The following is a 68,975-nucleotide window of genomic DNA, read 5'->3' as shown; positions in this document are numbered from 1 at the left end:
TCATGAATAACAGTAACATACAAGTGAATGAAAATAGCTGACTAGACAACACCAATTAGGTGCATCATCCTGATCCATTTAGACCTCATGATGTCTTACAATACTAACACTCCTCACAACGATATGTCATTTTATGGGATTTCCCCTTGTGGTGATTAGAGCTAGTTCAGGAAATTGCATTAAAAGCATGTGACACAATCTCTTGTATGGGGTCATAGAATTATACAGTGCAGAAGAGGCTCTTCGGCCCATCGAGTCTGCACCGACGCATTAGAAACACCTGAACTCCCACCTAATTCCATCTGCTACCACTTGGCCCATAGCCCTGAATGTTATGATGTGCCAAATGCTCATCCAGATACTTTTTAAAGGATGTGAGGCATCCCGCCTCCACCACCCTCCCAGGCAGCGCATTCCAGACCATCACCACCCTCTGGGTAAAAACATTTATCCTCACATCCACTCTAAACCTTCTGCCCCTCACCTTGAACCTATGTCCCCTTGTGACTGACCTTTCAACTCAGGGGAACAGCTGCTCCTTATCCACTCTGTCCATGCCCCTCATAACCTTGTACACCTCGATCAGGTCGCCCCTCAAATCTTCTCTGCTCCAGTAAAAACAACCCAAGCCTTCGCAACCTCTGTTTATAACTTAAGTGTTCCATCCCAGGCAGTATCCTGGTGAATCTCCTCTGCACCCCCTCCAGTGCAATTACATCCTTTCGATAATGTGGCGACTAGAATTGCACAGAGTAACCTCGCTGCGGCCTCACCAAAGTTCTATAGAACTCTACCATGACTTTCCTGCTTTTGTAATCTACACCTCGATTGATAAACACAAGCGTCCCATATGCCTTTTTCACCACCTCACTAACATACCCTCCCATCTGAGAAAATGAAGGGGTCTATGCTGGATTTCAATCAAATCAGTCATTTACATGAGATGGATTCTATCAACACAGTTCTTAGTGGGCAGACACAAAACATTGGCCCCAATTTGAAGCGACAATGACAGTGCAAGCGGGATAGCTGAGGTTTTTGAAACCAACACATTTCTATCCTTGCCTCTGGGCAGGTTTCAGTGCATTCCTAACTCCTTCCTTTGGTCCATCCCCATGTTCTTCTTTTAATCCTGTTCCCCACACCCCCCCCCCTCCCCCCAGTTCCCCTTCTCACTCCGACCCCAATCATTCTTTTCCCCCTCTCCCCATCTCACTTCCCATTCTCCCCTCAGACCTGATCCCATCTCCTTCTCTCACCCTATCCTCAGCTCCTCCCCCTGTTCCAATCCTGGTTCCACCTCTCAGGCCTATTCCCGCCTCCTCCTCTTAGTCCTGTTCCTGACTCCTCCCCTCAGTCCTCTGCTTCAGGCTACCAAAAAGTGTTGTGTGCAGAAATACCTGTAAGATCAACTCAAGCAACAGAACAAGGAAGGAGCGAGGAGTAGGTCTGAGGAGGTAAGGGAGTGGATTCTCAGTGTGGAGCAAGGTGCCAGCCTAAAGTGCAGAAGAGCAGGCGTACCAAATCTTTGCGACTGCGAGTTGAGAGAGTATTCTAAGGTGTCATCTGTTTTGGTTTCAGTTTGTGTGCTTTAATCTGTCACTCGCCCCATGCAGTACTTATCCTGGGAGTGTGTGATGGGGACAGTGTAGAGGGAGCTTTACTCTGTATTTAACTCTGTGCTATACCTGTCCTGGGAGTGTTTGATGGGGACAGTGTAGAGGGAGTTTTACTCTGTATCTAACCCCGTGCTATACCTGTCCTGGGAGTGTTTGATGGGGACAGTTTAGAGGGAGTTTTACTCTGTATCTAATTCATGTTAGTTGGATTCTCAAACAGGGCAAAGTGATTAATGTTGTGCCAAACATTGTCTTGCTGAAATTTGTTCAATGGTCGCTTGAGTGAGAAAAAAATTGAAATGTGGTACCTCGTGTGAAAAGATTGGACAAGCTTTGTCCCATCAAACACTCCCAGGACAGGTACAGCACGGGGTTAGATACAGAATAAAGCTCCCTCTACACTATCCCCATCAAACACTTCCAGGACAGGTACAGCACAGGGTTAGATACAGAGTAAAGCTCCCTCTACACTGTCCCCATCAAACACTCCCAGGAGAGGTACAGCATGGGGTTAGATACAGAGTAAAGCTCCCTCTGCACTGTCCCCATCAAACACTCGCAGGACAGTTACAGCATGGGGTTAGATAAAGAGTAAAGCTCGCTGTACACTGTCATCAACAAACACTCCCAGGACAGGTACAGCACGGGGTTAGATACATAGTAAAGCCCCCTCTGCACTGTCCCCCATCAAACACTCCCAGGGCAGGTACAGCACGGGGTTAGATAATGAGTAAAACTCCCGGTACACTGTCTCCCATCAAACGCTCCCAGGACAGGTACAGTACAGGGTTAGATACAGAATAAAACTCCCTCTACACTGTCCCCATAAAACATTCCCGGGCCAGGTACAGCATGGAGTTAGGTACAGAGTAAAGCTCCCTCTACGCTGTCCCATCAAACACATCCAGGACAGGTACAGCACGCGATTAGATACAGAGTAAAGCTCCCGCTACACTGTTCCATCAAACAATCCCAGGGTAGGTACAGTACAGAGTTAGATACAGAGTAAAGTTCCATCTACACTGTACCCATCAAACACTCCCAGGACAGGTACAGCACAGGGTTAGATACAGAGTAAAGCTCCCTCTACACTGTCCAAATCTAGCAGATGTACAACATAGGTTAGATAAAGAATAAAGCTCCCTCTGCACTGTGCCCATCAAACACTCCCAGGACAGGTACAGCACGGGGTTAGACACAGAATAAAGCTCCCTCTACACTGTCCCCATCAAACACTCCCAGGACAGGTACAGCACGGGATTAGATACTGAGTAAACCTCTCTCTCCGCTGCCCCATCAGACACTCCTCCAGTAGATGTTAAAGAAACTGAAATTACAGGGTTAATTCTTCCAGCCCATTTCAATGGCAGATTACAAATGTTAAATTGGTGCTTTGAGGAATGGTGAGCAAGCAATCTAACTTCAAGAAACGAGATTTATTCTTCATGACCTTGTGGCTGATAACATTGAATTAAAATGCTGGAGAAAGTGTTGGGTAGAAATTCCTGTGAATATGTTGAATTTTCAAGGACATTTGGAAAGCTGCATCAGATTTGTACAGAGACTGTCAAACCTAAATTGACTTGCTCAGAGCACAAAATTACGCTCACAAGGACACATCTAAGATCGGACATCAATCACCCACATCACAAAGTTGTGAAGAATTTCTGAATATCATTTTGAAAAGGGAGGAAGAAGGAAAAGGAAGATTGTAATTGGAATTCCAGAGTGCAGGACGGGTGACAGGAAATCGAAATCAGTGTCAATTTACACAATGAAGATAGAAAACATACCAATGCTACATTCCAGCTTCATCAGCAGAGGGACGCTGTGTTAACAATTTGCCTCATTAATTAATTCTTGTTGATATGATTGGGGTTTGATATTTAATCTGGGATGGAGAAAGATCGGGTGGAATTTTACCGGCACGTCTGCCCGAGGTTCGTACGATCCCACCCAAGGTCAATGGAGAAGGTCGTTCTCCGAGCCTTGCCCGCCCCCAGAATTGGTACGGGCTTGCCGGTAAAGTTACGGCCAGTGAGTCCAAAGCCAAGATTTTAAATTTAAGTTAGGCAAACTTCGATGAGACAAGAAGTGATCTGATCCAAATAAACTGGAAGAGCCTGTGGTGATGCAGAACAGAACAAAACAGAAATATTTGATACAATAGTGTGTAAGATTATGTGTACTAATAGTGTATAAAATTATGAAGGGAAGGGACAGGGTGAGTAGGGAGCAGCTGTTCCCCTTGGTTGAGGGGTCAATCACAAGGGGGCAGAGTTTTAGGGTGAGGGGCAGGAGATTCAGAGGGGATTTGACAAAAAAACCTTTTTACTCAGAGGGTGGTGGGAATCTGGATTGCACTGCCTGGGAAGGTAGCGGTGCCAGAAACCTTACGACCTTTCGGATGGGCACTTGAAACATCATAACATTCAAGGATATGGGCAAGTGCAGGAAAATGGGATTAGGTGCGCCTTTAGTGGGAGTTATTGACGGTGCAGACTCGATGGGCCGAAGGGCCTTTTCTGCGCTGTACGACTCTATAACTGTAATTCAAAACCAGCACTTATGCTTAAAAGACAAAGGCTCCACCTGTGTAAATGTAATTCCAATACTGATTGTTTCTCTTTGCAGATTACCTCAGCTGTGTTTTGCAGGGTTGGGGGCGGGGTTGCAGGGTTGGGGGCGGGGTTGCAGGGTTGGGGGCGGTGGGGGGGGGGGGGGTGGTGAGGTAGTTGGAGATATGAGAATGACAGATCTCTCTTCGAAGAGTTGCTCTCCTGGCCACGAGAACAGGACAAACTTGCCATAAATGGAGACACTATTTCAGGGTCAGTTCCAGTGGCAGCTCATTTTAATTTATTCTCCAGTCCAGACTGCAGTCAGGGACAAGGGCAAGAAGAGCAGTCAGATACAGCACAATAAATTCAACGCTGCAGTATTTTATCACGCAGATACTGTAAAGATCAGTCTGTGATCAAATGCGATAAGAGATTGGGTGGAGAACTCAGAGAAAGGTCTTACGCAGGCGCAAGGAAAAGTAAAAATCCAGGAGCTAAGGAAAGGCTGCAAAAAGCAACAAAGGTTCTGTAGGGCAAATGTAGAGAAGACATTTCCATTTGTTGGATGTCCAAACTCGGGGCCATAATTAAAAGGCAGACATTAAAAAATGCAACAATAAACCCAGGAAAGCTTTATTGTGGTTAGGTTGTGAAAATCAGCCCGACTTGGAAAGGTTCATGCGGTTCAAGGTTCAAGGTGTATTTAAATACATTAAAAGCAAAATACTGCGGATGTTGGAATCGGAAACAAAAACAGAAGATGTTGGAAAATCTGAGCAGGTCTGACAGCATCTGTGGAGAGAGAATAGAGCCTACGTTTCGAGTCTAGATGACCCTTGAACAAAGAACAAAGAACAGTACAGCTCAGGGACAGGCCCTTTGGCCCTCCAAACCTGCGCCGATCATGTTTCCCTATCTAGACCAACCACCTGTATCCCTCTATTCTCCGTCTGTTCATGTGTTTATCCAGATAAGTCTTAAATGTGGCTAATGTATCTGCCTCAACCCCCTCACTTAGCAATGCATTCTGGGCCCCCATCACACTCTGTGTAAAAACCTTCTCCCGCACATCTCCACTGAACCTTTCCCCCCTTACCTTGAACTTGTGTCCCCTTCGTCAGAGTCATCTAGACTCGAAATATTGGTTCTATTCTCTCCCACAGATGTTGTCAGACCTGCTGAGATTTTCCAGCATTTTCTGTTGGAAGGTGTATTTAGAAAGGAATAAACTCATTAACGATAGTCTGCATGGCTTTGTGAGAGGGAGGTCATGCCTCACTAACCTGGTGGAGTTTTTTGAAGAAGTGACCAGAATGGTTGACGAGGGAAGGGCCGTGGATGTCGTCTATATGGACTTTAGTAAAGCATTTGACAAAGTCCCTCATGGTAGGCTGGTGAAAAAGGTGGATCACATGGGATAAAGGGGGAGGTGGCTAGATGGGTGGAGAACTGGCTTGGTCATAGAAGACAGAGGGTGGTAGTGGAAGGGTCTTTTTCCGGCTGGAGGCCTGTGACTAGTGGTGTTCTAGTGGTGACTAGTGGTGTTCCGCAGGGCTCTGTATTGGGACCTCTGCTGTTTGTGATTTATATAAACGATCTGGAAGAAGGTGTAACTGGGGTGATCAGTAAGTTTGCGGACGACATAAAATTGGCAGGACTTGCAGATAGTGAGGAGCATTGTCAGAAGCTACAGAAGGATATAGATAGGCTGGAAATTTGGGCAAAGAAATGGCAGATGGAGTTCAATCCTGATAAATGCGAAGTGATGCATTTTGGTAGAAATAATGTAGGGAGGAGCTATACGATAAATGGCAGAACCATAAAGGGTGTAGATACGCAGAGGGACCTGGGTGTGCAAGTCCACAGATCCTTGAAGGTGACATCACAGGTGGAGAAGGTGGTGAAGAAGGCATATGGCATGCTTGCCTTTATAGGACGGGGCATAGAGTATAAAAGTTGGGGTCTGATGTTGCAGATGTATAGAACGTTGGTTTGGCCGCATTTGGAATACTGCGTCCAGTTCTGGTCGCCACACTACCAGAAGGACGTGGAGGCTTTGGAGAGAGTACAGAGGAGGTTTACCAGGATGTTGCCTGGTATGGAGGGGCTTAGTTATGAGGAGAGATTGGGTAAACTGGGGTTGTTCTCCCTGGAAAGACGGAGGATGAGGGGAGACTTAATAGAGGTGTATAAAATTATGAAAGGCATAGATAGGGTGAACGGTGGGAAGCTTTTCCCCAGGTCGGTGATGACGTTCACGAGGGGTCATAGGTTCAAGGTGAAGGGGGGAGGTTTAACACAGATATCAGAAGGACGTATTTTACACAGAGGGTGGTGGGGGCCTGGAATGCGCTGCCAGGCAAGGTGGTGGAGGCGGACACACTGGGAACATTTAAGACTTATCTAGATAGCCATATGAACGGAGTGGGAATGGAGGGATACAAAAGAATGGTCTAGTTTGGACCAGGGAGCGGCACGGGTTTGGAGGGCCGAAGGGCCTGTTCCTGTGCTGTATTGTTCTTTGTTCTTTGTTCTTTGTATTTAGAAGTGCGTTTTGACAGTGTATTTAGGAATAGAAGGATACATTGATAAGGTGAGCTGAAAATGGATGAGTCAAACATGAAGCATAAACACTGGCATTGACCTTGGAAGCTACAAATACTACATAATTAAAGGATGGAATTTGTTAAGGAAAAGAGTTGCCAAGGACATCAAAGCTAACAGCAAAACCATTATAAATATATTAAGAAAGAGGAGGGTGAAGAGCAATGTAAGCCCATTAATGACAGATAAAGTTGAGACCATAATGAATCATAAGGAAATGACAAACCTGTTAACAAGCACTTTGTATCTTTGTATAACGGGCGGCATGGTGGCACAATGGTTAACACTGCTGCCTCACAATGCCAGGGACCCGGGTTCAATTCTGGCCTCGGGTGACTGTTTGTGTGGAGTTTGCACGTTCTTCCCGTGTCTGCGTGGGTTTCCTCCAGCTGCTCTGGTTTCCTCCCACAGTCCAAAGAGTTGCGGGTTAGGTAGATTGGTTATGCCAAATTGACGCTTAGTGTCAGGGGAGATAGCAAGGTAAATGCGTAGGTTTACGGAGATAGGGCCTGGTTGGAATATTGTCAGTGCCGACTCGATGGGCTGAATAGTCTCCTTCTGCACTGTAGGGATTCTATGATTCAATCTGTCTTCACTGTAGAGGGAAGGGGCAAAATGCCAGCATTGCAATAAGTTAAAGCACTTTGTGAGTGCAAAATAAATTTTAGAAGTGGTAATGGAGAAAATAATGGGACAAAAGTTGGACAAATTTCCAAGGACCTGATTGTTTTCAGCCTAGGGAATGAAAGGGAGTAGGGAAGTGTATCACAAATGTATTTATCCAATTTTCCAAAACTTTATAGATTGAGGAATTGTGCCAACAGCATGAAAGATTACTAATGGCACTTCCTTACTGATGGGGAGAAGGAGAAACCGGAGATATATTTTCTTTCTCTCTTAGAAGCGTGCGCCACAGTGGCACAGTGGTTAGCACTGCTGCCTCACAGCGCCAGGGATCTGGGTTCAATTCCCGGCTTGGGTTACCGTCTGTGTGGAGTTTGCACATTCTTCCCGTGTCTGCGTGGGTTTCCTCCGGGTGCTCCGGTTTCCTCCCGCAGTCCAAAGATGTGCAGGTTAGGTGGATTGGCCAAGCTAAATAGCCCCTTAGTGTCCTGGGATGCGTAGGTTTAGAGGCAAATATGTGGGTTGACGGGAATAGGCCCTGGGTGGGATTGTGGTCAATGCAGACTCGATGGGCTGAATGGCCTCCTCTGCACTGTAGGGCTTCTATGATTCTAGAAGGAGTCATGCTGAGCTGGCTTTCACCTATTAATGTATATGCAGGGATTAGGCGACTATCAGCTCACCAAAGCATGAGATAAGGGAACACCTGAAGCATTGAAGATCTGTGTGGGATCATGGTGGGGGAATGGGAGTCATATCATAGTTAAGTTGCCGGATCGGTCACTTTTTCTTTCCTCCTCAGAATCGTGCTTGAGGCGACTGCTGATCAAAAATACCCTACTGCAGAAGAGCAGAATTGTCTAAGGGACTACAACCAAAGTTAATACCATCAGAATGAAGACGCTTCTAATACTCAGCACTCTCCTCATGACCGCAAACTCTAAAATCTTTGAAAGGTGTGAGCTAGTTCGCCTTTTTAAGAATAATGGACTGGATGGTTACGAAGGGTACAGTCTGAACAATTGTGAGTTCCGCTTGCTGAACATAGTCAAATACTGATGCCCTATTTCATCCTAATAATGTTGCCACTTGGTCTGATTGCTTTGAATGTCATTCACGTGGTTCATGGGTAACAAATTTGGGATTCTGAGGACATTTTTGTGTATATTTTTTTGAAGCTAACTGTTAGATAGCATGATGATGGAAGTGGCCACTATTTGTAGAATCAATACCCTGTTCGTGTTAACAAATGTATATTGGTTAATCAGAATGCTGCTCGAACACTGCTGCCTTGTTCAGTTCTAAAGCACATATTCTGGGAAATGTTTCACCCATCCAACATGTGGCTTAACTCAAGTGGCCCAACAAATACCCTTGCGCAGACTTGTACACAGAGAATTCTCTCAAACAACACCGCACTGCGGCGGCCATGTGTAACATCTTCAAGACATCAAGATTCCATTGACAGCACCTCCTGGACCTGTGACCCTCACTTCCTTGAAGGATGAGCGAAATAGCTGCATGGGAATAACCACTGCCTCCAGGTCTCCCCTAACCCCCCACCCCACATCCCCCCCTCCCCCCCCCTCCCCCCCACCCGAGTCATGCACCACCCTGACTTGGAAATATCTCACCATTCCGTCATCATCATTGAACCAAAACCTTGGAACTCCCTCCCTCACAGCACTGTGGGAGTATCTGCACCACAGGTTTTGCTGTGGTTCTATATGATCATGGCTGATCTCCATCTCACCCTAGCTTCCCCATTGCCCTTGATCCTACTTTTGATCAAATATTTATCTATCTCTTTCTTGAATCCATTGATTGATTCTGCATCCACTGCACTCTGGGGCAGTGAGTTTCTTAGACTCATAACCCTCTGTGAGAAGTAGCTTCTCCTTACCTCTGTCTTGATCCTCCCCCCTCTTACTCTACAACTATGACCTCTTGTCCTAGACTGTTCCAAAAAGGGGAACATTTGGTTAATATTTACTTTATCAATCCCATTAAGCATTTTATATACCTCTATCAAACCCTCCCTCATTCCTCGGTACTCCAGCAAGTACAAGCCCAAGCTACTTAACCGCTCCTCATTCGGCAGCCCCTTCAAACCTGGAATCAATCCAGTGAACCTCTTCTGAACCGCCTCCAGTGCCACCTCACCCTTCCTCAAAGAAGGTGACCAGAACACCACACAATACTCCAGATGTGGTCTCACCAATGCCTTATACAATTGTCACAACACTTCTCTACTTTTATACTCTGACCCTTTGCAATAAATGCCAAAATTCCATTTGCCTTCCTTATAACATTCTGCACCTGCATACCCACTTTCTGAGACTTATGCACAAGGACACCCAGATCCCTCTGCATTGACTCCTTTTGAATCTGTTTCCCATTTAAATACTAATTTGCACTTTTATCTTTCTGGCCAAAATGGATAACCTCACATTTATCCACATTAAACTCCATCTGCCAGATTCTGGCCCATTCCCCTAACCTGTCAATATCCATTTGTAAATTTTTTATCTCCTCATCACGGCCTGCTTTCCCACCTATTTTCGTGTCGTCAGCAGATTTTGCTATGTTGCACTCTGTTACAGATCGCCAACTGAAGAAGGACCCATTTATCGCAACCCTCTGCTTTCTATCAGTCACAGTAAGAAGTTTAACAACACCAGGTTAAAGTCCAACAGGTTTATTTGGTAGCAAAAGCCACACAAGCTAACCTGGTGTTTTTAAACTTCTTACTGTGTTTACCCCAGTCCAACGCCGGCATCTCCACATCGTTCTATCAGTCAGCCAATCCTCAATCCAAGCCACTACTCTACCCCCAACCCCTTGGGACCTAACCTTCCGGATCAATCTCTTGTGTGGCACCTTATCAAATGCCTTCTGGAAGTCCAGATGGATCACATGCACCGGATCCCTATTATCTACCTTGCTGATTACATCCCCAAAGAACTCCAAACAAGATTTGCCCTTCACAAAACCGTGCTGACACTGGTGAATTGAGTTTTGCTTTTCCAGATGCTCAGTCACCTCCTGTTTAATGATTGACTCCAGCAGCTTTCCCACCACAGAGGTCAAGCTGACTGGTCTACAGTTTCCCACCTTTTCCCGTTCTCCTTTCTTGCATAAGGGCCTGACATTAACATGTTTCCAGTCCACCGGTACCTTTCCGGAATCCAGGGAATTTTTGAATATCATAACTAATGCATCCACTATCTCTGCTGTCACTTCCTTTAACACCCTAGGGTGTAGGTCACAAGGTCCCGGGGACTTACTTACTTTTAAACCCTTCAGTTTACTGAGTACCTTTCCTCTGGTTATAGTAATCTCACCAAGTTCCACTGTATCAACTGCAGCTTTTGGGACAGAATTATTATCTTCTACCGTGAAGACAGAGATAAAGTATTGGTTTAGTGCCTCTGCCATCTGAGTTTTCTATTATTGCCCCATCATTCCCATCCTCCAAAGGGCCAACATCTACTTTCACTATTCTCTTCCTCTTTAGATACTTGTAGAAACTTTTGTTGTCAGTGTTTATGTTTTCAGCTCGCTTCCTTTCATAGTCCATTTTAGCATCTTTGATATTGTATTCAGTCACCTTTTATTGGCGTTTGAAGTTCTCCCAATCCTCCACGCTGCCACTAACCTTTGCAGTATGATAAGCCCTCGATTTTGCCCTTATGTTATCCTCAATTTCCTTATTAAACTACGGATGATTTTTCACCCTTACGCAATTCCACTTCCTCTCAGGGATGTACCTTAGTTGAGATGTCTTTACTATCTAAACAACTGCCACTGTTCTTCCACTGTCCTCCCTTTTAATACTTTTGCCCAGTCCACTTGGGCCAATTCATTCCTTAGGCCTGCATGATTACCCTTGCTCAATGCTAAAACTTGAGTGTGTGATTCTGTCCTCTCACTTCCAATCTGAATTTGAAATTCTATCATGCTGTGATCACTCCGTCTAAGTGGATCCTTCACCAAAAGGCCATTAATCAATCCTTCCTCATTAGATAATATCAGATGTAAAGCAGCCAGCTTGGCTCCATGACATGCTGCTCTAAGAAACAATCGCTCATACACTCCATCAATCCTTCCTTAAGGCTACTCTTGCCAAGTTAGTTAATCCACTCATTATGCATGTTAAAGTCATCCATAATTGCCATGTGCCCTTTTCCATAGAATCCCGACAGTACAGGAGGAGGCCATTCAGCCCATCGAGACTGCATTGACCACAATCCCACCCAGGCCCTATCGCCGTAAGTCCACATATTTAACCTGCTAATCCCTCCGAAACCTAACCCACACATCTTTGGACTGTGGGAGGAAACCCACGCAGACATGGGGAGAATGTGCAAACTCCACACAAACCCAAGTTGGGAATCAAACCCGGTCCCTGGAGCTGTGAGGCAGAAGTGCTAACCACTGTGCCACCATGCCATCCATGAAGCCCCCCTCATTTCCTGATTTATACTATGCCCTACTTCTACAGTTCTGTTTGAGGGATTGTAAATTACTCCTAGTAATGTGTTTCTTTCCTTGTTTCTTATTTCTACCCAGACTGACTCAAACTTTTGTCTCCAGTGCCAATATCATTTCTGAATACAGCCTTGATGTCATCCTTAACCAACAGAGCAACTCCACTTCCTGCTCCTTGTCATCTGTCCTTCCGGAATACTTGAATATCCTTGGACATTCAACTCCCAGTCCTGATTTTCTTGTAGCCACATTTGATTAATCCCCACCAGGTCAGACCCGTTTGCCACTATTTGTGCTGTCAGCCCATCAACTTTGTTTCGAATACTGCGTGCATGTAGGTGTAAGGTCTTCAAATAAGTCTCACTGATTTGTCTTTCTCTCGCTCTGTCCTTATTTGTTGATCCCTGATAACAGTGAGCCTTATCTCTAATAATGACTCCAGATTTCTGTGTACATTTTGTCCTTTTAACTTTCCTCCCTCCTGCAGCATTGCTTTTCGACTGACTGTTTAATCTGTTGACTTCCACCTTCCATGTTCTGCTCACTTGCTGTCCTGCCACTTTGGATCCCACGCCCCAGGCTTATTTGTTCAAATCCACCCATCCACCAAGAGTCAGTGGTCATTTGGCTGTGCCGCTGTGCTGTTTGTGGTGTTTGTTCCTTTGAGGGCAAAACAAAGGAAGAGGGTCTCCATGGAAGCAGGTAGGGCGGCACGGTGGCACAGTGGTTAGCACTGCTGCCTCACAGTGCCAGGGACCCAGGTTCGATTCCCGACTTGGGTCACTGTCTGTGAGGAGTTTGTACGTTCTCCCCGTGTCTGCGTGTGTTTCCTCCGGCTGCTCCGGTTTCCTCCCACTGTCCAAAGACGTGCAGGTTAGGTGAATTTGCCATGCTAAATTCTCCCTCCGTGTACCCGAACAGGCACCAGAGTGTGGCGACTCAGGGATTTTCACAGTACCTTCATTGAGGTGTTAATGTAAGCCTACTTGTGACTAATAAATAAACTTTAAAAAACTTTTACACTTTAGTGATTAATTGCCTGTGTATAATGTTTTGTTAGAATTTAGGACTGAGTAACTTAGTTATTGAAGATTGTATGAAGGAATTAAAGGGGGAGGGCTGTAGTGATTGCCCCTTTAAGGGCAACATAGCAAAGTAAGGGTCACCTGACTTGGGGGACCAATTGGGACTGAGAGTGAGTAATCAGGTCAGGGGTGGTGTCCTATCTTAGGCAGAAGACGTGTAGGGGGTTAAGGCAGTCATGTGGACTGCTGGTCTCTGTATAGATTTTTAAATTAAAAATATCTTTTATGTTTCCGATGAAGTCTGTGAATGTGCATCATTACAACTGGCGACGAGGGTAAATTATCTTGACACTGCCTCTGGCCCGACACCTGTGAGTATTCTGTTTTAATCAAAGTCTGAAGGAAAATACTCACCTGAATGCCTCCATTAGGGCGAGTGGAACGATTTGAGATTTTGTCAGATCCTGAGGGATGGATGCAGAGCAAGCCTGGATTGGCTGGTACAGTCAAGGGTTTAGAAGAGAAAGCTAAGAGATAATAACCCCCAGAAGCAAGAGCTGTGACTTTACATTTAGGGGGAAAATGGAACTTAAGTTAAAATGGAACCGAGTTGCTGCAAAGTTTTTTTGACGAAGACGGGAGCACAGGAAGCAGTGTTTTGAGTTTTAAAAAAATATGGCAAGGCCAAAATGAGCAACAGGAGGCACCCAGAAGTGCAGGAAAATCAGGAAGATGAGACTGACAAGCTCCCAATGTTGGAGCGGAGCCTGCGGGGAATCCGTGATAGCAAACGCTGCACTGCTGGACTTCAAACAGAGAAGGTTTTAAAAGAGAGGTCCTCAGCCTTTTTGAAAAGGAGAAGTTAAAAGGTTTTAAAAAAACAAAACTCAGAACGGACCACGCTGGATCTTCCAGTGAAATTGATGGAGGGATCGGCACATCAAAAAAAACAGATTCTCCAGGAGACCAAGGAAAGAAATACTGCAGGGATCGCGAAGAGGGGGCGCTACCCTCTTAGTAAAAGTGAGGTTTTAACCGTCCAAAAATAAACAGCCAGGTTTGACAAGGTCCCTCATGGGAGGTTAGTTAGGAAGGTTCCGTTGCTAGGTATACAAGGGGAGGTAGTAAATTGCATTAGACACTGGCTCAATGGAAGAAGCCAGAGAGTGGTTGTGGAGGATTGCTTCTCTGAGTGGAGGCCTGTGACTAGTGGTGTGCCGCAGGGATCGGTGTTGGGTCCATTGTTGTTTGTCATCTATATCAATGATCTGGATGATAATGTGGTAAATTGGATCAGCAAGTTTGCTGATGATACAAAGATTGGAGGTGTAGTGGACAGTGAGGAAGGTTTTCAAAGCTTGCAGAGGGATTTGGACCAACTAGAAAAATGAGCTGAAAAATGGCAAATGGAATTTAACGCAGACAAGTGTGAGATATTGCACTTTGGAAGGACAAACCAAAGTAAAACGTACAGGGTAAATGGTAGGACTCTGGAGAGTGCAGTTGAACAGAGGGATCTGGGAATACAGGTACAGAATTCCCTAAAAGTGACGTCACAGGTGGATAGGGTCGTAAAGAGTACCTTTGGTACATTGGCCTTTATAAATCGGAATATCGAGTATAAAAGTTGGAGTGTTATGGTAAGGTTGTATAAGGCATTGGTGAGGCCGAATTTGGAGAATTGTGTACAGTTTTGGTCACCTAGTTACAGGAAGGATGTAAATAAGGTTGAAAGAGTGCAGAGAAGGTTCACAAGGATGTTGCCGGGACTTGAGAAGCTGAGTTACAGAGAGAGATTGAATAGGTTGGGACTTTATTCCCTGGAGCGTAGAAGATTGAGGGGAGATTTGATAGAGGTGTGTAAGATTTTGATGGGTATAGATAGAATGAATGCAAGCAGGCTTTTTCCGCTGAGGCTAGGGGAGAAATAAACCAGAGGGCATGGGTTAAGGGTGAAAGGAGAAAAGTTTAAAGGGAATATTAGGGGGGGCTTCTTCACGCAGAGAGTGGTGGGAGTGTGGAATGAGCTGCCAGATAAAGTGGTAAATGTCACTTTTAACATTTAAGAAAAACTTGGACGGGTTCATGGATGAGAGGGGTGTGGAGGGATATGGTCCAAGTGCAGGTCAGTGGGACTCGGCAAAAAATGGTTCGGCACAGACAAGAAGGGCCAAAAGGCCTGTTTCTGAGCTGTAATTTTCAATGGTTCTATGGTTTGTGCCAAAACTTCAAAAGTGTAGGAAAAACACAAAGAGAAAGTTGGCAGTTGCTGACAGTTTAGTCAAAAAGAAATGACAGTCTTAAAGCGGTAATACATTTAAAGCGATGATACATTTAAAGCGGTAATACATTTAAAACGATGATACATTTAAAGCGGTAATACATTTAAAACAATGATACATTTAAAGCGGTAATACATTTAAAGCGGTAATACATTTAAAACGATGATACATTTAAAGTGGTAATACATTTAAAGCGGTAATACATTTAAAACGATGATACATTTAAAGCGGTAATACATTTAAAGCGGTAATACATTTAAAGCGATGATACATTTAAAACGATGATACATTTAAAGCGGTAATACATTTAAAACAATGATACATTTAAAGCGGTAATACATTTAAAACGATGATACATTTAAAGCGGTAATACATTTAAAGCGATGATACATTTAAAGCGGTAATACATTTAAAGCGGTAATACATTTAAAACAATGATACATTTAAAGCGGTAATACATTTAAAGCGATGATACATTTAAAGCGGTAATACATTTAAAACGATTATACATTTAAAGCGGTAATACATTTAAAGCGGTAATACATTTAAAACGATGATACATTTAAAGCGGTAATACATTTAAAGCAGTAATACATTTAAAACGATGATACATTTAAAGCGGTAATACATTTAAAACGATGATACATTTAAAGCGGTAATACATTTAAAGCGATAATACATTTAAAACGATGATACATTTAAAGTGGTAATACATTTTAAACGATGATACATTTAAAGCGGTAATACATTTAAAACGATGATACATTTAAAGCGGTAATACATTTAAAGCGGTAATACATTTAAAGTGGTAATACATTTAAAGCGATGATACATTTAAAGCGGTAATACATTTAAAGCGATGATACATTTAAAGCGGTAATACATTTAAAACGATGATACATTTAAAGCGGTAATACATTTAAAACGATGATACATTTAAAGCGGTAATACATTTAAAGCGATGATACATTTAAAGCGGTAATACATTTAAAGCGATGATACATTTAAAGTGGTAATACATTTAAAGCGATGATACATTTAAAGCGGTAATACATTTAAAGCGATGATACATTTAAAGCGATGATACATTTAAAGCGGTAATACATTTAAAGCGATGATACATTTAAAGCGGTAATACATTTAAAGCGATGATACATTTAAAGCGGTAATACATTTAAAGCGATGGTACATTTAAAGCGATGATACATTTGAAGCGGTAATACATTTAAAGCGGTAATACATTTAAAACGATGATACATTTAAAGCGGTAATACATTTAAAGCGATAATACATTTAAAACGATGATACATTTAAAGTGGTAATACATTTTAAACGATGATACATTTAAAGCGGTAATACATTTAAAACGATGATACATTTAAAGCGGTAATACATTTAAAGCGGTAATACATTTAAAGTGGTAATACATTTAAAGCGATGATACATTTAAAGCGGTAATACATTTAAAGCGATGATACATTTAAAGCGGTAATACATTTAAAACGATGATACATTTAAAGCGGTAATACATTTAAAACGATGATACATTTAAAGCGGTAATACATTTAAAGCGATGATACATTTAAAGCGGTAATACATTTAAAGCGATGATACATTTAAAGTGGTAATACATTTAAAGCGATGATACATTTAAAGCGGTAATACATTTAAAGCGATGATACATTTAAAGCGATGATACATTTAAAGCGGTAATACATTTAAAGCGATGATACATTTAAAGCGGTAATACATTTAAAGCGATGATACATTTAAAGCGGTAATACATTTAAAGCGATGGTACATTTAAAGCGATGATACATTTGAAGCGGTAATACATTTAAAGCGGTAATACATTTAAAGCGATGATACATTTAAAGCGATGATACATTTAAAGCGGTAATACATTTAAAGCGATGATACATTTAAAGCGGTAATACATTTAAAGCGATGATACATTTAAAGCGGTAATACATTTAAAGCGATGATACATTTAAAGCGGTAATACATTTAAAGCGATGGTACATTTAAAGCGATGATACATTTGAAGCGATGTTACATTTAAAGCGGTAATACATTTAAAGCGATGATACATTTAAAGTGACAATGCACTCCAGGCAGCAACCACAGGAAAAAGCAAAGGGCAATGGACAGGAAAATTAGAGAAGACCTCATATAGAGGGCATCTGTCAAAAAGGTCCACAAGCAACAAAGACCTCAAAGAAGATGCAACACAATTCCTTAGAGGAGGAAATGAAGACCTGAAGGAACCTCACTGGTTCTTGTGCTTTTCCATCAGTGTGACTATTTCAGCAATCTTGTTCTGGCGCATAATCTCAGTTTCTTCCTCTGCCTGAATTGCTGATTCTGCTGTCAGTTTCAATGCTTTTACCTCTTCAGTTAATTTCTCATCACAACGCTTCCTTTCTTCAAGCTCTTATTCCCCGATTCAATTCTTCACTGGACTTGCTCTAGTTTTCTGGTTCCTTTTTCATGCAGTTCAGCTTATTCTACATCGCCTCATTAAATTCTCCTTCTACTTAACTGCACTTTATAAACTTTTGCAGCCTTTTTTTCAAGTTTGCATTCAGTCATTTTGTTTCGCTGTTTTAACCTCCAGAACTTTAATTCTTTTTGATGATTTCCCTTCATGTTCAACAGTTCCCAGTTTCTTGAGAAGACTTTAATTTCTGCATTTCTTCCGAGGTGAATCCATCGTGTTCCTACTGGATATGTACATTTCACAAATAGAACTTTCATTTCTATCTGTCTTAACTTCAGCTGAACCCTTTTGATTTCACTGTTGGTCTGTGTCTGTCTCTGACACACAACGACCCCAAAAGGAGAGCAACGAAAGACCCCAAAGGAGGGCAAGGAAAGACACTAGATGACCAAATGAAGTGGAGTGAGTGAATTGCAGAATGGAAACAAGTCAACATCTCATGACTGACCAGAAATCTCTCCCTCTCTTACCACCCGCCATTGGTATATGTTGGAAGGATTTATCAGTTGATGCTCGACCTGTTTGGCCTTGCCATAAACACACCTTCCTTGGTCCACCAGTCCTGGAGTGGGACACAAACCCATATTCAGGCTCAGAGGCAGGGACATTACCCATTGCACCACAAGACCTCCAATATGTGGGAATGATTTATATTGGGGTGGTGGTGGTGGGCAGAGGGTTTAGCATTTGATTGCCACAAGGCTTCAGAAACTCCCTTTATCTGATATATGCCTGGATGTGCCCACCGCGGGCTTCTCAGGCAGCTGGGTGAGTGGCTGCAGATACCCTGGCCAGATCTGACTTCTCCAATGGGCGGCACGGTGGCACAGTGGTTAGCACTGCTACCTCATAACATCAGGGACCCGGGTTCAATTCCCAGCTTGGGCCACTGTCTGTGCGGAGTCTACACATTCTGTCCGTGTCTGCGTGAGTTTCCTCTGGGTGCTGCGATTTCCTCCCATGGTCCAAAGACGTGCTGGTTAGGTGCATTGGCCATGCTAAATTCTCCCTCAATGTTCCCAAACAGGCGCTGGAGTGTGGCGACCAGGGGATTTTCACAGTAACTTCATCGCAGTGTTAATGTAAGTCTACTTGTAACACTAATAAATAAACTTTAAACTTTAAGCTCCTCTACTTCCACTTCATCCTCAGAGCGTGCAGAGTATTCTGCACATTCCGACTGCCCAGTCCTCTCTGCTGCATCAGCACGTCACTGCTATCACACCCTGGCAGCTGTACCATGAAGGGCATGCACAGCTCTGCCCACCCACCTGAATCGCACATTCAATAATCCAGAGGCTTGCTCCATGACTGCTCGGACACTGACGGTATCAGCCAGGTCCTGGGAGGATTTCCACATGTATGCAGTCAATGACTTCCTACACTGACGGGAATCCAGACACCACAGTAAATGTGAGGACCACCTCCCCTCTGGATGGTGTCTCTGGTTTCCCAAGTGTCAAAGCGGGCATGAGTAACCTTGGCAGTTTGACAAAGCTGGCAGCAATCCCCTGGGAGTCCCCGCTTGAGTGAATGCGATTGTGAAATCCTGAAGATGTTAGCGGCAGATTCCTGGAAGAACCCAGAGAAGAAGAAATTCGGAGCTACAGTGACCTCGAGGACCACGAGGAATACATGTTCAGCTGGCCCACTTGAAAGGAGATCTTCATAGAGTCATAGAATCATATGTTCCAAGAGGGTACAGATGTCAGCAGCAGGATGCTCTGAAAGCCTGGGTCTCCTGAATGCTCTTGTTATATCATGTCAAGGAAGCCAGCATACCTTTCACTGGGGCTACCACGTCCTTTGGGTTGGAGCCCTGTGTTCATCCTCTCTGTCCTGTGAAGTGGCGTGTGCCTGTGCAGAAGCTGGCTGCTGTTGCACTTGTTTCTGGTGCTGTTGACGTTGCTGTTGCTGCCTCTCTTGTTCCACATCAAAGCTCCTTGCTGTAGCTGCACATTGAGCTCCACAGAATGTAGTCAAGGCCGAAACATCATCTGAATTCAAGAAGGAATTAGTTATCGCTCTTGGGGCTAAAGGGATCCAGGGATATGGGGAGGAAGGCAGGATCAGGATATTGAATTTGATGATCAGCCATGGTCAAAATGAATGGTGGAGCAGGCTTGAAGGGCCGAATGGCCTCCTCCTGCTTCTAGTTTCTATGTTTCTATGTTGCTAAAGCTTCAGTGAAGGCGGGCAGCAGAGAAGATCAGCTCAGAGTGGACAGAGTCTGAGGCAGGTGAAACGGCTTTCAAAAAGTTAAAAAACAAAATCATCGGCAAAGTAGTGGAACCACACCCTCAGAGTTCCTTGGAGCTCAAATCCTTCCAATGGAAGCAGCGATTCAGTACAAATCTTTGAAAGTTTCCCAGCCTGTCAGTCTTATTGAACACAGTAAGAGTTTTAACAACACCAGGTTAAAGTCCAACAGGTTTATTTGGTAGCAAAAGCCACACAAGCTTTCGGAGCCCCAAGCCCCTTCTTCAGGCTTACCTGTGTTTACCCCAGTCCAACACCGGCATCCCCACATCACACTTTAACAAATTCCACAGAGCTTGGGAAACCTGTGCACCGACCATAGAACCATAGAATCTACAATGCAGAAGGAGGCCATTCGACACATCGGGTTTGCACCAACAACAATCCCACCCAGGCCCTATCCCCGTAACACCACATATTTACCCTCCAAATCCCCCTTAGTCCCTGAGGGGCAATTTATCATGGCCAACCAACCTGACACGCACATGTTAAAGCCAGAAGGCCGGGTGATAGCAAAATTAATTTGACGTTTATATATTTAGGTGGCAGAGTCGACAGCTCACAGGCCTGTAACCAGGCTGGAAGTGGGTGAGATCTTGGCAGTTTTCTCACACACGGGCATGTTTCAGGAATTTGAAACCGCTCTGCTTGCATTGGGCCCCATTCGCTTTTGCAGTTAAAATTCAGCCCTGCTGCATTTTATAATTTGTAATTGTTTTTGCTCTGATTTCCAGATGTTTGTACAGCTTTCTATGAAAGCGCTTACAACTCGGCGGCTCTCCGCCTTGAATGGGCCAAAGGAAAAGTCTTGTCAATGGATTGCGGCATGTTCCAGATCAACAATTTCTGGTGGTGCCTGGGTGCAGACACTCCCGTCTCCAAAATGAACTGCGGCACAAGCTGCTCAGGTAGACCAATGTTGGCCAAATTCAAATCAATCACAGGTTTTTGAACATTGCTCAATGCTAAACCCCGTCGAAAACAAAATGATCCTCCACTGGACTGATTTCACCACCTCCCCCCTCCTCCCCCAAAGTCCATCTTTCTTGGTTGCCGACTGGGTCGCCAACTCTCCAGGCTTGTCCTGGAGCTTGGAGTAACGTACGATTGGTTTCCAACAGACCTGCTGTGCGCAGAGGGAAGCAATGATGGCCTATTTTATTATCGCTAGACTATTAATACTATTAATACAGAAACTCGAATCCCACCACAGCAGATAGTGCAATTTGAATTCAATAATGTTTATTTATTAGTCACAAGTAAGGCTTACATTAACACCACAATGAAATTACTGTGAAATTCTCCTAGTTGCCACAGTCCGGCGCCTGCTCGAGTCAATGCACCTAACCAGCATGCCTTTCAGAATGTGGGAGGAAACCGGGGCACCCGGAGGAAACCCACGCAGACACGGGGAGAATGTGCAAATTCCACACAGACCGGGACCCAAGCCAGGAATTGAACCTGGGTCCCTGGCGCTGTGAGGCAGCAGTGCTAACCACTGTGTCACCGTGCCGCCCTAAATTATAAAAATTATCGGGAATTCAGAATCGACTGATGACCATGAAACCATTGTTGGAAAAACCTGTCTGGTTCACTAATGTCCTTCAGGGAAGGAAATCTGCCATCCTTACCTGGTCAGGCTTACATGTGACTCCTGAGCTACAGCAATGTGGTTGATTCTCAACTGCCCTCTGAACAAGGGCAACAAGGGATGGGTAATAAATGCTGGCCAGCCAGCGACGCCAATGTCCCTCAAAATAATTTTTAAAACCTTCGAAGGAAAACCATGGGCCGGATTCACTGACCTCGCCCGTGGATGGAATTCTTCGATCCCACTTCAGGGAATGGAGTTTTGGCCGAATGCCAAATTCTCGGTCCTTGCTGGCAGCGGCAGCGGGGTGTGAATGGCCGAATGATTCCAGCCTGTAGTAGGCACTAATTTAAAAAACTCTGTGCTGTTAAAAAAAAATCCTGGAACCCTTCCACTTATTAGTTGCAAAAAATAACTTAGAAATGAGGGGGATAAATGGGGTCAAGAATCAGCCAATCAGACAGTGCCTGTTTGCTTCTCAATTGGCTCTGGTAAGGGGATGGGGGGTTGGTGACGGGGGTGGGCGGGTGCCAGAACTGCGAGGGTCTATATCTTGATTGACCAATAGTGGAGGATAATTAGGGAGGGAAGAGGAAAGAGGGGAGGGGAGAGGTCATGTGGTAAAATCGCCAGTAATCAGTCCAGCTGGAGTTGACAATGATAGGGACAACACTCCCCTGGTGGAAAGCAAAAGATTTACTTCTAGCTTGGGTTTCTGCCCACTTAAATGGAACCAGTCTCAGTGATCAATTTGGCCTCCTAATTGTTTCTACACCAAGTCACAGCTGTTCTACAAATTAGAATGATGTACTCAGCACTATGGAGGGTTTGCTTCAATGAGGCAGCGATAACAGAGTGACAGTGCAGTCACAAGCTATATACAAATTAGGAGAAGGAATAGGCCACTCGGCCCCTCGAGCCTGCACCGCCATTCAGTAAGGCCATGGCTGATCTGACAGTAACTTCACATACCCGCCTACTCCCAATAACCTTTCACCCCTTTGCTTATCCACAATCTATCTACAGCTGCCTCAAACATTTTCACTGCCACAGCCTTTCGAGGAAGAAAGTTCCAAAGACTCAACACCCTCTGAGAGAAAATAATTTTCATCGCTGTCTTAAATAAGTGGCCTCTTATTTTTAGACAGTGATCCCTGGTTCATAGAATCCCTACCGTGCAGAAGGAGGACATTCGGCCCATCGAGCCCGCACCAACAACAATCCCACCCAGGCCCTATCTCCATAATCCCACGTATTTATACTCCACTAAGCCCCCTGGCACTAAATGGCAATTTTGCATGGCCAATCCACCTAACCTGCACATTTTTGAACTGTGGGAGGAAACCCGATCAGCCAGAGGAAACCCTTACAGATTCTGGGACAATGTGCAAACTCCACACAGATAGTGACCGGAGGCCGGAATTGTACCTGGGTCCCAGGTGCTGTGAGACAGCAGTGCTAACCTCTGTGCCAACGTGCCACCCACATTTCTGGATTCTCCCACAAGAAGAAGCATCCTCTCCACATCCACCCTGTCAATACTCCTCAGGAACTTAAATGTTTTGATCAAGTTGCCTCTTACTCTTATGAATTCAAGTAGATACAAGTCTGGCCTCAGCTATCAGTCTGGTAAACCGGAACTGCTTCCAACACATTTACATCCCTCCTTAAGTAAGAAGACCAGATGTCATCTCACCAATGCCCTGCATAACTGAGTCATAACCTCCTTTAGCTCTGACGAAGGGTCATCCAGACTCAAAATGATGGCTCTATTCTCTCTCCACAGATGCTGTCAGACCTGCTGAGATTTTCCAGCTGTTTTTGTTTCAGATTCCAGCATCCGCAGTATTTTCTTTTCATCACCCTACTTTTGTATTCAATTTCCCTGGCAATAAACAAATAAGATTCTAGTAGCTTTCCCAATTAGTTGCTGTACCTGCACACTGGCCTTTTGTGATGGATGCACGAGGACACCCAGATCCCTCTGTAACTCAGAGCTCTCACACTATTTAGGTAATAGGCTTCTTTTTCATTCATCTTGCCAAATTGACAGTTTTACTCTTTCCCGCATTATACTACATCTGTTAAACCTTTGCCCACTCACTTAACCTATGTAAATCTTCCTGTATTCTCCTTATGTCCCCTTCACAATTTACACTCCTACCTTTCTTTGTATTATCAGCAAATTTAGCAGCCATGCCTTCTGCCCCTTCATCGGGCGGCACGGTAGCACAGTGGTTAGCACTGCTGCTTCACAGCTCCAGGGTCCTGGGTTCGATTCCCGGCTCGGGTCACTGTCTGTGTGGAGTTTGCACATTCTCCTCGTGTCTGCGTGGGTTTCCTCCGGGTGCTCCGGTTTCCTCCCACAGTCCAAAGATGTGCAGGTTAGGTTGATTGGCCAGGTTAAAAATTGCCCCTTAGAGTCCTGAGATGCGAACATTAGCGGGTAAAATATGTGGGGGTAGGGCCTGGGTGGGATTGTGGTCGGTGCAGACTCGATGGGCCGAATGGCCTCCTTCTGCACTGTAGGGTTTCTATGATCCGAGTCATTTGTATAAATTGTAAAACGTTGAGGCCCCAGCATCAATCCCTGTGGGCATAGTGCTTGTTCCACCACCACTGTCTTAGATGCCAAGTGTTGTAAATAAAGCTGAAGGCAGTACCAAATTTAACGTTCGAAGAAGGTCAATTGATGAAGAGACCATTGGTGGATATGACCTCATTGGCTTCTTGGAGGCCATCTGGACCTCACCTGAGAAAGCAGGTATTGGCCATGACTCAATGGGCATCAACCTTGTCTCTGAGCTAGATAGCCCTGAGCTGAGCAGACAAATCTCTGCTAACACTCTAGTGCAGCACCGAGGGAGCACTGTCAGAGGAACTGGGGAGGATTGTCCACACCCTCATGGCTGTTTTGTGGAGGTGGAAGTGGCTGGCCATTGGGCAGCGGCAGAGTCTCTGGCCCCGCGGGGTATACCGTTGTTTGCACTCTCCACCGCCGGGGAACCCATGGCAGGGAGTCGCCGTCTGTGGGAAGATTGGGCCGGGGCAATAGCTGGAAAATCCTGCCCAGATGAGTCATTAATGTTCCAGCTGCAGGAACTATTTCAGAGAAGATCCACAGAGTTCACCCTGGCGTCCCGGTCAATATTTACCCCTCAACCATAGCTAGTAAAAATAGATTATTAGCACATTATTATTATTGCTGGCAGGGGGAAAATTAGGACAGGATTTTCCAACTGCGCTCGCCCCAAGACTGGAAAATTCCGCCCGAGGTCAACATACCTTTGCATGGGCCATGTCCCACCTGCTACGATTCCCGAGGGGGACAGGACTTGAAAATTCCACCCATAGAATCCAATAGAACCCTGACAGTGCAGAAGGAGACCATTCAGCCCATCTATTCTCTGAAAGAGCATCCTACCCAGGCTTAGCTGTTCATTTTGTACATTACATACGTTATACTTCATTGACTGTAAAGTGCTTTGCATATGCCTTGAAATGTGTGACTTAAGTTCAATCCTTCTGATCTCCTTTTATGCTCTCTAATATTTAACATGTTTTTATTGCAGCTTTTTTAGATGACGATCTGACTGATGACATTAACTGCGTCAAGTCCATAGTCAAGTTGCACCCTGGAATGTCGGCCTGGTACAAAGAACCCTCCTTTCTACTTCTGCCTCTCACCAAACCTTTGATATATTTTGTTGGCGTGATGGAAAAACAAAATATTTTATTAAAAGGAGTCTCCGGGGTCCAAATGGATGAGCCCCAAGATTGAAAATTGTAACAGAGGAAGGAAGTCAAATCAGAAATTAGCAAGAAGGTTCCCAAGAGCCCAGCTTTTCGGAATGAGTTGGAGGGAGGGGTTCTTGATTTCGGCCTGGAGAGAATGTAACATTTACGTGACAGGAGGAGACTGACTTGAACAGTTAACGCGGAGGTTGGAGTGAGCCGGGAAGGACAGCACACGGGAAATACTGATTCATAGCAGAGCGTTAATAAAAGAGAGGGAATGATCCGAATGAGAAGAATATGGAGAGGGAGTGAGAGAATGAGTGAGAAAGTGATAGAAATAGATCATGTGAGAGAGTGAGAGTGGGGAGTTCATTCATGGTATGTGGGCATCGCTGGCTAGGGAAGCATTTAATTACCATCCTCATTGCCCCTTGAGAAAGGTGGTGATGGTGCCACCTTGAGCTGCTGCAGTCCCTGTGATGTAGGTACACCCACCATAAAGTTAGAGAGGGAGCTCCAGGATTTTTAACGCACGATTTAAAGTGGTTGATGTCCTGCCCTCCAAGATCCTGTTTGAGCCCCGCTAGTGGCTAGTCAGGGTCTTTTCCCCACCAGGGTGGGCATTTTGCACAGCTTTGGGGGCCAGTTGTTTTGTGGAGAGATCACAAGTTAAACCCTGGCAGTCCCCAGTGTGCTCTGCTAGAGGGCGGGGATCCTCCTTTTTGGGCACCCTTAGGCCCATGCACAAACACACTGACTCTCCATCACACGCACACACATACACTCTCTCTCTCACTCACACACAACACATACTCACACACTCATACACACACACACACAGACTCTCTCTCACACACACAACACACACACACAGACACACACACTCATACACACACACTCTCTCTCTCACACACACACAACACACACACACTCTCTCTCACACACACAACACACACTCATACACACACACAACACACACACACACGCACACTCACACACACACAGACTCTCTCTCACACACACAACACACACACACTCATACACACACACACACACAGAGACACACACTCACACTCACACACTCACACTCACACACTCACACTCACACACACACACACAACACACACACACAGACACACACACTCATACACACACACTCTCTCTCTCACACACACACAACACACACACACTCTCTCTCACACACACAACACACACTCATACACACACACAACACACACACACACAGACTCTCTCTCACACACACAACACACACACACTCATACACACACACACACAGAGACACACACTCACACTCACACATACACACACACACACACACACACACACACAGTGGTTAGCACTGTTGCCTCACAGTGCCAGGGACCTGGGTTCGATTCCCGACTTGGGTCACTGTCTGTGTGGAGTTTACACACGTTCTCCCCGTGTCTGCGTGGGTTTCCTCCGGGTGCTCCGGTTTCCTCCCACAGTCCAAAGATGTGGGGGTTAGGTTGATTGGCCATGCTAAATTGCCCTTAGTGTCAGGGGGAATAGCTAGGGTAAATCCTAGGGGATAGGGCCTGGGTGGGATTGTGGTCAGTGCAGACTCGATTGGCCGAAAGGCCTCCTTCTGCACTGTAGGATTCTACACACACACACACACAAACACTTAATCTCTCACAGACAATCTCATTAATGCACACAGACATGTTGTCAGTATGATGGCAACCAAAGGAGCGTTCTGCAATGGCCATCCCCAATGGTGTCCTTATCCTCAGCAAACCCACCCTTCACCACCTCAATAGGGCCTCCCTGATCGGCCCTAGTAACCTCAGACCCCTCCTTTGGTTGCCACCATACTGAAATTATTCCAGGACTGGACTGGATCGGATGTCACAGAGAGTTGAGATTGTTTGAAGGGAACAGGAATGTATAGCATGAACAAGGAAACTTTCTTTCCTCGCGACAATTTTAGCGCCAGTTGGTATCATATCAACAAAAAAGGTGATTGTTGGAAATCAACCATCTGAGCTCCAGGATATCACTGCAGGAATTCCTCAGGGTAGTGTCCTAGGCCCAACCATCTCCAGCTGCTTCATCAATGACCTTCATTCCATCAGAAGGTCAGAAGTGGGGGAAGTTTACTCATGATTGCACAGTGTTCAGCACCATTGGTAACTCCTCAGATACTGAAGCAATCCATGTCCATATGCAACAAGACCTGGAGAATATTTAGCCTTGGGTTCATAAATGGCAGGTAACATTGCGCCACACAAGTGCCAGGCAACGACAAGAGAAAAGAGAATTCAACCAACTCCCCTGATGGCATTACCATCACTGACTCCCCTACTGTAATCATGCTGGGAGTTACCATTAACTAGAAATTGAACTGGACTACACATATATACTGTATTATAGAAAAAGTCCCAGATGACCAGAGGCTGCTCTGCCCCTCAAGGGGGTGACTAGCAGGTGATTTGGCGGGTGATTTAGCCTGAGGATCACTACAGCTCAAACAAGGGGCAATATAGAGAAGGCGGGGCCTTCATGAATAACCACAGCCAGTACAGGAATTGAACCCACGCTGTTGCATCACTTACCAGCTGTCCAGCCAGCTGAGCTAACTGTAGTTATAAGACCAAGTCAGATACTGAGGATTCTGTGGCGAGTAACTCACCTTCTGACTCCCCAAAACCTGTCCACCATCTACAAGGCACAAGTCAGGAGTTTGAGTGGGTGGGTGCAGCTCCAACAGCATTCAGGAAGCTCAACACCATCCAGAGCAACGTAATCCACTTGATTGGCACCACATCCACCACCTAAAACATTCACTCCCCCCTCCACCAATGCAGTGTGTACCATTTACAAGATGTGCTGTAGCAACTCACCAAGGCTCCTTCGAGAACACCTTCCAAACCCGTGACTTGTGCCATCTAGAAGATCAAAAGCAGCAGATGCATGGGAACGCCACCACCTGCAAGTTCCTCTCCAAGGCGCTCACCATCCTGACATTGAACTCTACCATGGTTCCTACACTGTCGCCGGATCAAAATTCTGGATCTCCCTCCCTGTCAGCACTGTGGGTGTACCTACACCACATGGACTGCAGCAGTTCACAAAGGTGGCATGCCACCATCTTCTTAAGGACATTTAGAGATGGGCAATAAATGCCAGCCGAGCCAGCGATGCCCACATCCTGTGAAGTAAGTAGTCTCACAACACCAGGTTAAAGTCCAACAGGTTAAAATGTATATATTCACAGGATGTGATGTGGAGTTGCCGGCGTTGGACTGGGGTAAGCACAGTAAGTAGTCTCACAACATCAGGTTAAAGTCCAACAGATTTATTTGGTAGCACAAGCTTTTGGAGCACTGCCCCTTCATCAGGTGAGTCACTGTTGGACAACATCCAACTTGCAGGTGGTGGCGTTCCCATGCATCTGCTGCTTTTGATCTTCTAGATGGTACAAGTCACGGGTTTGGAAGGTGTTCTCGAAGGAGCCTTGGTGAGTTGCTGCAGCAATGGTACACACTAAGTGCATTGGTGGAGGGGGGAGTGAATGTTTTAGGTGCTGGATGTGGTGTCAATCAAGTGGATTACTTTGCCCTGGATGGTGTCCAACAATGGTTCAACTGATGAAGGAGCAGAGCTCTGAAAGCTCTCGCTACCAAATAAACCTGTGGGTCTTTAACCTGGTGTTGTGAGACTACTTACTGTGCCGACCCCAGTCCAACGCCGGCATCTCCACATCACATCCTGTGAATATATACATTTTTAAAAAACACTTAGTTAGGGAAAGTAATGATGCCAAGAATGCCATTGGACAATAAAGAGCTAACATTTGGAGCTATCTAAAATACAGGCATTCCAAGATGTGAAGTAAATATGCCTTTGCACCAGTTCTGGGGGAGATGGGACCTGTACAAATTGGATGGGTTACACCTGGGCAGGACTGGGACTGATGTTCGAGGGGGAGTCTTTGCTAGAGCAGTTGGGAAGGGTTTAAACTAATATAGTAAGAAGTCTCACAACACCAGGTTAAAGTCCAACAGGTTTATTTGGTAGCAAAAGCCACTAGCTTTCGGAGCGCTGCTCCTTTAAACAAATATGCCAGGGGGATGGGAACCTATGTAAGGAGTCCGAGAAGGAGGGAGCAAGGACAAAATGTGGGGAGAAGGTTCCAACTACATCAAAAATCAGGAAAAAAGTTAAAAGGAAGGAGAACTCAGGAGATGTTATTAATGGAAGTGTTAGAATTCAAAAAGAAGGTACAAAAACTAGCATAAGGGCACTTTATCTGAATGCTTGTAGCATTCGAAACAAGGTCAATGAATTGACAGCACAAATCATTGCGAACGAGTATGATTTGGTGGCCATTATAGAGACATGATTGCAGCTTGGTCACGACTGGGAGTTGAACATCCAGGGGTAACAAACTGTTTGGCGGGATCGACAGGAAGGTAAGGGAGGTGGTGTAGCTCTGATATTTAAAGATGATATCAGGGCGGTAGTGAGAGATGGCATAGGTTCTATGGAAAAAAAGGTTGAATCCATTTGGGTAGAAATTAGAAATAGTAAGGAGAAAAAGTCACTGATAGGCGTAGTCTATAGGCCACCAAATAATGGCATCATGGTGGGGCGAGAAATAAACAAAGAAGTAACTGATTCATGTAAAAATGGTACAGCAATTATCATGGGGGATTTTAATCTACATATCAATTGGTCAAACCAGGTTGGTCAAGGCAGCCTTGAGGAGGAGTTCATAGAATGTATCCGCGGTTGCTTCCTTGAACAGTATGTAATGGAACCTACGAGGGAGCAAGCTATCCGAGATCTGGTCCTGTGTAATGAGACAGGAATAATTAATGATCTTGCAGTTAGGGATCCTCTTGGAAGAAGCGATCACAGTATGGCTGAATTTAAAATACAGACGGAGCGTGAGAAGGTAAAATCCAATACCAGTGTCTTGTGCTTAAACAAAGGAGACTACAATGGGATGGAGGGAGGAGTTGGCTAAGGTAGACTGGGAGCAAAAACTTTATGGAGGGACAATTGAGGAACAGTGGAGGACTTTCAAAGCGATCTTTCACAGTGCTCAGCAATGTATATACCAGTGATAAGGAAGGACTGTAGAAAAAGAGATAATCAGCCATGGATATCTGAAGAAATAAAGGAGGGTATCAAATTGAAAAAAAATGCATACAAAGTGGTAAAGATTAGTGGGAACCGAGAGGATTGGGAAATCTTTAAAGGTCAGCAGAAAGCCACAAAGAAAGCTATAAAGAAAAGTAAGATGGATTATGAGAGTAAACTAGCTCAGAATATAAAAACATAGCAAAAGTTTCTACAAATATATAAAACGAAAAAGAGTGGCTAAAGTAAACATTGGTCCTTTAGAGGATGAGAAAGGGGATGTAATAACTGGAAATGAGAAAATGGCTGAGGCATTGAACAGGTATTTTGTGTCGGTCTTCACAGTGGAAGACACAAATAACATGCCAAAAATTGATGACAGGAAGGCTATGGCAGGTGAGAACCGAGAAACCATCATTATCACGAAAGAGGTAGTGTTGGGCAAGTTAATGGGGCTAAAGGTAGACAAGTCTCCTGGTCCTGATGGAATGCATCCCAGGGACTAAAAGAGATGGCGGGAGAAATAGCAAATGCACTCGTGGTAATTTACCAAAATTTGCTGGACTCTGGGGTGGTTCCCGCAGATTGGAAAACAGCAAATGTGATGCCACTGTTTAAAAAAGGAGGTAGAACAGTAAAGGAATTAAGGGTTATGGTGAGCGGGCGGGTAAGTAGAGCTGAGTCTACAAAAAGATCAGCCATGAGCTTATTGAATGGCGGAGCAGGCTCGAGGGGCCAGATGGCCTACTCCTGCTCCTAGTTCTTATGTTCTTATATTCTTTATGTTCTTTGCAGAATTCAGGAATACATATTTTACTATCCCTCATCATTCCCTAAATTCCAACAGTGGCTACACTTTAAATGTATCCCGTTGGCTGTAAAACCCTTTCAGATATGCTGAGTTTGTGAAAAGCCTTGTACAAGAGCACTGGAGCTGAGGAAGGTGGTCTCAATGATAAATGTAAAGCAGAATCACCAGTGAAAAGGTTGTTCTGATTGGTTGATAAGTGGAGGAAATCCACGATTTTCCACCATTCTGCAGCTGTTCGGCCCTCAGCTCCGTCTCTTTCTCCCGTTTTGAAATGCTCCTTAGAACCTACCTCCTTGACCAAGTCTTTAGACACCTCTATCTGGTTTTCTCCTTGCATCGCTGGCCATCAGACTTTGGTAACGCTCTTGTGAAGCGCTTGTGAATTCTTGCAAACCAAAGGTGCGACATCAATGCAAGTATTTGTTACTGTGGAAGAAGATCTGAATGGACGAGAAGGCTGATTCCTGGGCAATCTCTGAGTTGATGTAAACACGATCAGAACCTGAACTATCCCAAGCGCAAGAGGGAGCGATATCTGGAAGTTAGTTTAGCATCAACTTGGCCGACTAACCAATACCTGGGGTGAGATTTTCTGGCTGTGCTCACCCCAAGATGGGAAAATTCCACGCCTCTTCTTGGATTTTGTAGCCAGTTTTAGTGATAAGCATTTATATTTAATGCAGTAAATGTTTAGTGCTTACAGAAGGGAACAGAGAGCTATCAATAGGAGAAGTGTTTGGGGAGGTCCAAAGGTTGATCATGAGGAGGAACTCTCTGCCTCAGAAGGTGGTGGAGGCAGGGTCATTGAATATTTTTAAGGTGGAAGTAGATAGATTCTTGTTAGACAAGGGAAACAAAGGTTATGGGGGGTGGAAGGGAATGTAGAACTTGAAATACAAACCAATCAGCCATGATCTTAACAAATGGTGGAGCAGGCTCGAGGGGCCGAATGGCCTACATCTGCTCCTGTTTCGTATGATTGTATTTGAAGATGGAGTAGGAGGGCATGTAATGGATCAGCCAGTTTCTGAACCTGAGCCAACATTGAGCCACTAAAGATGGTTCTCAAAAGGGCAGTGGAGTAAAAAGATTCAAATTTGAACAGATCAATATCTGGAGACTGACTGTTGACGGAATATTGTCATCTGTCTTTTGCAGGGTTGCCTGGAATCTCAGATGCAAAGGGAAAAGTCTCGAACACTTTGTCTCTGGATGCGGTATATAAAGATGTCAAAGACCCTGTTGATTGGTGCAGTTTGGTTTTGTGGAAGATGGTCCTTATGCAAGGACCATGCTGGACCATGCACTGCCGGAACCCTGTAAAGGGCTGAGAGAGGTTGTCCTTTCAAATTACATTAACCTGCACTTAACCACACATGTTCATTATTCAGTCCCTCGGGATCACTCTCTATGCTTCTAACTGGCAGGAGGGTGATTGCGAGACACTGTCTGACCTAATCTGCTCACCATTTTGAGGGAGGTAATTTAGGGTGGACACAAGGGCGCAATTTTGCACAGCTGATAGTCTGAATATATCTCATCAAAGTGCAAATGCACAACCCATTGTGGGAATGAAACGTATTGACTAGAAGGTTCATAGTTTATAGAATGACATCACACCCCATGAAGCAATTTGGCTTGTTGGAATTGACAGCATAGCGAGATGTCAGTGAAGTCGTAACTCAGAGATCTGGGTTCGAGTTCCACGACGGAACTTGGCAAATTTAAATTCAATTTATTAATTAAACCTGAATTAAGTATTTCATATTAGTAACGGTGAAAATCCGACAATGTAAAAACCCCTGATACCCTTCAGGGGAGCATATCTGTTGTCCTTATCCAGTCTGGCCTACATGCGACTTGAGGCCCACAGATTGGGGCCAATGCTTAACAGCCCTTTGCATGGACGAGCTCACTTCTCACAGAAGTCAGTGCTGCTCTTGCCAGCAACACCTACATTCCAGGAATGAACAATAAAAAATTGCATTGCTAATGGGTCTTTGAAAGTGTTATCCATTTAGCCCGATCTCCTCATGGTTTCCCTTGCCTTTCAGTGTTTCCTTTCCAAATAGACATCAAATTTCTTTTTGAAAGTTAGTTTTTTAAAAATTCATTCATGGGTTGTGGATGCCATTGGCTAGGACAGCATTCATTGCCCATCCCTAATTCTTCTTGACAAGGCCACCTTCTTGAACTGTTGCAGTCTACATGGTGTAGGTACATCCACAGTGCTGTTAGGCAGGGGTTTCCAGGATTTGGACTCAATGACAATGAGGGGTTTGGTGATATTGTTCTGAGTCAGGATGGTGACTAGCCTGGGGGGGAATTTGCAGGTGGTGGTGTTCCCATGTGTCTGCTGCCCTTGTCCTGCTAGGCAGTAGATCTTGTAGGTTTGGAAGGTGCTGTTGAAGGAGGCCTGGTGAGTTGCTGCAGTGCACCATGTGGATGGTACACAGCTGCCACTGCAAGTCTGCTCTCAGGATGCTTTCATCTCCCTTTTGGGCTACACATTCCAGGTCAGAACATCTTGCTGCGTAAGATAGTATCCATTCCTCTCCATGTTGGTTCTTTTCTCAATAACCTTTGCCCCGAGTCCTCTGGTTACTGGCCATACTGCCAGTGGAAACAATGGTGGCCCAGATTTTTGCTTCCAGGCAAAGAACATAGGGACAGGACAGTTCCTGCCTCCACCAATCCAACCTTTAAAAACGGTTGCCTGTAACTGGGATTTTTGTTCTGGGCGGGGGGCACTGGGTTCGATTAGAAGTCAGACCCACTAGTCCCAGAACAAATGAGGAGGCTGCTGAGGGTGGAGGCAGGCTGGGTGCAAAGCCTGTCTCTTCACTCTGGCAAAATGATTAAAACAGAATCCAGCCCTTCAGTCCTCAGCCTCACCCCCCACCACTACTTAATCCCAACAGACTCTCCATGCACCAGCTAGGCCAATGTATGACTACTCATGCACCACCCTCCCCACCCATTCCTCATACCCACATGCCAACACATGTTCCTCGATCCAATCCCATGACCCCTCACGTCCTTTCTAAATAAATAGCTGAAGGGAAATGCTGAGGTGTTGAGATCACAGAAGGGAAACTTGAAATAACAACTCTCGACTGTAACTTTACAATGTTTAGACTATGAGGAGAGGTTTGCAATCCAGAGGATGATGTCCCGACTCTTCGTGATAATTTCAATAAATAGATTCATAAACTAATAGAGGTTTACAGCATGGAAACAGGCCCTTCGGCCCAACTTGTCCATGCCGCCCTTTTTTTAAAAACACTAAGCTAATCCCAATTGCCTCCGTTTTGGCCCATATCCCTCTATACCCATCTTACCCATGTAACTATCTAAATACTTTTTAAAAGACAAAATTGTACCCGCCTCTACTACTACCTCTGGCAGCTCGTTCCAGACACTCACCATCCTCTGAGTCAAAAAACTGCTCCTCTGGACCCTTTTGTATCTTTCCCTTCTCACCTTAAACCTATGCCTTCTAGTGTTAGACTCCCCTAACTTTGGGAAAAGATGTTGACTATCTAGCTGATCTGTGCCCCTCATTATTTTATAGACCTCTATAAGATCACCCCTACGCTCCTGAGAAAAATGTCTCAGCCTATCCAGCCTCTCCTTATAACTCAAACCATCAAGTCCCGTTAGCATCCTAGTAAATCTTTTCTGCACTCCTTCTAGGTTCATAATATCCTTTCTATAATAGGGTGACCAGAACTGTACAAATGTTTATTAAGGAATAGATGAAAGGACAATAAAATAAACTAAGAGTACACTAAACTAAGACAATGGCTGAAATTTTTCACCCTTCCCGCTGGTGGGACCTTCCAATCCCACTGATGACAACCCCCCCACCGACAGCAGAGGGTATGAGCCATGGGAAAAATCCAGTAGCATTGGTGGGACTAGAAGATCCCACCACCGGCCAATGGTGGGCCTCCTCCTCCGCTGCCGCAAAGCACGCCACAGTGGGGCAGAAAATACACTTTATGCGGCATCATTACTTTAAGCAGTACCAAACAATCTTAACTTAACTACCTTCAGGACTAACTCTCCCCACACTTTCCACAACACCTTATAAAGTTTAAGATCCATAGAAATCCAGTAACTATTGCCACACAGGGTATTCATATCTCTTAGGATTGTTTTGGGGTAAATTAGCAGTTCATTTTTCTAATCAGGCTTCCTTCACACACACTGCATGCTGGAAGTTAACAGGCATCCATGCTGTTGGCTGAGATCGAAGGAAAACAGCTCCCTGCATAGATTTCAGAATCTCCTTAAATGCATTTTTTCCCCTTTGATCTTTCCATTATCTGACCTAACTTCTTTAGAAGTGTATTCTCCTCGACTGAATTATATCCATCTCTTTATTTTAGCTTTTAGAGCCATGCAAAGGTCCATTGACCTCGGGTGGGATCCTCTCGTTTCGAGGCGAGCGTGGCCAGAGAATCCCACCAAATATTCCAACTTGAAGCCTACCCAGTGTCTTGTAATGGTTTGGCTTAACATCCTTGCTTCTGTACTCTTTATTCAGAAAGAGACTTTTCCCGCCATCTTCAAAGTTTTATATATGTAAAACCCCCAGGCTTCTTAGATCCTGCACAACAAAGAACAAAGAACAAAGAAAATTACAGCACAGAAACAGGCCCTTCGGCCCTCCAAGCCTGCACCGACCATGCTGCCCGACTTAATTAAAACCCCCTACCCTTCCGGGGACCATATCCCTGTATTCCCATCCTATTCATGTACTTGTCAAGATGCCCCTTAAAAGTCACTACCGTATTCGCTTCCACTACCTCCCCTGGCAACGAGTTCCAGGCACCCACTATTCTCTGTGTAAAAGATCTGCCTCGTACATCTCCTTTAAACCTTGCCCCTCGCACCTTAAACCTATGCCCCCAAGTAATTGACTCTTCCACCCTGGGAAAAAGCTTCTGACTATCTACTCTGTCCATGCCTCTCATAATCTTGTAGACTTCTATCAGGTCTCCCCTCAACCTCCGTCGCTCCAGTTCATCTAACATCTTCCCAAAACCTCTCTCAATGGCTTCGTGAAGAGGAGAACCTTCATCAATCCTTGCTCCATTTGTAACAGGGCTTCTCAAGTCTTAGACCATAAGACATAGGAGCAGAATTAGGCCACTTGGCCCATCGAGTCTGCTCCGCCATTCAATCATGGCTGATATTTTTCTCATCCCCATTTTCCTGCCTTTTCCCCATAACCCCTGATCCCTTATTAATCAAGAACCTATCCATCTCTGTCTTAAAGATACTCAATGACCTGGCCACAGCCTTCTGCGGCAAAGAGTTCCACAGATTCACCACTTTCTGGCTGAAGAAATTCCTTCTCATCTCTGTTTTAAAGGATCGTCCCTTCAGCCTGAGGTTGTGCCATCTGGTCCTAATTTTTCCTACTGGTGGAAACATCCTCTCCACGTCCACTCTATCCAGGCCTCGCAGTACCCTGTGAGTTTCAATAAGATCCCCCCTCATCCTTCTAAACTCCAACAAGTACAGACCCAGAGTCCTCAACCGTTCCTCATACGGCAAGCTCTTCATTCCAGGGATCATTCTTGTGAATCTCCTCTGGACCCTTTCCAAGGCCAGCACATCCTTCCTTAGATATGGGGCCCAAAACTGCTCACAAGATTCCAAATGGTGTCTGACCAGAGCCTTATACAGCCTCAGAAGTACATCCCAGCTCTTGTATTCTAGTCCTCTCAACATGAATGCTAACATTGTATTTGTCTTGGGTCACAATCCCCAATGAGGTCATGAGAGGAGGGTGTGGGATTGTTGGCTCGAAGGCAGCAATGGCTGCCAGACTCTTTAGCTCCTCACGTTGTTTTTCTTATCAGTCCGTGTGGGCTAACAGTTCAATCTTTAAGGTCAGATTGCTGCTTGCAACAATAAAAGGCTAAAAGAAGGCCGGGATTGTTGTTTTGTTTAAAAACAGCAACTTAAACAGTCCCAACCACAGCAAACTTCAGCCTGGCTTCACCCCTCACAAACCCCAGGAACAAACCTCCCTCCAGCCTACTATTCTTACCCAGGGTTGAATGCGGTATTTGGCAATAAACTACACATAGCGGGAAAATGTTTGGGAAACATTGATGAAACATCAAGAGTGTTGGCATGGTAATCATCAAATTGTCCCAGCCGAGCACTAATGCAACATTTATAACCCTGTATTGGATAGCAAGTCACTAATAATCATTCTGCTCAGTATTCGTTCTGGTTTGAGTTCAGCCTCTGTAATGGTTAATTTACATTTGTATATTTGAATGTTAGTGAATAAATAAATGCAACAAATATCAGCTCTCGAATGTTTCATTCCCATGTTACTTTATAATTCTTTGGGATGTGAACATCATTGGTAAGACCAGCATTCAGTTACTGCCCATCCCTAATTGCCAATGAGAAGGTGATGGTGAGCTGCCTTCTTGAACCACAGCAGTCCGCGAGGCACAGGTACACCCACAGTGCTGTTAGGGAGGGAGTTCCAGGATTTTGACCCAGCGACAGTGAAGGAACGGCCGATATATTACCAAGTCAGGGTGGTGGGTGGCTTGGAGGGGATCTTCAAGGCGGTGAGCTTAAAGCGTTGAGCAGGCGAAGCCAAAGATTTGATAAGCCGATAATGAGGGTGTGTTTCCTGGTTGGCATATCATGTCCACCCCTTAAAGTATGGAATTCCAAGAAGAGTTGAGTTGGTAGAAGCTGAGAGGCTGTTTCCCCAGCTGGAGAGTTTTGAACCAGGCCACCACATTCTCAGGATAAGGGGTCAACCATTCCACACTCCAATGAGGAGAAATTTCTTTACGGGATTGTAAATATCTGGATTAAATCTGCCTCAGAGAGCTGTAGATGCTCAGTTATTCAATATATTCGTTGAGTACATTCAGGATGAAGATCGATGGAGCATCGGACACTGAGGGAAGCAAGGGATATGAGACAGGACAGGAATGTGGAGATGAAGTGGGAGATTATGCACTATCTTATGACATGGTGGAGCAGGCTCTGATACCATAGGATATACTTTTCACAACAAACATTAACGATTTGGGAGAAGGAACTGAAGGCACTGTTGCTAAGTTTGCAGATGATACAAAGATATGTAGAGGGACAGGTAGTATTGAGGAAGCAGGGGGGCTGCAGAAGGACTTGGACAGGTTCAGAGAGTGGGCAAAGAAGTGGCAGATGGATAACAATGTGGAAAAGTGTGAGGTTATGCACTTTGGAAGGAGGAATGGAGGCATATACTATTATTTAACTGGGAAAATGCTTAGGAAATCAGAAACACAAAGGGACTTGGGAGTCATTGTTCAAGATTCTCTCAAGGTTAACGTGCAGGTTCAGTCAGCAGTTAGGAAGGCAAATGCAATGTTAGCATTCATGTCAAGAGGGCTAGAATACAAGAGCTGGGATGTACTTCTGAGGCTGTATAAAGCTCTGGTCAGACCCCATTTGGAGTACTGTAAGCAGTTTTGGGCCCCATATCTAAGGAAGGATGTGCTGGCCTTGGAAAGGTCCAGAGGAGGTTCACAAGAATGATGCCTGAAATGAAGAGCTTGTATTATGGTTTTATGGGCCTATTCCTGATTCGAATTCTGATTTTCCGATGAGCCTGTCAACAGGGCCATGGCAAATTAGCCTGATTTGAATAGAGCCAGTGCACTGCTTCAGAAGGTGCTGGCCAGCCAGGAAAGGCAGCACCAAACTCAACCAGCTCAAACTCCAGCGAAGGGCCTCAGAATGATCAGGAGGCAATCAAGAGAGGCCGAGGGCGTGTGTGTTTGGGAGGGGGCGGGGGGTGGGGGGGGGGGGGGGGGGGGTGAGCGGGGAAGGATGTTTCGCAGTTGGCCAGCGGCCTGTTTTAATGTGGACTAGAAAGATTTACATTTATCCAATAGCAGCATCGACAAACTCAGGATGCCTCAAGGTGTTTCACAGGCAGTGTGATACTTTAACAGTGCAGTCACCATTCTAATGCAGGATACATGGCAGCAGGTTTGAGCACAGAAAGATCCCACAAACATTGATTGAGGGTAACGATTGGCTGGGACTCTGGTGGAATTCACCATTCTTCAATATTTTTCCATGGGATCTTTTAAGTCTACCTGAAGCAGCAGGAGAGTGCCGTGATTTAACATCTCATCTGAAAGAGGTCACCCACAGTGTCATACTGGCTCAACATTTTGTCAAAATGGATGTTCTGTGCTTAAGATCGAAGGAAATCTTGACTTCATGATCTTCTGACTCTGAGATTCGTGAGCTGTGTCTGAAGTTGCTGAGTACACTTACTCTACAATAAGGGAACAGAATCCAATCTGGGTGACATCTTTTTGGATATTCTGTATGTTGAGTGAGGTTCTGACGGAAGGTACAACTTGTCCAGAGAATGCAGAAGTCTTTCCAAGCTCCCTGTGTTGACTCAGGTGTTTGATATTCCAGTACTCTCATTATCAGCCTCCACTATCCAATTCCTTAAACTTCAGTTCATTCAACACTCTGCGGCCTGTTTCCCAACTTGCATCCTGTTCCATTCCCTCTGCTCCTTGACCCACGTTAGAATCATAGAATCCCTACGGTGCAGAAGGAGGCCACTCGGCCCATCAAGCCTGCACTGACAACAATCCCGTCCAGGCCCTATTGCCTTAACCCCACGTATTTATTTACCCTGCTAACACTGAGGGGCAATTTAGCATGGCCAATTCACTTAATCTGCACATCATTGGAGTGTGGGAGGAGACCGGAACACACAGAGGAAACCCACGCAGACACAGGGAGAACGTGCAAACTCCACACAGGCAGTCACCCAAGGCCGGAATTGAACCTAGGTCTCTGGCGCCTGCAGACAGCAGTGTCAACCACTGTGCTACCTTGATTAGATCCCAGCTCGGCAAAGCATTGATTTTAAAATTCTCATCTTTGTGTTCAAATCGCTCCAAGGCTCGCACCCTCCTCTCCAACCTTCATGACCTCTGCGCTCCTCCAAATCTGACCTCTTGAGCATGCTCAGTTTGTATCACACAACGTTTAGATCATACCAAGACATCAACCCCCGGAAATGCCTTCCGACATCTCTCCGCCCCCTCTCTCCTCCCTTGGAACCTGCTCCTTTAATCACCTATCCTCACATCTCTTTTTGTGTCTTGGAGACACATCTTATCTGATTACACTTCTGTGTGGCACTTTAGGATGTTTTACTGTGTCCAAAATGTGACATAAAGGCAGCTTGTTGTTGTTGTTGAAAGAATGTTCCAGACACCGACTGTTTAGCTTGTGTTGCTGCGTTTATTTATTTGCTAACTCTTGTGGGTAAAAATTGTCAAATAACTCCCCACAAAGCTGGAGCTTGAAGCGTTATAGAAGCAGAATGGAAGCAATGAAGGGAGTTGTCGGAAGGTTGGGACAAGTTAACACTTCACATGGTAACTCTCTCTGTCCCTCTCCATCACAATCCACAGCGTGTAATGATCATTCATTGAAACTCTGGACTGAATGGGAGAATTTGGAGCCAGTCTCAGATACTGAGAGTACTACATTGTTGATTGGATTTCAGGTTCACTGCAGCAGATCCAGTCCATTGCTTTATTCTCGCCCTCTACAGCCCAGGGACCTTGAAGCTGCTCAGAGTCCCACCCAATCCCCTCACATTCAGCAGGGAGAGAGGGAACAGATTCGGGAACGCCATGGTACTTATCCTTGGGATTCACATTGGATGATGCTTCACACGGATGCTGGGAATGGGCATCTCCAGGATCTGTCCCTTCTTCCAAACGGTGATCAGGTAAGGGATGTCACAACTCCTGACAATGAGCCACCCCCTCGTCCCAGCCTCTCCAGCTAAAGGTGTAGAGCGCGATCCCAGGGGCCTGACTACTGGTAAGGACAGGTTGATGAGATGTGATTGTTCCAGAAATGCAAAGCTGAGTGGTTAAAGGAGTCTCGTGTGCGATGGGAGGGGTGTAGAACAGAATGCTGTCTCTTTACACTTGGCAATTTTCCAGAAAGTGACTGAGATCTTTCATGAAGCAGTTCTTTCTCCATCCAGACCTACAACAGGAAACAGGATCAGAATTGAAGGAAGCGGGATATTTAAGAAGCCCAGAGCTTTGATATATCGATGTATACAGTATCTACAGCACAGAAACAGGCCATTCAGTTACTCTGAGTTAGTGTTTGTGCTCCACACAGGCCTCCTTCCATGTGATCTAATTCCACCCCTCACAACTCACCAACTTATAAGATGCACCATAGAAAGCATTCTTTCTGGTTGTATCACAGCTTGGTATGGCTCCTGCTCTGCCCAAGACCACAAGGAACTACAAAAGGTCGTGAATATAGCCCAATTCATCACGCAAACCAGCCTCCCACTCATTGACTCTGTCTCCACTTCCCACTGCCTCGGGAAAAGCAGCCAGCATAATTAAGGACACCACACACCCCGGACATTCTCTCTTCCACCTTCTTCTGTTGGGAAAAAGATACAAAAGTCTGAGGTCACGTACCAACTGACTCAAGAACAGCTTCTTCTCTGCTGCTGTCAGACTTTTGAATGGACTTACCTTGCATTAAGTTGACCTTTCTCTACACCCTAGCTATGACTGTAACGCTACATTCTGCATTCTCTCCTTTTCTTCTCTATGAACGGTATGCTTTGTCTGTATAGCACGCAAGAAACAATACTTTTCACCGTATGTTAATACATGTGACAATAATAAATCAAATCAAATTAAAACACTCATAGAGTCATAGAGTCATAGAGGTTTACAGCATGGAAACAGGCCCTTTGGCCCAACTTGTCCATGCCGCCCTTTTTTTTAAACCCCTAAACGAATCCCAATTGCCCGCATTTGGCCCATATCCCTCTATACCCATCGTACCCATGTAACTATCTAAATGCCTTTTAAACGATAAAATTGTACCCGCCTCTACTACTACCTCTGGCAGCTTGTTCCAGACACTCACCACCCTCTGTGTGAAAAAATTGCCCCTCTGGACACTTTTGCATCTCTCCCCTCTCACCTTAAACCAATGCCCTCTAGTTTTAGACTCCCCTACCTTTGGGAAAAGATATTAACTGTCTACTTTGTCTATGTCCCTCATTATTTTATAGACCTCTATAAGATCACCCCTCAGCCTCCTACGCTCCAGAGGAAAAAGTCCCAGTCTATTCAGCCTTTCCTTATAACTCAATCCATCAAGTCCCGGTAGCATCCCAGTAAATCTTTTCTGCACTCTTTCTAGTTTAATAATATCCTACTCAGGTAGGAGAGTATTCAATGAACAGTCAAAAGAGCCCTCTGAATGAGAGGAATGTTCTTCTCGAAAGAAACTATTCAAAATGTGACACTAGTGCCCGCAAAAAGCAAGCCGCGCACTGCCTGGATTTTCACCAGCAATGCTCAGGCTCTGCTCTCAGCTGCAGTTTAAATTCTCGCCCAGACAAGGTTTCCCTTAAAAAAAATCTGCTCCACATCTGAGAAAAATCTCCATATTAAGGCACTTTCTTGAATTCTGGCCATATTATTCCAGCCAGATGACTTGTTAATTGCCCTAATTAGCATTGAAATCAGGGTGGGTTCTTGCTTTTTGACCCACCTGCACATGGTATTATCATGATGGCGTGACAATCACGTGAATGGCACTTAATGCCTAAAATCAGCTCTGTGATATGGGAAATGCTTGCAGTCACGGGGTGTAATATTCAGCTCTTGGTTTTAGAACACCAGGTTAAAGTCCAAAAGGTTTATTTGGAATCACGAGATTTTGGAGCTCTGCTCCGAGGCTCGTGATTCCAAATACACCTATTGGACTTTAACCTGGTGTTGTGAGACTTCTTACTGTGCCCCACCCCAGTCCAACACTGGCATCTCCACATCTTGGTTTTAAAGTCAGCATTTTCCTGATTTAGTTGATGTTCTTTTACTTTCTTTCATCCCATGTGAACCTCAGCCCTCTCACCTTCCATTTCAATCCATTTTTCCACCATTTAGAATTCTCAACATGAACATTCCAAGAGTTAGCGAGAGACAGAATAAGAAAGTGTGATTGGACTTACCAAATATCCATTTCCAGCTGGGTAACGACGACTAACTTGACACATTCAATATCATCATTGATATCATCGTCCAACAATCCTATAATTAAAAAATAAACAAATCTGTTGTCATTCTTGTATAACAACAGCGACACCAACATGCCAACCAATACACGGCAACGGGTTGATGAGGACTGGGACGGTGGTACATAGGACACGTCTTAGTGTAAACATTCTACCTCACAAAGTTTACTTACTCAACAGTCAATTTCGCGACTACTTTTAAAAAATGATTGCGTCAAGCACCTCTCAAACTACAGCAATATCTCCCAATAATAGCAAGATGATTTCTCCAGCAAAACAGAGTGAGTATATTGGATGAGGGACTGAGTGTTTCACAGCCACATTTGCTGATGTTACTAAGATAGCTAGGAAGGCAAGTTGTGAGGAGGATACAAAGAGTCTGCAATGAAATATAAGAAAGTTAAGTGAGTGGATAAAAGAAATTGGCAGATGGAGAATACTGTGGAAAACTGAGGTTTTCTACTTTGGCAGAATAAATAAAAAGGCAGTAGATTGGCACAGTGGTTAGCACTGCTGCCTCACAGCGCCAGGGACCCGGGTTCAATTCCCGGCTTGGGTCACTGTCTGTGTGGGGTTTGCACGTTCCCCCCATGTCTGCGTGGGTTTCCTCCGGGTGCTCCGGTTTCCTCCCACAGTCTGAAAGATGTGCGGGTTAGGTTGATTGACCATGCTAAATTGACCCTCGTGTCAGGGAATTAGATGATGGCATACCGTGCAAGTACTGAGCACCACCTACAACATACACCTCAGCAACTTGTCAATGCCCTTTCATCAGCACCTTCCAAACTCATGATCTCGACCAGCTAGAAGGACAAGTGCAACAGACACTTGGGAACACTGTCACCTGCAATTTGCCCTCCAAATCACACATCATCCTGACTTGGAAATACGTCGCTGTTCCTTCACTGCCACTGGGTCAAAGCCTGGGAAGCCCTACCCTAACAGCACTGTGGGTGTACCTACACCACATGGACTGCAGCGGTTCAAGAAGGCAGCTCACCACCACCTTCTGAACTAAGAGCAGTCAAGGGAGAGCAGAAAATGCTGACCTTGAGTCGCTGGGTGGAATCTTACTGAAAGATGGTAAAGTGTACCCAGCCCACCATGGAGGTGTCAGGGGCTATGCTAAATTCTCCCTCAGTGTACCCGAACAGGTGCCGGAGTGTGGCGACCAGAGGATTTTCACAGCAACTTCATTGCAGCGTTAACGTAAGCCGACTTGCGACGTTAATAAATGAACTAAAAAAAGAAAATAAGCAAGATTGACATAGTGCTGCTTGACTTACTGCGACAGTCGATCTGACAGAGATTGTAGGTGAATGAGGGTGTGCCGTCGTCACACCACTCCTTATTGTTAATCTGGAAAATCCCATAGTTAGTTGACGTAATTGTTCCATGATACCGGTAATGTCTGGTTAGTTTTGTGTTGAATCCACTTTCCATGTCAACCATGCACACCCCTGAAATTAAAATGACACAGGAACGCTCACTTGTAGTATTTCAGCAGCACAAGTTTGACTGAGATTAAATCTTTGTTCTTGTTTCTGTTAACTTCCCTGAGAAGATGGATACTGTTGACTGCAGTGGAGCAAACCCAAGGAGTGTGGGCTGTAGCAGGAGAGGAATGTATGGAAAGGATTAAACAGACAACCTGACTGTAGCATCCACACTCGCATAGGGCACTAACACACAGCAACAATAAGAGAGTTGATCTCACTTCATCAAGGCTCCAAAAAGCCTCGAGGAGCCATTGTGCCTCTGGAAAACTAATCAAGTATCAGATAGATGGGACAATTAAATGCCATCAAAATCAGTTTGACAAACACAACGCTTTGATTTTGTGAACAGTTACACAGAAAGTGTTCAGAAAATGATTAAAGTTAAAGTACACATGACAATGGATCCGCATAATGTGATCAAAAAGAGAACTGTAATCAATTCAAAGTAACAATCTGATGATCTCATTGAAATGTAGCACTTTGTAATGCGAAAGGGTATAAGAATATGTAAGAACCGATGATTAGCAGAGTAGCTCGGAAGCAAGCTGTAGTTACAACCACGAGTTCTGCTCTCCCTCATGCATGTTGAATAAAGCTGTTTTAGTTGAGGTTCAGTTTGTTCATTCCCTCCTACATTCACAACAATGGTTTTGTCGCCAGTGTTGCCAACTGTTCCAGGATTGCCCTTGTGTCCCCAGGAATTCATCATTAATTTCCTGAACATTACACGACCAGCAACACTGAAAAGCAACATCACAGAATACCTTTTACAATCCATTTGTCAATTTGCTCTTCAGAATATTGAAAATGTAGAAAAGAAAGACTGTCTGACTGCAGCTGGGCGGTTGGGTGTTTGGAGGTGAAAGGGCAATGATTATACCTCCACCTCCCCTGCACCCTCCCCCACCCCCTCCCCCCCCCCCCCCCCCCCCCTCCGCCCCCCCCCCCCCCCCCCCCGGGAATATATCAAACTAGGAATTAATTTCCAATTCTTGGACGTTTAGCAAACCCTGCAGTCAGCACAGTTTGATTGGTCTTCGCCAGCTTCTAGGGACAGTTATCGAAAAGAGAAAGTGTTTAATACGAGTCAAAATGGTGTTTGTGAATTATTACAACCAAACCCGACTTCCTGCCCAGTTATCAATGCCGAGTGATTGTAGGTTATTTTTTTCTGAATGACATAAACAGTGAACCTGATGATTTATGAAGTCACATGATGGCCAGGTTCTGAGCCCCCTCCTGCTTCATGTCATTCCACTTTTCCATTCCTTTCTACCTCACAAATTAATCCAGCTTCTCTCTCACAAATTGGTGCAGATTTTTTATTCATTCATTGGACATGGGCATCGCTGGCTGGCCAGCATTTATTGATGTGGAGATGCCGCCGTTGGACTGGGGTGAACACAGTAAGAGTTTTAACAACACCAGGTTAAAGTCCAACAGGTTTATTTGGTAGCAAATACCATAAGCTCTCGGAGCGCTGCTCCTTCGTCAGATGGAGTGGAAATGTGTGAAGTGGGGCAGCACTTCAGCAGTCACGGGCATTCAGCCTCTGATCTTCGGGTAAGCGTTCTCCAAGGCGGCCTTCATGACACACGACAGCACAGAGTCGCTGAGCAGAAACTGATAGCCAAGTTCCGCACACATGAGGACGGCCTAAACCGGGATGTTGGATTTATGTCACATTATCAGTAACCCCCACAGCTTGCCTCCTGGACTTGCAGGCTGTCCTGTCTGGAGACAATACACATCTCTTTAACCTGTGCTTAATTCTCCCTCCACCCACATTGTCTGTATCTTTAAGACCTGGTTGGCTGTAGGGATTCGCATTCTAATCAGTATTCTGTAACTTGATTTTGTATCTCTGTGCACTGTTTGAGAGCACATTTCCACTCCATCTGACGAAGGAGGAGCGCTCCGAAAGCTTATGGTATTTGCTACCAAATAAACCTGTTGGACTTTAACCTGATGTTGTTAAAACTCTTACAGCATTTATTGCCCATCCCTAGTTGACGTTGAAGTGAGGGCAGGCGAGAGTCAACCACATTGCTGTGGCTCTGGAGTCACTTTTACAGATGCACCATAGAAAGCATTCTTTCTGGTTGTATCACAGCTTGGTATGGCTCCTGCTCTGCCCAAGACCGCAGGATACTACAACAGGTTGTGAACGTAGCCCAATCCACCACACAAACCAGCCTCCCATCCATTGACTCTGTCTACACTTCCCTCTGCCTCAGCAAAGCAGCCAGCATAATTAAGGACCCCACGCACCCCGGACATTCTCTCTTCCACCTGCTTCCGTCAGGAAAAAGATACAAAAGTCTGAGGTCACGTACCAACCGACTCAAGAACAGCTTCTTCCCTGCTGCCGTCAGACTTTTGAATGGACCTACCTTGCATTAAGCTGATCTTTCTCTACACGCTAGCTGTAACTATAACACTACAGTTTGCACTCTCTCGTTTCCTTCTCTATGAACGGTATGCTTTGTCTGTATAGAGCGCAAGAAACAATACTTTTCACTGTATGCTAATGCATGTGACAATAATAAATCAAATCAAATCAAAATGCAGGCCAGACTAGGTAAGGACAGCAGATCTCATTAGTGAACCAGATGGGTCTTTCCGACAATCAACAATGGTTTCATGGTCACCAGTAGATTCTTAGTTCCAGATTTTTTTAAATTGCCATGATGGGATTCAAACCTGGGTCCCCAGAACATTAGCTGAGGTTTTGGATTAATAGTCTGGCGATAATACCACTAGGCCATTGCCTCCCCATAGTGAATTTTCTAATTTGGTGGGGAGTTAATTCAGCATCTGTGGCCTGCACAGTGATCTAATTTATGGAATATGGTAGTGCAGTGGTATAGTCCCTGGCCTATTAACCCAGCGACCCAGGGTCTGGAGACTGGGGTTCGGCTACCCCCATGGTGGAATCTGAATTCAGTCAATAAGTTGATCAGTGACAGATGGGATTTATCCCTAAAAAGTGCGAGGTGATGCACTTTAGGAGTAACGAGACAGGGGAGTACTCAATGAATGACAGAACACTAGGAAGCTCAGAGGAACAGAGGGATCTGGGGGTGCTTGTCCACAGACCCCTGAAGGCAGCACGATAGGTTGGTAGTGTCATTAAGAAGGCTTACAGGACACTTGCCTTTATCTGTTGTGGCATAGATTATAAGTGCAGGAGGGTTATGTTGGAGCTGTACAAAACTTTGGTGAGGTCACAGCTGAAGTACTGCGTGCCATTCTGGTCACCTCACTATAGAACATAGAACATAGAACAGTACAGCACAGTACAGGCCCTTTGGCCCTCGATGTTGTGCCGAGCTTTGTCTGAAAACAAGATCAAGCTATCCCATTCCCTATCATTCTGGTGTGCACCATGTGCCTATCCAATAACCGCTTGAAAGTTCCTAAAGTGTCCGACTCCACTGTCAAAGCAGGCAGTCTATTCCACACCCCAACTACTCTCTGAGTAAAGAACCTTCCTCAGACATCCTTCCTGTATCTCCCACCATGAACCTTATAGTTATGCCCCCTAGCAATAGCTACATCCACCCGAGGAAATAGTCTCTGAACGTCCACTCTATCTATCTCCCTCATCATCTTATAAACCTCTATTAAGTCGCCTCTCATCCTCCTCCGCTCCAAAGAGAAAAGCCCTAGCTCCCTCAACCTTTCCTCATAAGACCTACCCTCCAAACCAGGCAGCATAGGACGGATGTGATTGCACTGGAGAGGGTACATTGGAGATTCACCAGGATGCTGCTTGGGATGGAGCATTTGAACAGTGGAGAGAGGCTGGATAGACTCGGGTTATTCTTTAGAACAGCGAAGGCTGAGGGGGGACATGGTTGAGGTGTATAACATTATGAGAGGTGTGGACAGAGTGGACAGGTAGCAAAAACAGAAAATGCTGGAAAATCTCAGCAGGTCTGACAGCATCTGTGGAGAGAGAAAAGAGCTGACGTTTCGAGTCTGGATAGATTCATAGAATCCTACAGCGCAGAAGGAGGCCATTTGGCCCATCGAGTCTGCACCGACCATAATCCTACCCAGACCCTATCCCCTTATTGACCCTACAAATCCCCCTGACACTAAGGGGCAATTTCGCATGGCCAATCAACCTAACCTGCACATCATTGGAATGTGTGAGGAAACCGGAGCACCCGGAGGAAACTCACGCAGATACAGGGAGAATATGCAAACTCCACACAGACAGTCACCTGAGGCCAGAATTGAACCCGGGTCCCTGGCACTGTGAGGCAGCAGTGCTAACCACTGTGCCACCCAAAGGATGAGGATGACCCTTTGTCAAAGCTTGAAACGTTGGCTCTATTCACTCTCCACAGATGCTGTCAGGCCTGCTGAGATTTTCCAGCATTTTCTGTTTTTGTTTCAGATTCCAGCATCTGCAGTGTTTTGCCTTTATATTATGGATAGGAAGCAGCTGTTCCCCTTATTTGAAGGGTCAATAACGAGGGGGCATAGTTTTAAAGCGTGGGGCAGGAGGTTTGGAGGGGATTTGTGGAAAACCTTTTTCACCCAGAGGGTGTTGGTGTCTGGAATGCGCTGCCTGGGAGGGTGGTGGAGGCGGGAAACACTCACAACTTTTAATAAGTGCCTGCATGAGCACCGGAAATGTCAGAACATTCAAGGCTATGGGCCAAGTGCTGGAAAGTGAACTTAGTGTAGATTTAGTGTAGTTTATCAGTGCAGATTCAATGGGCTGAAGGGCCTCTTCTGGTCTGTATGACTCTATGGTTCTATGAAATCTGGAACTTATAAAATCTAATGGAGACCATGTAACCATTGCTGAATGTTGCAAAAACCCAGCTGGGTGGGAAATTCCCTGCCATTCTTGTCAACATATCCCCACAATAAATATTGACTTTTAACTGCCCTCTGAAATAGTCGAACAAACCATGTAGTTGTATAACAATCGTGAGAAAGTCTATGAGGAAGGAAACCAGACGGACCACCAAGCACCTGGCATGAGAAACAACAACGGCAAACTAAGACCTGTTGACACTGCAAAGTCCTTATTAATATCTGGGACTTGTGCCAAAATTGGGAGAGCTGTCCCACAAAGTAGTTAAATCATAGACACTGAGCCATTCCTCACCAATAATGTCCCAAACACCATCATCACCATCCTGGGTATATCCTGTCCCACCGGCAGGAGAGACCCAGCAGAGTGTGGCAGCAAAGTTGTATACAATCAGGAGAGAGTTGCTCCTTAAAATCAGCTCTGGACCCCATGATATCTCCAGGCATCTGGTCAATCCTGGGCAAGGAAATTTCCTTCTCATTACCACGTAACGCATTGCCTCACCTGCTGATTCAGCTCTCCTCCACACTGAACATCACTTGGAGGCAGCAAGGGCGCAAAATGTATTCTAGGACTTCTTTATCCGTCACCAAGTGTGGCTCTGTAGCATCACTACTGGTGGAGTCCCAAAGGACATGGCTATTAGACTGGGCCTGCAGCAGGCGGTGGGGGAACCAACAAGAGGGTAAAACGTACTTGGCCTCATCCTCACCAACCTGCCTGCTGCATTGGTAGGAGTGACCACCACACAGCCCTTGTGGAAATAAAGTCCCATCTTCACATTGAGGATATAGTCCATTGTGTTGTGTGGCACTACCACTGTGCTAAATGAGATAAATTTCAAACAGATCTAAAAACTTAAGACTGGGTAACAATGAACTGTGGGTCATCAGCAGCAGCAAGATTGCACTCAACCATAACCTGTAACCTCAGGGCCCAGCATATCCCCCATTCTACCATTACCAGCAAGCCAGGGGAACAACCCTGGTTCAATGAAGAGTGAAGGAGGGCATGCTAGGAGCAGCACCAGGCATACCTAAAAAGAGATGTCAACTAGTGAAACTGCAACAAAAGAACATAAGAACTAGGAGCAGGAGTAGGCCATCTGGCCCTTCGAGCCTGCTCCGCCATTCAATAAGACCATGGCTGATCTTTTTGTGGACACAGCTCCACTTACCCGCCCGCTCACCATAACCCTTAATTCCGTTACTGTTCAAAAATTTATCTATCCTTGTCTTAAAAACATTCAATAAGGTAGCCTCAACTGCTTCACTGGGCAGGGAATTCCACAGATTCACAAGAAGAAGTTCCTCCTTCACAGGACTACTTGCATGTCAAACAGTGTAAGCAGCACTTGATAGATAGAACTAAGTGACCCCACAACCAATGGATCAGGTTTAAAGTCTGCTATCCTGCCACATCCAGTCATGAATGGTGGTGGATAATTAAACACCTCACTGGAGAAGGAGGCTCCACAAATATCCCACCCAGCACATTTACAACAATCTTCAGCCAGTAGTGCCGAGTGGACCATCCATCTCGGTCTTCTCTGGAGGTCCCCAGCAATACAGATATCAGATTTCAGCCGATTCAATTCACTCTACATGATATCAGGAAGTAATTGGAGGGACTGGATACTGCAAAGTTTCTGGGTCCTGACAAGATTTGAGCAATAGTCCTGAAGACGTCCTCCAGAATTTGCCGCATCCCTAACCAAGCTCTTCCAGTACAGTTACAACCCTGGCATCTATCCAGCTATGTGGTAGCAGGATGGCACAATGGTTAGCACTGCTGCTTCACAGCGCAAGGCACGCAGGTTCGATTCCAGCCTTGGGTCACTGTCTGTGCAGAGTCTGCATGTTCCCCCTGTGTCTGCTCCGGCTTCCTTCCACAGTCCAAAGATGTGCGGGTTAGGTTGATTGGCCATGTTAAATTGACCATTAGTGTCAGTGGGAGTAGTAAGCTAAATATGTGCATTTACAGGGTTAGAGACTGAGTGGGATTGTTGTCGGTGCAGCTTTGATGGGCCGAATGGTCTCCTCCTGCACTGTAGGGATTCTATGGAAATTGTCCAGGTGTGTCTTGTTGACAAAAAGCAGGACAAATCCAACCCAGCCAATTCCAGCTCCTTCAGTCTACTCTCGGTCATTAGTAAAATGATAGAACGGGTTATCAACAATGCTATCAAGCAACATTTGCTGAGCTAAAACCTACTCACTGGCTCTCAGTTTGGGTTCCACCAGGGTCACTCAGCTCCTGACCTCCTTCAGATCTTGACACAAGGTGGCGCCAGAGCAACGCGACTTCTTGCAAGCTATGCCCAGCATACATTCCCATTCTATCTTTCACTCTCATTCTATGCTTTTAAAACTTTATTCTAACTCTTAACCCCTTAGCTATGACTGTAACACTACATTCTGCACTCTCTCCTTTCCTTCTCTATGAACGGTATGCTTTGTCTGTATAGCGCGCAAGAAACAATACTTTTCACTGTATGTTAATACATACGACAATAATCAATCAAATCATATCAAAAGCTTGGTTCAAACACGGACAAAAGAGCTGGACTCCAGAGGTGAGGTGAGAGTGACTGCCCTTGACATCAAGGCAGCATTTGCCTGAGTGTGGCATCAAGGACGCCAAGCAATACTGGAGTCAATGGGAATCAGGGGGAAAACCCTCTGCTTGTTTGAAGAAGGTTGTGGTGGTTAATCATCACTGCAGGGGTTCCTCAGGGTGGTGTCCTCGACCCACCATCTCCAGCGTCTTCATCAATGACCTTCCTTCCGTCATGAAGTCGGAAGTGGGAATGTTTGCTGATGACTGCACAATATTCAGCACCACTCCTGACTCCTTAGACAATGAAGCAGTCCATGTCCATAGGTAGCTGAACCTGGACAATATCCAGGCTGGGCTGACAAGTGGCAAGTAAGATTCACGCCACATTTGTAACAGACAATGACTATCTCAAACAAGAGAGACTCTAGTTGCCCCTTGTTAATCAATGACACTACCATTGCTGAATTTCCCACGGTCAACAAATTTGAGATTACCATTGACCAGTAAATGAACTGGACGAACCAAATAAATACTGTGGCTACCAGAGCAGACCAGAGGCTAGGCATACTGCAGGATGTAACCCCAGTAACGTACAGTAGCAGCAATGTGTACCATTTACAAGATGTGCTTCAGGAATTAACCAAAGTTCCTCAGACAGCACCTTCCAAACCCATGCCCACCACCACTTAGAAGGAAAGGGCGACAGACACATGGGAACACCACCTGGAGGTTCCCCTCCAAGTCACTCACCATCCTGATTTGCAATTATATCAGCATTCCTTCACTGTCGCTGGGTCAAAATCCTGGAATTCCCGCTCCATCATCACATTGAATGTACCTACGCCTCAGGGGCTGCTGCAGTTCAAGAAGGAAGCTCAGCGCTATCTTACACAAAAGGCCAATAAGGAATGGTCAGTAAATGCTGGCCTAGCCAGAGTCGGCGCATCTGATGAATGAATGAAAAAATATTATGCAAACGCCTCAAGAGTCCTAGCAGCGGAAACTTTCTTTCATTTACCTTCTTCGTCTGCTGTAGCTCTTTTCATTAGCTTTGGTGAAATATATGGGGGTGAATTTTCCCATCCCGCCTGCCATGGGAATCGTAGCGGGCGAGGGGCGGATCATGGAAAGATCCGTTGACCTCGGGTGGGATTTTCCAGTTTCAGGGCAAGCCCAGCCAGAAGTCTCGCCCGTGAAGTCTTTCTGTGTACCTGTTGCTCTCACAACAGACCATTTATAATGTTACTGAGTGGTTTTGGAGAGGGACCAGGTCCACACTGGAGAACAGTGGCTGGACTGACAGTAGCCATGCCCCTGAGTTAATCCAGAGCAGTAATTTGAAGATTTGAGGAATCACAGTTTTGTGATCCTGGGAAAGACTGAGTCGGAGATGGAGGCAAATCAAAGCAAAGTTGGAGTTGGAATTAGCGCTGATGGGAGGTCACAGGCCTGAATTGTTAACCTTGTTTCTCTCTCCATAGATGCTGTGTTTAGTCAACTCTTGTTGTTAATTTAAGTTTACTAAAACCATTTGCCATTCTCTGAGTCCAGGAATTACACAAATCTGGAGAAGAGTAAGACTATTTCCAGCTCTTTCCCCTTTTCCCCCCCCCCTCACATTTCCTGGGATACTGTTCAGTCACGTGACCCAAGCTGAATGTGCTGGAACTCTGGACTTTGTGATCTGTACAGACCGACCCCACACCACACATTGCATTTACTCTCCAACCCACTGACAGGAACCTGTGACCTTAAATTATCGCCTTTGTGGAAGGGAATGTGGTCAAAGTGGAAGCTCCCGGTGATGCAGTGGGGATATTCAAGTACAAAGAACAAAGAACAAAGAAAATTATAGCACAGGAACAGGCCCTTCGGCCCTCCAAGTCTGCATCGACCATGCTGCCCGACTCAACTAAAACCCCCGACCCTTCCGGGGACCATATCCCTCTATTCCCATCCTATTCATGTATTTGTCAAGACGTCCCTTAAAAGTCACTATTGTATCCGCTTCCACTACCTCCCCCGGCAGCGAATTCCAGGCAACCACCATAAAAAACCTGCCTCGTACATCTCCTTTAAACCTTGCCCCTCACATCTTAAACCTGTGCCCCCCAGTAATTGAGTCTTCCACCCTGGGAAAAAACTTTTGGCTATCCATTCTGTCCATGCCTCTCATAATCTTGTAGACCCCTACCAGGTCGCCGCTCAACCTCTGTCGTTCCAATGAGAACAAACCAAGTTTCTCCAACCTCTCCTCATAGCTAATGCCCTCCATACCAGGCAACATCCTGGTAAATCTTTTCTGTACCCTAAAGGTAGACTTGGCTTTGTTAATAGTACTGACTCAGTGAGACTCACAGTTAGCCAGGGTGTGTCTGTGGTATCCATCTAAACCTTTTTCTTTCAAAATCTGGGCAAGTTCACATTTCTCATAGATTCTTCCACTTGTGGCTTGAAGCAGGAGACTGAAGACAAGGAGAGTTTTCATTGACACAGCCTGGAGTCGGGAATCCATTCTGCCCTCATGCATGTTCAGCTCACAAAGTTCCTCAAAGATGAGTCTGGGATGAAACAAAAGAAAGAAAATGCTTTCTGAATGTGGTGTCCAGGGTAGATTTTGGGAGAGATTGAGAAGACTGAGCCTGTATTCTCGAGAGTTTGGAAGAATGAGAGGAGATCTCATTGACAATTACAACATTCTTACATGGCTCATGAGGGTAGACGCAGGAAGGATTTTGGGGGTGGGAGGATATTGGGTTGGGAGTGGAAGGGAATCTACAGTCAGGTGACACAGCCTTAGAATAAGGAGTTGGTCTTTCAGGATTGAGGTGAGGAGGAATTTCTGTACTCTTTGGAATCTTTGGAATTATCTGGAGGACTGTGGAGGCTCAGTCATTGAGTATGTTCACAAAAGAGATGGATAGATTTCCAAATATTAAAGGTATCAAGGGATATGGGGATGGTGCGAAAAAATAGAAGATCATCCATGATATAGTTGAATAGCAGAGCAGTCTAGAGGGGCCGAATGTCTCACTTTTCCTCCAATTTCTTCTTTGTTTAATTTCTCCCTTGTATCTTTCGAGATGTTAGGCACAGTCGCGTGTGTACCTGAGGCCCGTCACTCTATTGCTCAGCTCACTCATTGTGAGGCTGTTTGCGAAAAGAAACAAGAGTCAGGATTTTGTTTCATCAAGAACATCAAGAAAAGATCCTCAGTAGAAAAAAGAATGCGTGTCCTTGCATTTCAAATACTAGAAGGCCGGGGAAAATCAACATAAGAATTAAAGATTGAAGTGCTTGTGTAGGAAGTCGAAGTAAGAAAAAAGAAAGGAAAAGAACTGTGCATTTCTTACCAAAAAGAAATATCAGCTAGACTCCTCTAAGCTGCAGTGTGTAACAGCAAAATGGGAGGCTCACTATACTCAAATCCTCTCACTATGAAGGCCAACATACCATTTGCCTTCTTTACTGCCTGCTGTATCTGCGTGCTTGCTTTCAGCGACTGATGCACGAGGACACCAAGGTCTCGCTGAGTATCCACCTCTCTCAATTTACACCCATTCAAGTAATAATCTGTATTCCTATTATTGCTACCAAAGTGGATAACCTCACATTTATCCACATTATACTGCATCGACCATGCATTTGCCTGCTCACTCAGCCTGTCCACTTCACGCTGAAGCATCTCTGCATCCTCCTCACAGCTCACCCTCCCACCCAACTTTGTATCATTTGCAAATTTGGCGATAACACATTTAATTCCCTCTTTCAAATCATTAATATGTAATGTGAACAATTGGGGTGCTCGCTCAGATCCCTGCGGAACCCCACTAGTCACTGCCTGCCAGGCAGAAAAAGGTCCATTTATTCCAACGCTTTGCTTCCTGTCTGCTAACCAGCTTTCTATCCATCTCAAGACACTACCCGCAATCCCATGTGCTTTAACTTTAAATAGTAGTCTGCTATGTGAGAACTTGTTGAAAGCCTTCTGAAAGTCTAAATAAACCACATCCTGGTCAACTCTACTAGTTATATCCTCAAATAATTCCAATAGATTTGTCAAGCATGATTTCCCTTTTGTAAATCAAAGCTGACTTTGTCTGATTATAGCACTGCCTTCCAAATGCTGAGTTATGAAATCCTTGATAATAGATTCTTGCAACTTCCCCAATACTGACGTTAGGCTAGCTGGTCTTTAGTTCCCTGTTTTCTCTCTGCCTCCCTTTTTGAATAGTGAGCTTACATTAGCTACCCTCCAAACTGTAGCAACCATTTCAGAGTCCAACGAATTTTGGAAAATGACCACCAATGGATCTATTTCCAGGGCCACTTCCTTAAGTACTCTGGGAGAAGATTATCAGGACTTGGAGATTTATCTGCCTTCAACCCCCTTAATTTCCCCAAAACCATTTCTCTACTAATGCTGATTTCCTTCAGCTCTCCACTAAAATTTGAGTTTCTCAGAACTTTTGGTTCATTATTCATGTCTTCCTTTGTGAAGACAGAAGCAAAGTATGAATTTAATTCCTCGGCCATTTCTTTATTCCCCATTATGAATTCTTCTGTTTCTGACTATCAGGAGCCTGTATTCATTGTTGTCAATCTTTTTCTCTTCATATACCTACAGAAACTTTTACAATCAGTTTTTATGTTCCTCACTGGCTTACTTTCATACTCTATTTTCTCCTACTTAATCAATCCCTTGGTCTGCCTTTGCTGGAATTTAAACTGCTCCCAATCCTCAGGTTTGCTACTTTTTTTTGCCAACTATTATGCTTCTTCTTTGAATCTAATACTATCTCTAATTTCCCTTGTAAGCCATGGTTATACCACAGTTCCCTTACAACTCTTCTGCCAAATAGGAATAAACAACTTCTGGAGTTCACTTATTCATTTTTTAAATGCCTGCCATTGCCTGTCCACTGTCCTTCCTTTCAGCAATGCTTCCCAGTTCATTAAGGCCAATTCATGCCTCATACCATCATAGTTACCATTATTGGTATGCTTGCCTTTATAGGACGGGGTATAGAGTATAAAAGCTGGAGTCTGATGATGCAGCTGTATAGAACGCTGGTTAGGCCACATTTGGAGTACTACGTCCAGTTCTGGTCACCGCACTACCAGAAGGACGTGGAGGCGTTAGAGAGAGTGCAGAGAAGGTTTACCAGGATGTTGCCTGGTACGGAGGGTCTTAGCTATGAGGAGAGATTGGGTAGACTGGGGTTGTTCTCCTTGGAAAGACGGAGAATGAGGGGAGATCTAATAGAGGTGTACAAGATTATGAAGGGTATAGATAGGGTGAACAGTGGGAAGCTTTTTCCCAGGTCGGAGGTGACGATCACAAGGGGTCATGGGCTCAAGCTGAGAGGGGCAAAGTATAACTCAGATATCAGAGGGACGTTTTTTACACAGAGGGTGGTGGGGGCCTGGAATGCGCTGCTAAGTAGGGTGGTGGAGGCAGGCACGCTGACATCGTTTAAGACTTACCTGGATAGTCACATGAGCAGCCTGGGAATGGAGGGATACAAACAATTGGTCTAGTTGGACCAAGGAGCGGCACAGGCTTGGAGGGCCGAAGGGCCTGTTTCCTGTGCTGTACTGTTCTTTGTTCTTTGTTCTTTATTGAGATTCAGGACCCTGATCTCAGAATCAACGACATCATTATCCACCTTGACAAAGAATTCTACCCTATTATGGTCATTCATCCCCAAAGGTTCTCTCACAAACTAGATTGTCAACTAATTCTTTCTCATTGCACAATACCTAGTCCAAGATGGCCTGTTCCATTGTTGGGTCCTCAATGTATCAGCCCAGAAAAGCATCCCGAATAACATATTCCTCCTCTATTGTATTGTGACTAATCTGACTCACCCAATCTATGACCTGACCTCACCACACTACCCACCCTGCCACCTACTACTGTGCACCCTACTCAGCTGATACCTGAACCACCTTACCATCCTACCCACTTATCTCACTTGCACTCATTCACTAACATTATAAAACCTATTTAAATGCTGCAAGGCTTTTCAATGTGTTAGAGAATGAAGACTTAACAAAATACAACACCGAGTGCCATAAAAAGGGGCCGTGACCTAGCTTCCTCTGATGATCTTGCACTACAACAAAGGGCTCCCAGAACAGGTATGTTCTATGATCCTGAATAGGGGGGCTACAGAAGGACTTGGACAGGTTGGGAGAGTGGGCAAAGAAATGGCAGTTGGAATACAATGTGGAAAAGTGTGAAGTTATGCACTTTGAAAGGAAGAATGGAGGCTTAGACTATTTTCCAAATGGGAAAATGCTTTGGAAACAGAAACACAAGGAGACTTGGGAGTCATTGTCCTAGATTCTCTTAAGGTTAACATGCAGGTTCAGTCGGCAGTTAGGAAGGCAAATGCAGTGTAAGCATTCATGTCGAGAGGGCTAGATTACAAGAGAATGGATGTACTTCTGAGGCTGTATAAGGCTCTGATCAGACTCTATTTGAAGTATTGTGCGCAGTTTTGGGCCCCATATCTAAGGAAGGATGTACTGGCCTTGGAAAGGATCCAGAGGAGGTTCACAAGAATGATCCCTGGAATGAAGAGCTCGCCGTATGAGGACTCTGGGTCTGTGCTCATTGGAGTTTAGAAGGATGAGGGGGGATCTTATTGAAACTTACAGGATACTGCGAGGCCTGGATAGAGTGGACATGGAGAGGATGTTTCCACTCGTCGGAAAAACTAGAACCAGAGGGCACAACCTCAGGCTAACGGGATGATCCTTTAAAACAGAGATGAGGAGGAATTTCTTCAGCCAGAGGGTGGTGAGTCTGTGGAACTCTTTGCCACAGAAGGCTGTGGTGGCCAGGTCATTGAGTATCTTTAAAACAGAAATAGATAGATTCTTGATTAATAAGGGGATCAAGGGTTATTGGGAAAAGGCAGGAGAATGGGGATGAGAAAAAAATTAGTCATGATTGCATGGCGGAGCAGACTCGATGGGCTGAGTGGCCTAATTCTGCTCCTCTGTCTTATGGTCTTATGGCCTTGTTTGGAAGTCTGAGGCAGGAATGCAGAGCTCTGGCAATGTTTTGATAGATAGGAGCAGACTGAAAATGCAAAGTCTAATATTCAAGTTGCGATCTGATTAGGGCAGTGTAAGTTTGACATACCCATTCCCTCCAACAGTACAGGACCTTGGTGAGACCACATTTGGAATATTGTGTGCAGTTCTGGTCACCTCACTATAAGAAGGATGTGGAAGCGCTGGAAAGAGTGCAGAGGAGATTTACCAGGATGCTGCCTGGTTTGGAGGGTAGGTCTTATGAGGAAAGGTTGAGAGAGCTAGGGCTGTTCTCTCTGGAGCGGAGGAGGCTGAGGGGAGACTTAATAGAGGTTTATAAAATGGTGAAGGGGATAGATAGAGTGAACGTTGAAAGACTATTTCCTCGGGTGGATGGAGCTATTACAAGGGGGCATAACTATAGGGTTCGTGGTGGGAGATATAGGAAGGATATCAGAGGTAGGTTCTTTACGCAGAGAGTGGTTGGGGTGTGGAATGGACTGCCTGCAGTGATAGTGGAGTCAGATACTTTAGGAACATTTAAGCAGTTATTGGATAGGCACATGGAGCACACCAGGATGATAGGGAGTGGGATAGCTTGATCTTGGTTTCAGATAAAGCTCGGCACAACATCGTGGGCCGAAGGGCCTGTTCTGTGCTGTACTGTTCTATGTTCTATGTTCTATTGGGGACAATCTCAGCCTGTTTGAGCACAGTTCCAAATTCTGATTCTCCACACCTCCTCACTCTGCCCTTCCTCACCCCTTCCTCTTCCTCTTCCTCTTCCTCTCTCTTATTGCCTTCTTTGGTTTTAAGTTTTCCAAAGTCTCATGAACATTAACTTTTTGGACATGGGCACTGTGTTACCGGATTTACAACGTGCTGGTGTCTTTCCAAAAAAATCCTTCAGAACGCTTGTTGTCAGCGCTCTAAAATAAATACAGGGCAGAATTTTACCGGCATGTCCGTCCCGAGACCAATGGAAAATGTCGTACTCCGAGCCTTGCCCTCCCCCGGAATCGGGGCAGGCGTGCTGGTAAAATTCCGGTCGGTCTCTCTCCTGGATCAGGGTCACGTTTGTGAGTGGGTATTCCTCACCGTCCCAGGATATTGCTACTACAGGACCTGAAGGAATCGTCTTTACATGGTGTATATTGGAGAATTGACGATAGGGAGCATGGAGGGTTAAAAGTAACGGAGTTTTATTTACACGTGGTTTTCACTACATGGCTGCCTCTTCACTCTTTTTTAAAAAAGTTTATTTATTAGTGTCACAAGTAGGCTTACATTAACACTGCAATGAAGTTACTGTGAAAATCCTACAGTCGCCACACTCCGGCGCCTGTTCGGGTACACTGAGGGAGAATTTAGCACCTAACCAGCACGTCTTTCGGACTGTGAGAGGAAACCGGAGCACCCGGAGAAAACCCACACAGAAACGGGGAGAATGTGCAGACTCCGCACAGACAGTGACCCAAGCCGGGAATTGAACCCAGCTCCCTGGTGCTGTGAGGCAGCAGTGCTAACCACCATGCCGCCGTGCCACTCATTCTGCCTGTTTCCCGCACAAGCGACCTGTGATGTCATTTTCAGCGACGACTTGAAAATACGAATGCAGTTGCCAAGAATTAATATTAATATACAACATTTCCCGATTGTCTTCAGCTGCTCCGACACTTACTGAAGGAAACAAATAAAGAGCTGGCATCTATAAAGCTCCTTTCATAATGTCCCAAATCACTTTCCAGCCAATAAAGTCTAGAGACTGTTGTGATGTGGGGAACCTGGCAACCAATTTCTGCATAGCAAGCTCCCACATGCAGCAATGTGACAATGACCAGATAATGCCCGTAATAATTCCTGGTTCCCCAGCTTCAGATATGGGGGTACCCCAAAAATACTCCCGGGAATTCCCCTCGGAAATTCCCAGGTAAGGGCTGATGTGGCAATTGTTCAGAAACGCTAACTTCCCCTTGAAAATTGCTCTCAAAAAGTTAGAAGAAATAAAGCACTTCTAAATTCAGTATATTTTAAACACTCAGATCAAGCCCCACAAGGGACACTCTCCACACTTCCTAATGTGGAACACTCCCCTATCCTCCAGCCCAAATCAGCACACCTACCATAGTATTCCCCACCCGTGACTCCCCCCACCTCGCTCCCCCCCCACCTATGCGGGATTCCCCCCTACCCCCTTTGACCTGACCCTCCCCGACCTAACCCAGCCCAGCTCGACCCACCCAAACCCCAATACCCCACACCCCCTCCATCCTGACACCCCCTGACTCGACCACCCGAAGCAACTCTTCAACCAAACCAACCCCCGTCTAAGGAATGACAGCACCTTTGACAGTGCAGCAGCCATCGTTACTGCACTGCTTGTGTCAGATTGGATTGTGTGCTCAAGTCCCTGGAGTGGGAATTATCTAAAGACTTTCTGACTCGGAGGTGAGAGTGTTACACACTGAGCCGAGGTATTGGACCTGTCCAACAATGGGCTCATCCCATAATTGGACCTTTGCACGTGCACAGTGTGTGGTACTCCATTTGGCAGCAATAGAGTTGGAGCCAGCTTCACTCAAGGTTCTGAATTCTGATCATGCACGGTGGCACAGTGGTTATCACAGCTGCCTCACAGCACCAGGGACCCAGGTTCGATTCCCGGCTTGGGTCACTGTCTGTGCTGAGTTTGCACATTCTCCCAATGTCTGTGTGGGTTTCCTCCGGGTGCTCCAGCTTCCTCCCACGGTTTGAAAGATGTGCTGGCTAGCTGTATTGGCCATGCTAAATTCTCCCTCAGTGTACCCGAACAGGCGCTGGAGTGTGGCGACTTGGGGATTTTCACAGTAACTTCATTGCAGTGTTAATGTAAGCCTACTTGTGATACCAATAAATATACATAAACTTAAAACTTAAAAAATTAGCATAAGAGCAGAAAGAATAAGAGCAAGAGTAGGCCATTCAGCCCGTCAAACTTGCTCTGCCAGTCAATAAGATCATGGATGATCTGATATGACAGAAAGTTCATTTTCCTGTCTTGCCTCCCTTATCAATCAGAAGTCTGTTCAGCTCAGTTTGGATATATTCAATGACTCAGACAACATTTCTCATTGGGCAAGAGAATTCCAAAGACTAACGTCTCTCTGAGAGAAGAAATTCCTCTTCATCTCCATCTTAAATGAGAGATCCCTTATTTTGAAACTGTATCGGGTGGCACGGTGGCACAGTGGTTAGCACCGCTGCCTCACAGCGCCAGGGACCCAGGTTCGATTACGGCCTTGTCTGTGTGGAGTTTGCACATTCTCCCCGTGTCTGCGTGGGTTTCCTTCGGGGCTCCGGTTTCCTCCCACAGTCCAAAGATGTGCGGGTTAGGTTGATTGGCCATGCTAAATTGCCCCTTAGTGCCAGGGGGATTAGCAGGGTAAATATGTATGGTTACGGGGATAGGACCTGGGTGGGATTGTTGTCAGTGCAGGCTTGATGGGCCAAATGGCCTCCTTCCACACTGCAGATTCGATTATTCTATCCCTTAGTTCTAGATTCTCTCATGTGGGAAAACACCCTTCAGCAATTATCCTGACAAGATTCCTTGGAATCTTCCATGTTTCAGTAAAAATACCCTCTCACTCTTCTAAAACCCAATGACCTGCTCAGTTTCCTGTTTTAAGAGAACCCCTTCATCTCAGGAATCAAACTATTAAATCTTCACTGATCTGCCTCCATAACAATTAGTCCCTCTGTAAATAGACTGACCAAAACTGCATGTGGTACATTTGGTGTGACCTCACTAATCCCCATGCTGTTGTAGTAAGACTTCCCTACTTTTATATTTGCAAGGAGGGTCAACATTTTATTTGCCTTCCTAATTACTTGCTTGCGTGTATGCTAAGCACTTTGTCATTCATATGGTAGAATATTCAGATTCCCCTGCAGCACTGCTTCTGCAGTCTCTCTGCATTGGCAAACACCGCCTTGGTATTTTTCCTGACAAAGTGTGCAATTTCACACGTACTCCATCTGACAAATATTTTTCCCATTCACTTAAACAATTCACATCCTCATGGTGATATGCGGTATCCCCCCTCCCTACCACTTACTTTCCTACCTATCTTAGTATTGTCAGCAGATTTGGCTAAAATACACCTTCATCCAAGTTTTTAATGCAGATTGGAAATAGTTCCTGCCTCAACGCATCACTGGTTACGTGTTACCAATCTGAAACCGGTCCATTTGTCCCGATCATCTGTTGCCTGTTGATTAGCCAGGCTTCTAACTGGAGTTGGTCACATGGTTAGATGTGGATTTCGTTAAAACAATTTGTGCTAGCGTGGCCCCTTTAAGAGGCGAGGGGAGGGGGGTTCCCCGAGGGTCACGTGATCCTATGGAGTGTCGAGCTGGGAAGCCGAGCCAATCGAGAGCAAGGGTGTATCTGTGTGGGGGAGGATCATCCGTTGAGCCAGGGAGGAGTGTTGTACAGTTGTATAGTTATTCTGTCTGACCCTATCAGTGTAAATACTTATTCATCCATTGGCAATAAAGCCTTTTGTCACTTAAGCCGCATCGAGTCACCCTCGATTTATTACACAAATACCCAAATGGGGAAGTTCCTATCCTCATCTGCTACCAGTTATAGACAAGGATAATGATACTGACTCACCTTGTGTTTAAAGGAATCAGGCTTCGTGAACAGGCAGTCCCTTCAGATTTTGCTTCTATCAGAATGATTGGCAGATATCCCCACCTTAAACCTAATCGGCAGGGTTGTAATGTCTGTTTCTACTTTCCTGTCAGGGGATCACTTCCTCCTCCAACCCCACACCTCTCCCACTGCCAGCATGAGGCAGTGGGGCACTTCCACAGCCTGATTATTGGAAACACTTCCCTTCTCGGAACAGAGGTGCAGACTGGTTGGGGTTGGAGGGTCGAGGTATAGACAGGGTGGATTAATGTGCTGGAGGCATATTCAACAGTAGATGCTGTGAATCAATTCTTCAAAGTGCAGGATGATACCTGTTGCCCAAGCCCTATATCTTCGACAATTTATCATTAACTCAATGTCCTACACAGGATAGAATATCTTGTCCTCATTCTAACAGGTCAATGTTTAAACATTACAGTCGTACAATGTGAGGTAATAAGTAATAAATATAGCTGTGCTTTTTCTCTTTACTGCACTGTAGTTCTTAAACAGAAATGTCTTCAACTGGATACCTCTGCCTGTTGAAGTATATCAGGTAATGTTGTGTACGCAATCTGCAAGCAGTTTATGTATTTGTCTCCCTGAGTGATGGGCCCAAGCCCCCCCTGATCTAACTGCTGGGAAAGGCCAGAGGAGGGAGTCAGGAAACAGGGAACTAGAGACCAGTTAGTCTAATATTTGTCATTGGGAAAATGCTAGAATTGATTTTTAATGAGATAACGGCAGGACGTTTGGAAAATCGTAATGCAATCAGGTAGAGTCGACATGGTTTTATGCAAGGGAGACCGTGTTTGACAAACTTATTAGGATTGTTACTTTTGTTGTAGGGAAAAATCCCTTGTACCAGTGCATTCAAAGAAGTCGAGTCGCAAGGCAACGTTCAAAGTGTTTTTCTTTATTGTACAATTACTGGGAACCCAGGGAGAACCAACGTAACCAGCTCCGAAACAGTGGCTTGGCCACGTTGATCTCAATCCTTTCACATCAGCTCTGGATCTTTATAGGGATCCAAATTCGAGCGGGAACATTTGATTATGCATTTTTACAATATGTATAAAGTGGTCTGTCGGGTCAGGAAGTTCTCTGGGAGGCTTGTCAATTTGCATTTGTATGGTGTGTGTTTGTGTTAATGGGACTACCTGTTCTTGCCCCGGTGTTTTAATGTGTTTCCCATTATCCCCTCTATGTGTCCCCTTATCTGAATTGACCTCATTGTTTTGTGTCTGTGTTCCCTGCTTGCGAGATTAGGTGTTAATGTCATTTTGTCCTGCTGTGTGTAGGGAGATTTAATCTAATCTTTTATTCCTTTTACCCTAGTTTGTTAAGTTTCTTTGCCTGCCTTGGCCATTTTATTCCTGTAATATTTTATTGATAGTCTGGTTATGCCATATAGGCATAACCAGCACGGTAGCACAGTGGTTCGCACTGCTGCTTCACAGCTCCAGGGACCTGGGTTCGATTCCCGGCTTGGGTCACTGTCTGTGTGGAGTTTGCACATTCTCCTCGTGTCTGCGTGGGTTTCCTCCGGGTGCTCCGGTTTCCTCCCACAGTCCAAAAATGTGCGGGTTAGGTTGATTGGCCATTCTAAATTGCCCTTAGTGTCCTGAGATGTGTAGGTTAGAGGGATTAGTGGGTAAATATGTAGGGATACGGGGCTAGGGCCTGGGTGGGATTGTGGTCGGTGCAGACTCGATGGGCCGAATGGCCTCTTTCTGTACTGTAGGGTTTCTATGATTCTATGATAGCCCACTCTCGGTCTTGACTCGCAGATATCCCGATCTTCCTTGGCCAAAGGCCGGTTTAAAATGCAGCTTTGCGCTGTTGCTGGGCAGAATAAGGGTCTTTCGTTGGCTTTGAAATTTAAAGGTCTCTCAGCTGTGCAGAGGGGGTTTGAACGAATATCCATCCGGTGTTCCCCTCTGCATTGTAGGCACGTTATGAATGGTGCCAATATGGCTTTTGGAAAATTGCCTACTTCAGTCCCTCCTCTCGTCCAGGGGGTCCCATTCATGGCTGACCCCCCATGGACGATCTTCAGAGGTACAGTGACTTGTAAAGATGTTATCCTTGCCGTTGTTCCTCTTCCTCTGTGGCGTGGTTAAATTCTTGCATCTGGATACTGGCAGTGGGTAGCATTCTTGATGTAATATTTGCACATATCACTTTAATACAGGTTAGGCCCAGGCAGAGTGTGAACAGGATGGCGACTACTAAGATTAATCCCTTCATAATGTATGCTCCCCAAACTGTGTTAAACAGCCACCCTAACCACCCATCAGTCCCTGTTAATCCCTGTTTAAAGCTATCCAATTGCTTTTGTGTCCCGGACATAGCTGCTGTTATGTTTAGTGTCTCGTCGTGTACATATGTGATGCATTTTTCCTTGATGATGGTGCATACCCCTCCTTGTCTGGCTAGCTGATAGTCTACTGCATATCTCGTTTGCTGTGTGTATAGTCTGAGTTCTGCGAGTTCTTGGTCAATTGCACCCAGTGCTTGTAGGGTGTTGTTTCCTAAAATGGTCAGTCCACATATGAAGAAATTCCTATTACTGGCGCTGATCACCCCTGCGGCGCCTCCTAGGGATAGTGTCCCCAGAAATCCATACCCCAGGGAAGACCCTAATGTGACAGGGGCCTGCCAGTCGGCGCAGAGTTCTGCGCTGATGGCCCTGGTCACTATGCGTTTCTGGACATGTCCCTCGCTTGGGCACGGAACCGTGAGAGGTCTGATTGTCCCTACGGAAAAGAACCTTGGAGGCCTGTCTGTGGCCGTCATGTATACATTTTTGAATAAAAACACGTAACCTTCTTTAACCCGATGACATGCATTACCCCGGGGTCGTTTGACCACATGGTCCCATCTTGTGGGACCTTCCCTCCCCCGGGACTGTCCACTTGATTGTACCCCTTGGTGAGAATCAAATGGGTATGTCCCCGAGGCTGAGCTTACGTGGGTGCCGTTGCACTTGCCACACATAAGCTGCCTACCCGCGGTGACTGCAATGCATTTTTGTTGCTTGCAGTCACAAGTGAAGTGTCCTTCCCGGACCCGGCACTCCTGGAGAGCACAATGTGCCTCAGCGCATGAATCATTTTTAGGGACAAAGGCATGCACGCACCCCCATCCCTCTCCCTTAAAACATTGTGGGTAGTTCCCATGTGTCTCCTCCTGTTGGGGTCCCATCCCCCTTAGAATTCCCGGCTCAGTGAGCTCTACACACCTTCCTTGTATCCCTTGTTTAAAGTACCCAATATGTTCCTTGCAGGGTGCCCCCGATGTGTCAATAGTGAATAACTCTTGTGGGAGCCACCCTGGTGTTGCGATGAATAGGGAGTTTACTGATCGCGCTGAAGGGTAACAAGCGGTCCTATTCCCATAGATCTGGATGTGTGTTTTCAGGAATAGGTTTCCTTCCATGATTGGGGGTTCTGCTCCCCTAACCGCCATGTGTTGGAGCGGATTTACAATGGTCATGGTTATTATCAAATATGTCCCTGTTCCCATATCGTTTTTTTCTCAACAGTATTTTTACAGTTATAGTATATACAGAAAATAAACAGGCAATCAAATTAAAAGTAGTTTGTTCCGACGTCTTGATAGTAGATCTGGTCCTGGTTCCTGTGGAATTTGAATGAACGAAAACGGTATTCTTTAGTTCATTTGTCTTCATACAGCTTTAATTGGGTCCAGTGTTTCCAGACCCCCTGTCCCCTTATATCTATACAGGCACAGGTATCTCCGCTAATAATGACCTCGTAAGGTCCGTGCCATCTTGGGGCAAATCCTGGTTTTGCAGGAAGCACTTTTGTTAATACCCGGCTCCCGGCCTTTGGGACCTCTGGTAATATTTCTGAGTCCTCCTCTGTATCGACCTGTGCCTGATTAAAAATTACGGACCGGCGCATCCCCTTCAATTGGGTGCTAAGGTCTCGGATGTATTGACGGATCTTATCCTTTATCGGACCCACATCTGTCCAGCCTGTAATAATGTTTTCGGGTAAGTGCATTGCCCGCCCGGTCATCAGCTCGTATGGGGTCAAGCCGGTAGTTCGATTTGTGGTCGCCCTAAGCCTCATCAGAACTGCAGGTAGGACTTCTGTCCAATTTCTACCGGAGGATTGCATTGCTTTTGCCATGGTTATTTTTAGAGTCCGATTCATCCTCTCCACCATCCCGGAACTTTGTGGGTGATAGGGGATGTGAAATTTCTGTTTTATTCCTAATAGTTGGCAAATGTTTTTCATAACCTTTCCTGTGAAATGTGTTCCCTGGTCCGAATTGTTGTAGGGAAATATCCCTTTACCAGTGCAGAATAGAAGTCGAGTCGCAAATCAAGGTTCAAAGCGTGTCTTTATTGTACAATTACTGGGATCCCAGGGAGACCCCCGTAACCAGCTCAGAAACAGTGGCTTGGCCACGTTGATCTCAATCCTTTCACATCAGCTCTGGATCTTTATAGGGATCCAAATTCGAGCGGGAACATTTGATTATGCATTTTTACAATATGTATAAAGTGGTCTGTCAGTTTAAAAAGTCCCTAGGAAGTTTCATCGATTAGCATTTGTATGGTGTGTGTTCGTGTTAATGGGATTACTTGGTCCTGCCCCGGTGTCTAAATGCGTTTCCCATTATCTTCTCTATGTGTCCTCTTATCTGAATTGATCTTATTGTTTCGTGTCTGTGTTTCCTGCTTGTGAGATTGAGTGTTAATGTCATCCTGTCCTGTTGGATGTCTGGAGTATTTCATTCTAATCTTTTATTCTTATATCTTAGTTTATCAGATTTTTATGTCTGCCTTGGCCGAATTGGTAATATTTCAGTGATAGCTTGGTTTTGATAACCCACTCTATGTCTCGTTTCGTAGGGATCTTGATTGTCCTTGGCCAGTTTAAAATGCAGCTGCGCGCTGTTGCTAGGCAGATTAGGGATCTTCCGTAGTCTTTGAAAT

The 68,975-nt window shown here is 45.2% G+C and overlaps 2 protein-coding genes across 2 annotated transcripts; one reads left to right on the top strand and one right to left on the bottom strand.

Moving 5' to 3' along the window:
• Positions 1 to 8,302: 8,302 nt before the first annotated feature.
• On the top strand, positions 8,303 to 32,471 carry LOC144506103 (lysozyme C, milk isozyme-like). The gene is made up of 4 exons (XM_078231918.1): positions 8,303 to 8,432; positions 20,700 to 20,873; positions 25,129 to 25,207; positions 32,394 to 32,471. The coding sequence occupies exons 1-4, from the start codon at positions 8,303 to 8,305 to the stop codon at positions 32,458 to 32,460; spliced, it is 450 nt and encodes a 149-aa protein (XP_078088044.1). The 3' UTR covers positions 32,461 to 32,471.
• A 3,372-nt stretch (positions 32,472 to 35,843) lies between these two features.
• Positions 35,844 to 54,766, bottom strand: LOC144506102 (lysozyme C-2-like). Its single transcript, XM_078231917.1, has 4 exons — positions 54,637 to 54,766; positions 44,670 to 44,843; positions 43,321 to 43,399; positions 35,844 to 35,850 (listed from the first exon to the last, which is right to left on the bottom strand). Exons 1-4 carry the CDS (start codon positions 54,764 to 54,766, stop codon positions 35,844 to 35,846), a joined length of 390 nt encoding a protein of 129 aa, XP_078088043.1.
• Between the last annotated feature and the right edge of the window lie 14,209 nt (positions 54,767 to 68,975).

This window comes from Mustelus asterias, chromosome 17, assembly GCF_964213995.1.
Source record: "Mustelus asterias chromosome 17, sMusAst1.hap1.1, whole genome shotgun sequence".
In the NCBI taxonomy this organism is placed as follows: domain Eukaryota; kingdom Metazoa; phylum Chordata; class Chondrichthyes; order Carcharhiniformes; family Triakidae; genus Mustelus; species Mustelus asterias.
This window is presented reverse-complemented; position numbering and strand designations above follow the sequence as displayed.

Coding starts and splice junctions, on each gene's coding strand:
- LOC144506103 (XM_078231918.1), top strand. CDS start 8,303: ATGAAGACGCTTCTAATACTCAGCACTCTCCTCATGACCGCAAACTCT. Junction 8,433..20,699: donor AGGGTACAGTCTGAACAATT/GTGAGTTCCGCT, acceptor TCTGATTTCCAG/ATGTTTGTACAGCTTTCTAT. Junction 25,208..32,393: donor CACCCTGGAATGTCGGCCTG/GTACAAAGAACC, acceptor TGTCTTTTGCAG/GGTTGCCTGGAATCTCAGAT.
- LOC144506102 (XM_078231917.1), bottom strand. CDS start 54,766: ATGAAAACTCTCCTTGTCTTCAGTCTCCTGCTTCAAGCCACAAGTGGA. Junction 44,844..54,636: donor CAGACACACCCTGGCTAACT/GTGAGTCTCACT, acceptor TTTTAATTTCAG/GGGTGTGCATGGTTGACATG. Junction 43,400..44,669: donor CTGTCAGATCGACTGTCGCA/GTAAGTCAAGCA, acceptor TTTTAATTATAG/GATTGTTGGACGATGATATC.